The sequence below is a fragment of the Miniopterus schreibersii genome (assembly GCF_964146895.1).
Source record: "Miniopterus schreibersii genome assembly, chromosome: 11".
Taxonomy (NCBI): domain Eukaryota; kingdom Metazoa; phylum Chordata; class Mammalia; order Chiroptera; family Miniopteridae; genus Miniopterus; species Miniopterus schreibersii.
The window spans coordinates 19132043-19204131 of record NC_138111.1 but is presented as its reverse complement, the minus strand read 5'-3'; the positions used below and the strand labels follow the sequence as shown (position 1 = coordinate 19204131).

At 40.9% G+C, this 72089-nt stretch overlaps 1 protein-coding gene across 2 annotated transcripts; it reads left to right on the top strand.

The window, feature by feature from the left end:
• Positions 1 to 20530: 20530 nt before the first annotated feature.
• RAD23B (RAD23 homolog B, nucleotide excision repair protein) lies at positions 20531 to 52626 on the top strand. Of its 2 annotated transcripts, XM_081152015.1 has the most exons (11): positions 20558 to 20969; positions 30227 to 30312; positions 31851 to 31932; positions 32768 to 32847; positions 36437 to 36705; positions 40176 to 40228; positions 41213 to 41340; positions 43403 to 43535; positions 45373 to 45500; positions 46212 to 46382; positions 51739 to 52626. In XM_081152015.1, exons 4-11 carry the CDS (start codon positions 32836 to 32838, stop codon positions 51850 to 51852), a joined length of 1008 nt encoding a protein of 335 aa, XP_081008141.1. In that variant the 5' UTR covers positions 20558 to 20969; positions 30227 to 30312; positions 31851 to 31932; positions 32768 to 32835; the 3' UTR covers positions 51853 to 52626. The 2 variants fall into 2 exon arrangements, with proteins under 2 accessions (XP_081008140.1, XP_081008141.1); XM_081152014.1 differs by lacking the exon at positions 30227 to 30312 and having other exon boundaries at positions 20531 to 20969.
• Positions 52627 to 72089: the final 19463 nt, after the last annotated feature.

Below are 72089 nucleotides of genomic sequence, written 5' to 3'. Positions count from 1 at the left end.
GTTTCCAAATTTCAAATTGAGTTAAAGGTTTATTTTTACATTATATAGAAATGAGATAAACAAACCAAGGCTGAAAATAAGATTATGGAGGAACTAGTCCATCTGCCTAAGAGCATATACTATTGTGAAAGAGTGGAACCATCCTTTACATACTTACAATATACGTGTTAATTAACAACACTAAGTATAGCTCTAAGGTCCATTTTGTGATGCAGAAGAAATGAAGCAAGTTTCCTCTTATCTGACAGATTCTACTTTTTCTGCAAAGACCGAGGCAGGATCATCTAAGAGTAAAGGAGCACCATGAAGCCAAGGATCAAGGAAGACAGAGAGGCTTAAGATAACTGCAGAGAATAGGAGGCTGTGTTCACCAGAAAAATGTTGTATCACCATGGTTTGAAGGCTGAGATCTAGTTGTGGATAGAGATTATTTCAGTGATACTAATTAAACGATTTCATTGAGCCCTAGCCAGTTTGGCTCAGTGGTTAGAGCATCAGCCAGGGGACTGAAGAGTCCCGGGTTTGACTCCAGCCAAAGGTAAGTACCTTAGTTCCAGGCTCGATCCCTGGCCCAGTTGGGGTGCGTGCAGGAGGCAACCAATTGATGTGTGTCTCTCACATCGCTGTTTCTCTCTCTCTTTCTCCGCCTTCCACTCTCTCTGAAAAGCAATGGAAAAAATATCCTCAGGTGAGGATTTAAAAAAAAAAAAAAAGATCTCATTAACAAGCTGGACTTCTAAGGTGCAAAGAGAAAACAATTTTATGCTTCACCCTTAGCTGCCCACCTTTGGGCTTTCTTCCAGAGCAGCTAGAATGATTCTCTCTGATTTCTTCCTTTGCTGCCAGTTGGAGAAAACTCTCTGCCTTTAAAGGACTCACCTGACTAGAGCAGGCCCACCCAGGACAATCTCCCTTTTGCCATAGAATGTATCCTAATCAATAGACTGATCTCTAATCATATTAATATGTTCCACCCACCCTCAAAGGGAAAGGGATTATACAAAGGCAAGAATCATTGGAGGTGATCTTACAATTCTACATACCACATTTACTTAACGGAACAGCATTTCTGTTTCAGGCATTGCACAGAATACAGTGGGTACAAAGATAGATTAGATACCTTCAAGTTGCTCATCTCCTAGTCCCACACTGTCTAATACAGGAGCCCCTAGCCACAGATGACTATTGAGCATTCAAAATGTGGCTAAACCAAGTTGTGATGTGTTATAAGTATAAGCTGCACGCTGGATGTCAAAGAATTAATACCCCCCCCAAAAAACTGTAAAACATCTTACTAATATTTATATAAGAATTACATATCAAAGTGATATTCCACCTGTTCCTTTTTAATTTTTGAAAGTTTCTCTTTAAGGAAACAACACCACAAATGTAGCTTGCACTATTGGATAGTGCTGGTCTAGACCAAGAAAAAGACAAGTGCTTCCAAGTGTACCAGGTACCATGGTACCAGGTATCGTGAAAGGAGAAGCCAATCCCGTTTTGGGGACACACAAAGGGAGTGGTCAGTTTAGCTGGGGAAGACAGTGAGAATAGGAAAGGCTTCAGCTGCTTGATTTCCTACTCATAGCAGACAAGGTAGAGTACACTCGCAGATGCACCAGTTCTTTTCCAGTAGATAGAAATCCTTTGTATAAAACTACAAAGTAATTAGTACTGATTTTTTATTTTAGAAGACACAATTCAGAGTAAGATTTTAAAACAGGGGCTCTCTCTGGAGCATGCCCACGCCTTTCTTTCCCAGGTGTGTATCATTCCCTTTCCTCCCTATGTTCTAAGAGTCTCCACGACACTTGCAACCAGGAGAGCAGCAGGCAGTGGCAGCTCGTCCTGGGCTAACCCCCTGAACTTGTCTCTAAGGCCCCCTTTTCTCTAACTTTTCAGGAAGATAAAAGCAGCCCCACCTTGGCTCGCTTCTTTCATATAATGTTTCCTGAGGGCCAAAGCACAGTACCGCCTGGATTGCTTCTTCTACCCTAAGCCCTTCCTTTGTTTCACTGTCCCCAGCTTTAATAAACATACTCTCAAAGTAAAAAAATAAAATAAATGAAACAAATACAAATGCCCAAATACAAGTGAACACTTTCCTGACAAACCTTTAACTGTTATTCATCCACCTAAGACCTTTCCCTTCTTCCTCTTGGACCCTGACAGACAGAGCCAACTCTCTCTCTCTGAGCTACTTTGTAGGGTCAAAAACTTCAAGGCTGTCATCGAGAGCAGCCTGTCTTCAAAAGTCCTCTCAGGCAGTGTTTCTCTGGCTTTTGATCTCTCCAATAGAGGGCAGCTATTACGAGCTTAATTAGAGACTAGTTAATTACCTCTTGGCCCTCCCAATTAGTTCAAAGAGCTCTCTTTGGCTTCCTCAACTTATGACAAATCAGAAAAAAAATGTTGAAATGTGACCTGTAAAATTTTTTCTATAATGACCTTTTTTTTCCATTGGGACATTCCCTGTCAGTTAGCTTTTTAGACTAGATCCCACTTCTCATAATGACTCATACGATTATTTACTCATTAGACTGTTAGACCCAGGTTATGAGAGACTAATTCACACAGAGACCGAATTGTTTATTTGGAGTTTTTTATTATTATTAGCCGGCAGCTGCGAATGGGCTCTTGCCCTAAACAAACTCTCGGCCCCGAACAGTTTTTGCAGGGAGAATATAAAGGCAGAAAAAACAAACAAACTACATTCTATTTGGTGAAGGCGGAGCAGTTGGGTCAAGGGGATGCAGGTGGTGGAACTAGCGAAGCAGTATACAGAAGCTAAGATAAGCATTAATCAACTTTCTACAGTTATCTATCCTCTGGAATTTTGTGGGCTGCAATCCTTTACACAGGGACAGGAAAGGAGAAGAGGTCATTGCTTCTACATAATAAATTTTGTTGCTCTTGTTTATCTTAAAGTAGCAGTTGTAAGGGTAGAAGATAGGGTGCTGTACTTCAAGACAAATACTTTTATATGCAAATAGTTGATACTTGTTCAGCATAAGCTATGTATTAGATGTTGTGCTAAGTACTTATATCATCTCATTTAATCTTTAAGACTCAAAAAGGTAGTAATAGAATACTAACAATTATTCAGTGCTTGCTATGTGCCAGATACTTTTCTAATCTCTTTTTATTTGTGATAAACTTAATTTAGGGATTAAATGAGATAAAACATGAGACGTGCTAAGGAAAGTGCCTAGCAGTGGGAGAAGTGTTCAGGAAATGTTAACCTATGTTGAATCTATGCAGAGATCCTGTGTCGTAAGTAATACTATCATTTCTATTTTACAAAGAAGTAAACTGACACTTAGAGGGCTTAAATTCCTTGCCCTAGATCAATGGTTCTCAAACTTTAGTTCCAGAATCACCTGGAGGGCTTATTAAACCAGCTTGCTGGGCCCCACCCTTGAGCTTCTGACTCAGTGCATCTGGGGTGGGAGCCTAGAATGGGAATGTCCAACAAGGTCCCCAGTGATGCCCAGCCCTGTGGCTCAGGGGTCACACTGCTCTAGATGACTCAGTTAATAAAGATCACACCCCAGCTGGTCACACCCTTCACCACTACTCAACATTCCCTCTTTGTCATGTTAACACAGCCAACAGTGTCTAAATCAAGCTAATGTTAGAACTTACACAACTTTTTTAAAATTACAAAAGATTTTAAAAAGACACTATAAAATGATTGACTACACTACAAATTGGGAAATCCTGAACCAAACAGGGCATCAATTCTCCTTCCAAGGAACATGCTATTCATAAATCCTCACTGGCAAGGGTCTTTTGTTCACCTTCGGCCCCAAATATGCTGGTGAAGATGAGTAAGATCTTTTCTAAATACACATGTGGAGCTTCCCATGCAAATTATGGCTTGTTTTTATAGAGAAGGGATGCGCACCACCTTCAGGACAACGATTTTCTCCAAAAGGAACGGAAGGCAGTGAGACTGAGAGGAATTCACAAAGGTTTTAATTTGAATACCAATGTTTTTATTCTTTGAAAAAAATGTGAAATAATTTTGGCAAAATGTTGAAATCTGTTAAAGCTGGTTGATAAGTACAGGTGTTTATTATATTCTTTTCTACATCTTTCTAAATCTTTGAACTATTTTCTAAATATGTATTTTTAAAAGGCCTTAGGTCTGCTAGTTAGTAGGGAAAGCACATGGAGGAAAAACAGACACAGCTCCACCTCCCACGGGAGTCACTGCCCAGTGAAGGAGGCCTGAATCAAAACAATTGCAGACTGGTATAGAGTTACAGGCGGCCATCTGTTCTACACAGCTAAGGCTCAGAGGGCGAGGAAAGCTTTTAGCCCTGGTACTCCACCTAGACTCTGGGAGTCAGGGATTGTTTCCCTGCGGAAGTGGAAATTCAGCTATGAGCTGAAGGACATGTGTTCACTAGGAGCAGGTAGGTTGGGGTACAGAAAAACTGTAAAAAGGCTAAATGTTGGGAAGGAGCGAGGAGTTTTTGAAGGAGTGAAAGCATGTTCGTGAGTTCGAAGAACAGTGAGCAAGTGAAAGGAAGACACATGACAAACCTTAAGAAGTAGGCAAGGGCCAAGCCATGCAGAACCATATATAGGATATTGAGTTGATCACTGTCTTAGCAGAATGTAATGAGCCTTCATGGTTATTTGCAAATAGCTTGAAACCATAAGTATTAAAGCCTTGACAATTAAGCATCTACAGTGTAACAAGTGGTATACTGGCAAACTGGCTCTTCAAATTAAAAAAAAAGTCCTGATTGGAGTGTTTGCCAATTTCTGTGGTGTAAATACTCCCACCATGTCTGATTTCAACCACCCAGATGATGTTACAGAGCATGGAGTGGTGAAGACAGGTGTAGATAGGCTCTCCTGAGCTAACACAAGCTGGCTTCTTCCCACCATTGTGTGATAACTCAATTCTAGACAAACTCTAAATGGATATGATAATGTGTACTTTGGTGTTGATGAGAAACAAGCAGTTGTTGATGGCAGGCAGAATATAATGCATTTTTTCACTGAGAATATTCTCTTATTTTATGAAGGAAATCACCAGGATGAATTTTAGGTTTTGCCACTTTATGTAGTCAAATCAGAACAAAACATGATTTCAGTCTAACCTTGAGCTTATCAGCCTTGTTCATTGTTGTTTTCCTTATGTGTAAAATAAGGAATGCCTCGAAGAGATAAAATCTTTATTACTTTATAAAATGAGCTCTTCTATAATCAAGATCTAATTTATACCCATTAAGGGTTATAGCTTTCTAGTTCCGTTGTCAGGGTGTGGGGACACACAAAAATCAGCCATCCACTTCTCTGTATGTCAGAAAGTCGCCACTGAAGCTGGTTAAATTATCTGACTTCGCATTTTCAACACCTAATCCTTAGCTATGAGAAGGCATCTAATAGGTCAAATAACTGTATAGTTATGTAAACATTCTTTATATCCAAAATGAATTCCACCAGGATATGAGAGTAATTCTATAATTAAAATTTTAGACACCAGATTTTCTAGAGCCACTCTAGGTGATGGCCTACTGTGTACAAGGTCTTCTGGCATCCCTGACTTTCAAAAGAAGTTTAAAAGAAAAAAATCAGTGTTATCTCATCAATCCCAATTGAATACAACATAGGTGTTTTCAGTACCTTTTATAAACCAGATTATACAGAAGGTAGAATTTCTTGATTGTATTTTTTTTAAAAGACTGCAATGTCTCAAAAGAATGGTCTCCTTGACAAAGGGTATAAGGCAGAATCCTCCAGCGTCATTGACAAGAGGCTACAATAATTTCCCTTGTAAAATATTCCTATATGATTCATTTACTGCATGAAATAAAAGTGAATGGTGGCACACACTTGCATGGAATATCGTTTGAAATCTCTCCAAGGACTTGTTATTACTTTAAAAACACCCCATTACAATAATTTATTGTGAAATCTTTATTCATTCATGCTTCCTTCAAAGGCCGGAGTTGGAGCCCCAAAGAGTCACCCAGGGGGCACAGGGCCATGAATTAGCCATATTGCTCTAAGAGACATTCTAAATTTTTATTATGGACATGAATTTTCACATATACCCAAAATTAGGGAGAATAATAAAATGAATTACCATGTACCCATCACCTAGCTTCAATAATTATCATTTCATGGCTGATCTTGTTTTATCTTTACTCTCTTCCCCCTTTCTATTCATTCATTTTCACATTGAATTCCTGAGAGTTTTCAAAGGAAGTCATGGAATCTTACCCTGTGGCGATAACAACTACTCACTTTCTCTCATGGAGACTAGACTTTCTTGTAACTTTATAGTCTGAGCACAGCCATCAAAGAAGGAATTAACACATTTTCCAAGGCATTCTAGCTACATGCTGAGGGGTTTTCATCAATCATATAAAAGAAGGTGGCATTTTCAGTTCAAACTAAAGTGACTCATCAAGCCAGAGGGGTGAGTCATTGAGGACATATAACACCTTCCAGTTTAACCTGCTCCTGGACTGTAGACACTTGCCATATCTTGCCACACATCTCTCCCTGATCCTCTGTAATGAGAGACACTGTTTACTAAATCCTGAACCTTACTGATATAATAAGAAATTATTTCAACATTTTTGCAGGAATCCTCAGTTTTTGGAGAATTTAAATTTAAATCACATTCAAAAGCAAGTTCATACCTGTACTTTAGAAATAAAGCAAACCATTGGAAAAAGCATTGGAGGAGAGAGAGAGAGATTCTTTCAACCAGCAATTCTGCAGCTATCAATTTTTCTTAAAGAAATAATCAAGCAAGTCTCCAAAGATATATGTATTTGGGTATTTATTGCAATAGACTGAATATCAGGAAAATATTGTAAACAACTAACCAACAATAGAGGACTGTGGAAAGGAACTGCGGAACATCCACCCAATGGAATATTATGAAGCCTTGAAAAACGATGAAGAAATGTTTGTGATATATTAAGTAAAACAAAGTTATCTTTAATAAATTATAAAAAAAGATGGCAGAAGAACTTATAGCTTGAGACTTAAGAGACATATTAACTAATTGTAGTGTATTGTATTGTCCAAGCCACACACACATACACACACACCCCCAAAATTGAGGAAATCTGAACAATAATCAGTTATTGAATAATAACATAAAATTTTTAAGGTTATTTTTTAAATGTGATAATACATTATTTTTTAACTTCTATATTGAGAAATGAAACAGTGCTGATGGGGTTGTAAGACTATAGATGAAACAAGATTAACAAAGTTTGAGGATTCATTATATATTCTATTCTTTACTTCTACACATGTTTAAAATTATGGACTGTAAAAAATTTTTTAAGTTATTAAATAGTACGTATACTGTGACCTTAGTTTTTAGTTTATTTTAGATATCTTTTTTCTTATTCTTCTATATAAAACATGACTTAGTTTTTTTAACATAGATATAATATACTTTTTGTAATAAATAATTTAATAACTTGAACTAATTTATGCTAGACATCAATCACCCCAAATTTGCTCTTTTCCTATTATTTCTAACATACCACTGAACAGCAGTTCATAAACTGTTAAAAAATAATGTAAAATGAAGTCACACATTATCTCAAACTAAATTTGTTGATCTTCTGTTAATCTAAGGCCCATACCTCAGTTATAAAGTGACTTTTATCCTCCTGGCCTGGGAGTAATTCATGCCTGAAGCAAGCAAAGAGATACCATGGGCCTTCAAGTTTCAGTCAAAGCTAGACCTTCATAGACAAAACCAGGAAGCCAACTGAATCTCTGAGCAGGCGAATGTAGAGGAATCAAACAAAAACTTACCTTACATAGATGATTTGGATAGTTTATACAACTTAGGGACACTTTTGACTAAATTAGAAGGAAAATGCAATTTTTCTAAGTACCAATTATGCTTTCACTCTGCTAAGGTAGTTGAATTTACCTTAGAAAGGGAAAAAGTAACTCACTAAGACATTACACTTTCAAACTCTTTTCTTTTTATTTATTTATTTAAATATGTTTTTATTGATTTCAGAGAGAGGAAGGGAGAGGGAGAGAGAGAGATAGAAACATCAATGACGAGAGTCACTGATCAGCTGCCTCCTGCACGCCCCCTACTGGGGATCGAGCCCACAACCCCAGGCACATGCCCTCAACGGGAATTGAACTGTGACAGCCTGGTCCATAGATCATAGGTCGACACTCAACCGCTGAGCCAACACTGGCCGGGTTCATACTCTTAAAAGAGGCATCTTAGCCTTAAGTGGGTCTTCCAGAAAGAGACTGTAAGCATATAAAATGAAATTAGGATAAATTAAATATAAAGTACTTAATATATCAGAGCCTCTATTGATGGATGCTATGATGTGCTGTGATGGGTGTGTTGTCCTATGTAACCTGCTCCTGCTTAAAAACTCAACTGCAGTTCCTATGTGCAGGAAAGAGAAAAGTTTGGGAAATAGATTTTTGTGATTCTGCTTGTGTCCTCCAAACTCCAACTTGCGTAACTAACCAGAAAATCCTGCTTTGCTTCTAGTGTTGGTCTCCCTTCCCTGGTCCTCTCAACTACAGGCCTAAGTACCATTTGGAGTAAAGTTCTATCCCACCCCAGCTCCTGAGCTTTACCACAGAGAATTGTCCAGAATGGATCTTGCTGTCCTTTCCTGTAGCCAGATGGGTGCCGGGAGCAGGAGGCTTCTCCCCTGACCACTGCTCCAATAGCACCACAGGACTTCTGTTTTGGTTTCCAGATTACTCCCCTGGTCAACACCCAGAGAGAAGCCCTGAGTCTCAGCCCTCTGCCCCCAGATGTGGCCCTTATCATTAATCATCTAGTAACCACAGGCCTGGCTCCCTACATCTGGGACCACACTGACCCCTGGTGGATCCCGTTCTTCCTGCCTGGAGATCCCTGCAGCCTGCCCACCTCTCACTCCATGTGTGGCACCAGAATATCTCTGTAGGTGGGGACTGATCTGTAATTTGCCAAGCCTGTGAAGAACAATTAGGACTGTAGAATATCCTTCAGCAGTGTGCCGACTAATACATTTTCAGGCCTTTTATAGGTTGGACTGTTAAACACAGCCATTATTAAAATTTAAATTATATAAACTTACAATTGATTTATATTAAAAGGGAAGATGATAAATACTCAAAACTCATCACTTCTTAATAATCTTGTTACATTTTACTACTGTCTATCCCCATGAGTTATTTTCATCTATTGTTATCTGGATAGTGGAAATTACTCCACTTGTCAAATCATGGTTGAATTGCAAACCATAGGTTGGCTATGGATAGGAATTCAGCAAACCTCAGTGAAAGCATTCAGTTAGAATCAGTTGGTTATATGGAATTTAAAATAAAGAGTGTCATATGTTTTATTATCATTTATAAATTGTGTGCTACACAACCTTTATATCAGTAAAATGTATCAACTGATATAATTTTTTTCCAGAGAGCTGACTATTGAACATCTTGCAGCACACTACAGTATGCCCTCTTTCCACTCCAGCCCGTTCTGTAGTTTCATTAAATTCTCTGGACTCTGGTAGCCTCCCATTACCGACTTTGGGCCAGCTGGCAGTTGGAAGCTCATACCCAACCCCTTCTTGGCTTAGCATGTCCGGAGGGAGGGAGGAACACCCATTAGCATAACATACCTGGCTCCTTCTGCTCCCTCACACATCTCTCCCCCAGGGAGGTGAACTGACTTATCTGGCTGGTGAGTTTAGAAGGAAAAAGAAGTCATGCATGGCCTAATTCCTGCCTCTGTTCCTTTTCTTAGGAGCTTCCTACAGGGAGCTTCTTTCTCCACATGGGAAAGCTTGCCCTGTTCTGTTGTTGCCTGAGGCTGCTGAGTAAATTGGCCAAATTCTGGAATTCGTGTTAAGAACTCCACTTGCTCCAAGACAGGAGCTACGATCTGTAAAGCAGCATTGATTAGTAACGAGGGCCACATATTGGCTTCCATCTGTTGATACCTGTGTCTTATTTCTCAGTTAGTTCAAAACTGAATGGGGAAAAGGGGTGCTATTTATTGGGCTCCTTAGAAACTCCAAAAGGGTCCTCTGTCATCAGCCTTTGCTCCTGAGGTCACAGAATGCCTTGTGGCTGCGCCTATATATACTGCTACGCACAAGCCTTTTCTACATTAAGAAAACTTAACTGGTCAATTTATTTGCTTGGAATTCCTCTTCTTACCAATATGTGTATGTGATAACAATGCTTACACATAGACCTTGGAAAGCAAGTATTATTATTGACCCAGAGTGTTTTAGTAACTTTCCCAAGGTTACAAAGTGACCAAGCCAGTTGTCTGATTCCAAGGCCTTTGGCTCTTTCTATTACACTTTATCTCCCTCCCCTTTTCATTCCTTCCTCCCACCCCATCCCTCCAGTCTTCCCTCCTCTCCTCTCCTCTGCTCTCCAGCCCTGCCACTACCTTCCCTCATTTCCATATTTTCTAGCCCTTTGACACATCAGAAAACAAAGACAGCATTTGTGACCTCAGAGACTACAGAGTGTGTGTGTGTGTGTGTGTGTGTGTGTGTGTGTGTGTGTGTGTATTCTACAAAATCTTACCCCAACAGCTGGGTCTCAAGAAACTTGGCAGCAGGTAGTAGGAAAATTGTGGCTGTCTTTTTAGTATCGTCCTCAGGTTTCTCATGAGGAATGTTCAGCATCCATTCGAGGTCCTGGGGGAGGAGGTCACAAAGAAACTAGTGTGCATTGAGAGAGACCGCAGGACTTCATCAAGCTGGGGTCTGTCCAGGTCTGACCTGGGGGCTGTGCTCTACGTGCAAAATGTAGCCTCTGCTCAAATGGAGTGTTTGCTGTTACCTCTGGATCAAGGTTTCTTTTGCTGGTGTCAATAGTTGTGCAATAGGTTCAGGAACTGAGCAAACAGTTTAGAGATTACTTGGGGAATGACTGAGGAGGGAATTAAAGAAATGTATATATATAATTAATATATGAATGTTTATATATTATATATTTAATATATTTATATATGATTAATACTATAGTAATATATTTATATCATATATAATGAATTCTCAATGGGGTAATATTACCCCCAAGGGTGTGAAAATTGATTCTTGGGGGAGAAGGTGAAAAAATATCACTCTTTTTATATATAAAGCACCAGTAGTACCTACACACATATAGTACTTAAACAAATATACAGTATGTCTGCGGTATTAAAATTTCATGGAGGGAATATTAAGAAAAACATGTCTAAAAAGGTTCCTTAGGGGAGGAGTAATTTTTTGAAATAATTGAAAAACACTGATCCATATAAAGAGACCAGTAGAGTATGAAACACCTGGTAGGTATTCAGTCACAATTGTAGTTGCTATTGTAATGGTTAGTTGTTATGATCTCCTACAAACTAAAGAGAGAACCATGCCATCCCGTCCTGGTTAAGGTCGAGAAGGGTGCACTGTGGCAAGTTCCCAGGTGAAGTTAGCTTAAGGTGGATCCTGCAGGAGGTAGGAGTCAGAACTGCCCAGGGTTCTTGCCCACGGCTGAGATGACCTCTGGGATGCCCAGAAACACTTGTGCATGGTGGTATTAACATCCAAAGAACAAGGTAAGGCGCAGATGTGTACGGCAGTGCACAGGCTACCACAATGCCCTCTTTGATCCTCTGGGGAAGGACATGCTCCCAAATTCGCTCTCCTCCTGGCTGAGAAGTCCACCACCAAGTTTCATACACAGCTTTTGTTTCTCCTTACAGAGCACCTGGCTTCTAGAAGGTCCTCAATAAATGAGATAATACAGGGTTGAGGCAAATGTTCAGCAACTTGTCACGAAGCTGCTGGTTGGAGAAAAAAATAAATAATCCAATGATTATTTGTAAAATCTCCGTTTGGCCCTGGCTGGGTGGCTCAGTTGGTTGGCACATTGTCCTGTACACCAAAAGGCTGAGGGTTCGATTCCTGGTCAGGGCACATGCCTAGGTTGCAGGTTCAACCCCCTGGTCGTGTACAGGAGGCAACCAACCAATGTTTCCCTTTCATATCAACGTTTCTCTCTCCACCACCACCCTTCCTTTCTCTAAAAAAATCAATAAAAACAGATCCTTGGGTGAGGATTTAAAAATAATAATAAAATCTAAGTTTGTATTACTTTTAGCATACAAAGTGGTTCCATATATAGTATCTTATTAAATCATCATAAAAACCCTGTAAGATCAGTATGACATCCCCACTGGAGGGACAAAGAAGCTGAGGCTCCGTGAGTCCGCTCAGCTCTTATGCTCTTTACTTACCCAGCGATAAGTGCTTAGCAAGCCTCCTTTCTGCTGCACTACAGCGCCTGTCCTATCGCTTCCCACGGAGGAGGAACTCACCTGAAACGGTAAAGCTATGGAGGAACAGTCACATGCTGGGACTCGGGGACTCCCCTTGCGAAGGACATGGTAATGTCTGAGAACTGACATGATGAAGTCATGCAAGAAGGGGTGTTATCTTCACGGGGATAAATCTAGCATATGGCAGAGCCTGCAGTGGCTGGTCAAAGCCATCAACTGCCAAGTTACAGGGAAATGAAAACCCATCAAAACAGAGTATGGACGCATCTCAAGATGCTGTGAAATTTGGGATGTAAAATAAAGGGCTTAGAAAACTAAAAAAAAAATAAAGGACTTAGGGGCACAAGTGCTGAGAACAAAATAAGAGATGAAATATGAACTACTGGTATAATTTTTTATTTCAGGGCCTTCAAATGTAGGAATGACAGATATTTGACTAAGAATGGAGAGCATTTTTCAAAGACTGAAAAGAATGTGTTTAGTCAGAGACCAACTCATCTGGCCAAAAGGACTGTAAATGGAAAACAGATGGGAAGGGAGAAAAAAACACCTAGAACAAACCGAAATGGGTTTCCATGGATGACATTCAGGAGGGCTGGGAAGAATTTCAACAGGGAGGTGCCCAGTAATTCAATGAGAAAACAATTGGAAAGGACATCAGAAACCAAACGTACGCAGCAGATAACCAGATATCATGCACAGAACACGAGCAACATAGTAACCTTGAGATTATAGCACAGGGTGACAAACAAGGCCTCACAGATACCAATGAGGGTTGGTGGGATGGAACGGATCCATGGGAACATGATAGAAGGGTGTGCTGTGCACAAAAGACCTATTGGAAGGAGATGGAGCAGCGCTGCAGGCTGTGATAACAATAGGTTCAGAGGAATTCCTCAACACTTGGATGAAGATGAAAGGAGAGGGGAGCAGAAGTAATGTTTTTAGGGAAGCAGAGCTGAGCCACTTGGAGAAAAACCACACGATTGGCAGAGCACACACAATGGAGATAACATTCTGGATACTTCATTCAGATAAAAGCAGATTCTTTCACTTGCCTTCCTAACAATTTCATGTCCTAGAAGGTAGAGGAAGGAATAAAAATAACTGTGCTCTGACTGATTCCAACCAATGGGAAAAGCCATTTGTTAGACAGGGAGGGATGAACTCCTTTCAAGGGAGGGCAAGGTTGATCTGGATAAAATGTACACAGAGGACTTTAGGAAGCTAGCTTTCAAAATATTTGAAGAAAATATAGGCATAATTCCACAAGTATCCAAAAGGAGGCAGCTCAAGAAGTGCTCAGAAGCATGACTTTGGGCAATTCCAACAAAGAGAAAGGAGGTGAAGGGATTCTTAAAGAAATCAGAGTGATGGCACACAGTGCTTGAAGCGAGGCTACAGGATGAACATTCAAAAGGATGGCGGCACAGGGTAACTCCGTGGTGGTGGCACAGAACCACACACCGTGGCAGTAATGTTAAAATCCTGGAAGAGCCAGAGCATGCAAAAATGGTAAGGACCCGAAAAAGTGTTATGGGACCAAGGGAATTATGATAATAAATGGTAGGGAGGATGAACCATTTCTCAAATGATACTACATTCCTTTCGGCTTTGACAAGGACTGAGATTGTGGGGCTGAAAAGACAAAAGTAGGTAAGACTGTTGAAATCTATGGTTGGAAAAGATGCTACTGATTCCTTTTAAAAATCTAACCTGGGATCCAAACTTTGTGGTCCACAGTCTGTGAATCAACAGGCATACATTTGCCTCCCTTCAGACTTTATTTCAAACACTTTGGGTCCTGGGGCTCTTAATATATAGTATTACAGCTCTGTAAAACACAGGCAGGCATGTATGGCAAAACCACAAATAATAAACATGGGTCCATGAAAAAGGAACCCACACTTTCCATTTAAAGTTTAAAAAAATATTCTAATGCAGTTGGCCCACCGATACATCTTTTCTTGCATATACATAGTTGAGTGAAATTGGATTTATAGTTTCTAGTTCTCACTGTCATTTTTTTCTTGGGTTTCCTCACTGCCAGTTCCAAATTATTATAAAGTAGACGTAGCATTTCTTCAAGGTTCATTTGTGTCATAGCATGTATCAAAATCTCCTTCCTTTTCAAGGCTGGATGATACCCTATTGTATGTGTATGCCACATTTTGTTTACCTATTCATCAGCCTATGGACATAGGGGTTGTTTCCACCTTTTGACTACGGTGAATTGTGCTGCTGTGAACATGGGTGTACAAATATCTGTTTGAATCTCTGCTGTGAATCCTTTTGGGTATATAACCACAGTGGAATTGCTGGGTCAAATGGCAATTGTAGGCTTAATTTTTTTTGAAGAACAGTCATAGTGGCTGCACCATTTTCATTCCTAGCAGCACTGCACAAGGGTTTCAGTTTCTCTGCATCCTGGTAACCTTCTGAGGGCAGAGATTCAGAGACTCGTTGACATAGGTAGGGCCTGGAATATAATTGCTTCCCAATAAATATGGAGAATAAATAATAAATTAACAAATAAAGGTGATATGAACAAAAAGCCAGCTATGATTTTTAGTTCCAAAGGCAAGCCTGATATGCTTGAAATAAATGTATTAAAATCAGCTTTAGCTAGAAATGAAAAACCTGTTGAATGAGAAAAAGAATGCTGAATTGGGGGAAAAAGAAAAATGACAACAAAAACCCCAAACTGTTTAAACACATTGAACTTTAGCAAAAGATCTATTTCACAATTTATTGCTAACAATTTTTCTACTCTCTCTTGCAAAACTAATGAGAAAATCAGGTCAAATGAGAAAAAGGAATGTTGGGTTGTGTAAATGACACTGTTTAAACATAAAACATGTGAATGTCAGTCCTTTGCCCCAGTAGCTGGCAGACTGCACCATAAAATCAACTTTTCAAATCATAATTAATAGCTAAGTTGAGAAAAATACTTTTAGGGGTGTTCATGTACTATGTACAAGAGTTGGAATTCTAGAAATTAAGAGCCACCTATATGGCTAACTGGCTTTCCAAAAGGTTGTAAAAAAATTGTATACTCACCAGCAAACTACAAAAACATCATTCCCCTACACTTTTGATAATAATATTGGAGATTAAGTCTTAACTGTTCATTTTAACACATAACAATATCACCTTGTTTCAAAATACTTTTTTTGGTGGGAGACTGAAGTTGTCCCTTCATTATTAGTTGAGCTCTTCCTCTGTTCCAGGCACTCTTCCCAGTGCTTAAAGAATGTGAATGATGCCCTGTGCAGGTAGCTCAGTTGGTTAGAGTGGTTAGAGCAGCATCGGCTTAATATTCCAAGGTTGTGGGTTTGATCCTCGGTCAGGGTACATACAAGAATCAATCAATGAATGCAAAAATAAGTGGAACAACAAATCCAGGTTTCTCTCTCTCTCTTTCTTAAATCAGCCAATCAATAAGAATTTTTTAAAAGAATATGAATGAGCAAAATAGACAGAGATCCCTATCTTCTAGCAGGACAGATAGGCACTAATCAAGAAACATAATAAATAAATTACATTGTATGTTAGAAGATAGTTACTTTAATGGGGAGGGGGGGAGTAAAGCATCAGGAATGCTGGACTGGGAAGTGTAGGGTATTTTGTCATATTAAGTAAGGTGATCAAGAAGTCAGGTTAAGCTTTTAAATCTCAGTGAGAAAGTGAGATTTGAGTAAAGATTGGAGGAAATGAAGGAGAGGGCAGATTTCTATAGAGGAGTGTTTCAGGGAGAGAGAACAAAGACCCAGGTGGGAGTGGACCTGGCCAGTTCAAAGGACACCAAGGAGGCCAGTTGGCTGAAGCAGAGTACACCTGAGGGACGCCGTTGTAAAGACTTGGGGTTTTACTGAGTGAAGTGGGGAGCCATACAGGGTTTTGAGCATGAGTGAACTGATCTATGTTTTAAAAAGATCTGGCTATTTAGAATAGACTATACGAAGGCAAGAGTAGGAACGTGATGGGTACATGAATGGAGTGATCACGGTGACAGAGATGGAGACTATGCATGATCCCTTGGCATGGGCTGTTGCTAAGACTGATGTAGCTACCATAACCTCTAAACACCCAATCTGCCAGAAAGAGAGACCAGCGCTGAAATCCAAAAATGGCACTATTCCATGAGGGACCAATTGGCCAGTTGACTGCCATGGCTCTTTACATGCTGGGAGGGCAAACAATTTGTTCTCACAGGAACAGACATTTATTCTAGGTATATGTGTACATTTCCTGTCAGCAGAGCTTCAGCCTGCACCACTATACAGTTTACAGAGTGTCTGATCCACAGGCATGAAACCCCACCCATTATCGCTTCCAACCAGGGGACTCATTTCACAGTGAAGGAGGTTTGGGAGTGGTCAAGGGATCCCTTGGTCTTATCACATACCACCCTCGCCAGAAAAGCCAGCCTGAGAGAGCAAAGGAATGGCCCACTGATGGTGCAGCTGAAGCACCATCTTGAAGGCAATACTGTGCAAGAACAGGGCCTCTTTCTCCAGGAAGCAATGTACACACCGAATCAGAGAATCCTACAGGGCGCTGCGTCCCTGGTATTCTCTAAGTCAGCAGACGCTGCATCTCTGTTCGCTCACCCTCTTCCCGAAATCATCTGACTGGTTTCCAAAATACAAGCAAAATTCCCTGGCTTGTTACTGAGTATTTGGATTAAATGACTCCCTTTGATCTTTTTATCGTGGCCCAACAGATCTTGAAGGAGCCCAAGGCCGATCCTCCATGGCCCTGCTCACAAATGCCCTCACTTCGTGGCCTGTGCATTGGGGGTGGGGGCAGGTGGGGGTGGGGTGTTGTCGTCTGTTATGTGAACTGTGGGACTCTGGGCAAAGGCAACTACACCTTACAAGGAGGCATACAGCCTGTCCAAACTGTGCTATTTGGCCAAGAGTGGGTATGTCTAGCATAGTTTTTCTAGAAATTAAAAGAAAACGAAAATAACTTTTTATCTTTTTTGGCGGGGGGGGGGGGGGCGGATTGGAGACCAGCCAGTGGTAAATTATGTCTAGTGAGACACTAGACCGGTACTATGATCTCAGCTTACTCTTTGGCTGTTATGATGTTTGTGTGAAGAGCAAGACTGGAATGCACAACAACTTTTTATCCTAACATTGTACTTTTGGAAATGTTATTGGGTGAATCTTTCAATTAACTGACACTTAAATTCTGTTGTCACAACTATTTGAGGGAATATATTCTTGTATATATCTAGAAAATTTCTAAAGACACTCAAAACAATGCTTATTTCTCAGAAGGGGGGAGGGGGACTTTTACTTTCAATCACTCCCTTTCTATACTGTTGAAATATATTTCTTTTGCCATGAGCAAAAGATTAGTTTTTAAAAATACACACTAATGAAGTGGAGAGGCATCTCTTGTCTCTTTTTTTCCTGCAGATAATAGTAATTGTAGCAAAAAACATTTTTTGTTTTTTGAAATGTCTTAATATAACATCTCTATACAGCATATTCTAGTTTTTAAAATGTCTTCTCGTGTTTTCTTACAATTGTCAATTTTAAAGTGACTCCACCATTTTTTCAATCAATGTATTTGAACATCCACACTGTGCTAGACTCTGAAGATATCATTATGAGCATGAGTGACACACATCTGGTCCCATAGAGCTTACAACCAACTTGAGAGTCAGTCAATACATGCAATTAGCACCTGCTGTGCTCCAGGCACTGTCCTATATGCTGGGGAAAGAGCTGTGAATCAGGCAGTGAGTTCCTCTTCCCAAGAAGCAGACATGGGAAGTGGGGGAACATGTGAGACAGACAACAAACAAGTTAAAAAATAATAATTTCATGAAGATCCAGGAAAAAATTTAAACCCGGGTAAAGTTGCACCTATCTCATGGAATTTTGTGGGGCTCAAATGAGACAATAAATTCTGAGATAATCTCAAGTGAGATTATCCACGTAAAGTACCCAGAACCGTGCCATGCCTAGAGTAGAGGGCAATATATGTTTATTATATGTTATGAAAGTTTGTTGAAGAAGTCCTCTCTAAGGAAGTAAAATTTAACTAGGAACCTGAATGATGGAAAGGAGTTAGCTATTTAAAGAGAGTTTCAAACTGATATCATTGCAACTGCAAAGGCCCTGAGGCTAGAACCAGCCTAACTTGTTTGAGGGATGAAAGAAATGTAGTGCAGAGGGATGACAATAAATGAGAAAAAGAAAGAGACAAGGCCAGAGAATACAGCAGGAATCAGATCATGGGAGCTGTCCACGGAGAGGTAAAGAGTTTGAATTTTATTCTAAAGTGTAATTGAATAAAATAAACATAATAATAAACATAAGATGGTGGCGCCATGAACTATGATGGGGGGAAATTGGGAGAGGAGCACATTTCAGGGGGAAGGGAGGTTCAGAGGGAGAGAGGGAAGTCAATGTTTCTGTTAATGTTAAGTTTCAGAGGCTTGTTATATTCAAGTGAAGATGTTGCATAGGCAACTGGCTAATCCTATCTGTAGCTAAGGGGAGAGGTATAGGCTGGAGCCATTTCAAAACAAGGGACAAGATGAGGCCACCTGATGACTAATAGAGATATAGGAAAACAGAAAGCAGAGGGTTAGATATTGAATTATATTATGGGTATATACTTGCTGTGCTGGGGAAAATAGTAGGTCACTGAAGAGGGGAGTTGGTCAGGGGAAGTTCCACATAAGAATTACATCTGAACTCCTAGAATCCATGGAACACCAAGCAGTGACATTGTATCAGCGAGGACGCTGTTCCCACAGAAATACTTGGCAATTGGTCTCATAGCCAGTGGCCTAATTGTAACTTTGCTTCTCACTTGAACCCCTTAAAAAAGTCAAATGTGCCACAGGGAGTGCCTGAATGCGCCCTATTAAGAGATAATAGCCAGGCGCCTATGAGCAAAGGCTCTGGAGCCATTCTGTTTGGGTTCAAATTCTGGATCAGCCACCTCCTAGGAGGGCGTCTCCGGGCACATTACTCAACATCTCTAGACGCGTTAGTTTTCTGATCTATAAATGGGCATACTATTAATAGCCAACTACCTACAGACTGCTTATTATGTTCCTTGTACTAAGAACTGACATACATTATTCAACACCCCCCGCCCCCCATGATCAATAGAGGTGATCGCTCTTAGTAGCCTCCTTAGTGATGGGGAACCGGAAGCCCACCCACCGGGTGCACAAACCCCTGTGCTCTGCTAAGTGCCGGGCATGTGTCTCCGAGCTGGGGGCCCGCCGTTAACGAAACAAAATCCTTGCCTTTGTGCAGAAAACCATAATAAAGATATACATGATAAGGTCATTACAAGATGATAAATGCTATAGAAAAAAGAAAAAAAAAACTGAGCAGGATCATGGAACTAGAGAAGCTGCGGTTGTAAGTCGGGTATCGAGGGGAGACCTCACAGAGGCGACACCTGAGCAAAGATTGAAGGAGGCCAGACGGCGAGCCACCCGGGTGGTGCCGGAGACAGGGCTGTGGGGCGGGGCCGTCCCCGCAGTGCCCACCCCCACCCCACCGCCGGAGCACGGCGGGAGACACGTGGTGAGAGGCAGGGGCTACGGACCGAGGGTTAACTTGGACTTTTACCCTGGGTGAGATGAGGGGCCAACAGGCAGTCTTGCCCAGGGGAGTGACATAGCTTGACCTCCTGTCACCGGCCCTTCTAGTTAGGCTCAAGGTCCACACGCGGGCAGCCCGGGAACAGAGTCTGTGCTCTCAAGATTCGAGAACCGGTCGCCACCACAAAGGCTCGGCTACCCAACAAGCGTCCTGAAAGCCGCGGGCTCACTGCTGCGGTGACCGCGATCCTTTCACGGCAGCCGGGCCCCGACCTACCGCCCTCTAACTCCCCAGCTCCCCAGCTCGGCTCCCACTCGATCGGGTCTCCACGCAGCGCTCCCCGGCGACAGCTACCGGTTGCGCAACGCGAGCAGCCGGGCGGCGTCGGCACGTGGGCGGAGCCTCCGGCGGCGGGCGGGAGCGCGCCGTGATTGCAGACGCTCCCAGGCAGCCCCGAGAGCCCTCGAGACGTAGGGACTGCGCCTGCGTACGCCGGCTCCAGGCCGCGGACATTCCAGCGCCGCCATCGCCCCGCCCCAATTCCGGGGCGGAGTTCTTAGCTGCGCCTGCGCACAGCCTCGCCGCAACCTACGCCTGCGCACTTCGCCAGCCCGGCCCCATCCCCCAGGTTTTCTCGGGTGGGGGAGGGGGCGCCTCTCGGCGAGTCACGACGATGGCGGTCACCAGCTTGTGGTGAGCTAGCGGATTTTCTCCTTGTCTCGACCAGCTCCTCGGGGCAACTGCAGACTCAGTGACTGGCGCCAGGCGCTTGAGGAAGCACGGCGACCGGAGCTCGCGGGAAAGGCCGCAGTCGCGGAGGCAGCGGCGCGGCCCGAGGCCACGGCTGGGGGAGAGGCCGCTCCGCCGGGCGAATGTGACAAACCCCCACCCCCACCGCCTTCCTCCCGAGTGCACGAGGAGCGCGGGCGACCCCGGGGCCCCGCCAGGCCACAGACCCCGCCCAGCGGCCAGCACCCGCAGCAGGCCCAGCAGCTGAGCTGCGCGGCGGCACCATGCAGGTCACCCTGAAGACCCTCCAGCAGCAGACCTTTAAGATCGACATCGACCCCGAGGAGACGGTGCGAGCGGCGGGGAGCGCGGGGCAGGGGCGGACGTGCTTGGGCCGCGGGGAGCGCGAGGCGTCCGCCGGGCATGGGTGGGGGACGGCGTGGCAGTGTGCGGGGTCCCCGCCTCAGCTCTGAGCGGGGCCGGGCGGCGCGGCTGAGCGGGGAGAGCCCCGGGTGCACCCGGGAGATCGCGGTGTGCGTGGGTCTCAGGCTCCGGGCGCTGGATGAGGCCTGAGGGCTCCGGGCGCGGGCAGGACCCGGGGTCCCGGCCCCGATGGCTTGCGGTCGACCCGACCCTTCAGAGTTGGCCACGGGCTTTGTGGCAGGACTAAGGGGAAGCAGTGGCCGGACTCCGAAGGCCTGGTGGCAAATGGCGTGGAGCACACGCACGCGGGGTGCTGCAGGCCTTGGCCTAGGAGCTCTTCTCTGTGGGGCCAGAGGGTGGGTGGGTGGGGCCAGGGCCTCCTCGGCGTTGTAGCCCGGCACTCTGGGGTGGGCGCATGGGGGCGGGAGATGTAGGCGTCGCTGCTACCACTGCGTGGACTTGGTTAGGCGTTAAGATCTAGGAAGGTGGTAACCGGAGCTAATGAGCCTTTTAAAAAAGAGAGTCAGGTTCTGTCTGCCTCAGGGTGAGGGTGAGGCGTGGGGAAAGTGAATTCTGTGCCCTCTTCCCCCCAGAGTTGGTTACCTTTTTATTTGCCTATGTGTCTTGAATCCTTTGGCTGCAGTTCTCCCGCCACCGAACCCACACCCATAGGTAGATTGCACTTTGAGGCTTCTGGTGGTGAAGATTCTTGCTTTAGGGCCCTTCAAATCCAAGCTCAAACTCAAGTCCATGTTAGCAGGTTCTCGGAAGTGTAGGGGTGGGAACCCCACATCCTTCCCACCCCAATAAAAGCACTTCATGGGAGAAAAAGAAAATACAAACTTTTAATCTCCTCTGCAGTTAAGCCTTTGAACACTTCAGAAATCCACATGGTAAATTATCATGCCACCTTCAGTATTTGTGACTGCAGAAAGAGCCACTATGTTGAAATCAGTACAACTTTACACCAAGAATCTAAAAATGCCATGAGCGTACATTTACTGCTTATGTTTTGGAATTGTCATTCTCTACACTCGTTGAGGTCATAATGCTAAATTTAAACCAGCAACTTTCTGCCCATCTATATTTTTTAAAAGTTGATGCTATTCTTGGTGGATATCAGGGGGTGTGGTATTAATTAAACAGACCTGGGTTTCATTGTGACTTTGTACTTATTTGTTATGTACCTGCCTTGCACAGATGTGAAGATTAAATGGTATTTAATTGGTGGTCACTAAATGGAATTGATTATTATTAATCATCCGCTACCTTTGAGTGAGGTTATAGTAGTGTACGCTTATCTCATTTAATCTAAAGTTTTCTACATCTTTAATCATTTAAGAAACGTAGTTCCCAACCTTTTTGGAATTGTGGCACAAAATGATCTTATTTCAAGATATGTGTAGAAGTATGCTGTGGATTAAATTTTTAAAGGTGCAGGAGATACCGTTTATAGGTGAGAAACTTCAGTGTCCTCAGAAGTAATTGACAATACACTGTGGATTGATGTTACTAATAGAAATCAGATTCTTGCATATATTCCATTACTGCTTAGTGTGCACTAAGAAGTTAGGGGATGAAAGTTACAATGCAGCTGTCTTTTTAATGCTTTCAGATAAAACTTCATAAAATGTCTTATTTGATTTTGGTCCTTTGTAGTATAAAAATGTTGGTGCTGCAGGAACTTTACCAGCTTATAGTAGTCAAAATTAATTCCAGAATTATTGAAACAAGATTTTTAAATTATCTGTGAGTTTATTGAAGTTATTCAGTGACTTTCTACAGCTCCACTGAAATGTTTATATTTTATGAGATTTGTGTAGCTCTTTGGGCACTTTATACATACATTATCTTTGAGCCATTACTGTGTATAGATTTTTAACTATTTGCTATTTTCCAGTTTATTTCCAAGGCAATGTATTAGTTATATGAATTATAAATATACTTCTAGGAGTATGCATATATTTTCAGAAAGACAGAGTGGCTTCTTTATTTTGCCATTTGTAGAAATGTAAAAACTAACACTGTCTGGGGCAAGAAATGAAAACATTTAATCTGATATATGGAACATTCACATTAAAATGAATTGTAGATTTTCATTTTAATAAATTTAAATTTCATAATTTTTTTCAAGATAGAACTATTTTAAGTTCATCTTTACAGTGTTTTTTTAATTAATATTTTCAGTACAGAATTTGAGTGTAGAATTCCAGTAAGAGATAATGAAGATTACATTAGTATAGAGAGACTAAGTATCCTGTTTGTATTCTAATCTGTTGTGAAAACTAGGTTAACCAAGGATATTAGAGATCTAAAATAAAGGTAATTGATTATAGTGAGACTTGTAGGGAGATCCACGTAAAATGAACAGATTTTAGTCTGAGACCTATTTTGACTGCCCAAAGGTTTGTCCTTGTTTGATGTTTGCTTAGAATGAACTGAGGAAATTAGGCAACTTGAAGTTGCCAGTACAGAAACTCTTGTGGGGGCTGAGCAGGAGCAAAACTGAGTGAAAGAAAGAACTGAGAGATCAGAACAATCTTGGGAGTGATTCATTTGTTGAACAAGTAAATGTTTAGTGAGCTTTGACTGGCAGGACTGGAGGAACACAGGGACTTGTAGGACCTGGTCTGGGTCTTCTGGAAACCTAATTGACCTAGTCATGGCTTAGGGCTGGGCTGTAAAGGGACAGGCAAGAAGATTTGTTTTTAAAGTGTTTATATTTGCTTTAATTTTTGAATGTTGAAAGTCCTCCCCCCTTTTTTTAACTAACAAAACTTTCTTAACACTAGCTATTTTGAACTATTGCTAAAGTCTTTTTATTATTACGATAGCAGTGCATCTCCTTTTATAAAATAAACAATATAGAAACAAAATGAGAAGGTGGGATGGGGAAACAATTGCTGAAAGAATATTCTTCATGGTGTGGAGTTCTATTTTAAATAGATGGTTTATTGTAAAAAAGAAAAGAAAAGAAATTTAAGCTATATAATAAAGCATTCTATGTCTAATAGACTGATATACAAAATTCTTAGTTCTAAAGGTTGGTGGTGTGATGGATATTTAGAGGGAAATGGAGTACACAAACTTTTTAAGCTCAGACCCAAAGTCATTTCATTTTTTTGTTTTGCCATTACTTAAACCCATTAATTGAGAACAGGTGAATTAAAGAACAAAAACTGATATTACTGTAATATAATGCAGATCTTATTGTATCACTGAAAATGACAAGAGAGAGTTTGTAGTATGCAGATTTAATCCTTCAGTCTGCTAACCCCTGCCACTGTTGTGTGCTTTCAGTAACTGGACGAAAAAAAGAAAAAACAAACACAAAAAAACAGCTGAGATGAGACTTTAAATGCACAAGCTGAAGTGTAATTATATTACTATATAAGTGACAACAAAGCTCTCTATATACATTGGAAGTTTTTGACAAGAGAATCGTAAAGATACAGTAGTTTTAATTACTATAAACAGCATAGTTAGCGTGCTATACAGTAATCTGCAAAGATTTGCCTTGCTATGTTATTTATCTGTATAATGTTGATTATATTATAAAATATTGCTTTAGTATTTGTTCTGTATATGGTGTTTGCTAGCCATTTTATTAGTGAATTTTTCCTATTGTGGTTAGTTGTATTTTAATACAGTTGTGATGGAAATGGTTCCTTATTGTAGATATTTCATAGATGATTAAAATATCAAGTAGTAAATGTATTAAAATCTATATTGCAGAGATGAAACTAAGGTTTCTTGGCATATTGGTAAAACAAAGTATGGAAAGAACCTGGGAAATCTGGTATGATTTCTGCCAGACTTCTGCTCTTTCTATACCTGGCACACAGTCGGCATTTAATAAAGATCTTTTAAATGAATTGAATACATTTGTTTTGGTGAACTGTCAAGTCAGTGATCCCTCATGTTTACATGTTGATTCACTTATTTAATATTTGTTGAGCACTTATTAAATGTCAGGTCTGCTGTCATAGTACATACATTTATAGTGGAACAAATCAGTCAGAAAACAAATTTTTATTTTATTTTTGTTGATCCTCACCCGAGAATATTTTTTTCCATTGATTTTTCAGAGAGGGAACGAGGGAAAGAAAGAAACACACACATCAATTGGTTGCCTCCTACAACGAACAAATTTTTAAAACCAGATAGTGGTTCAAACTACGTAGATAATTGAAATGGGTAAGGTAATGTGTTAGTGCATAATAGGGTGGCTGCTTTTAGTTGGTCACAAAAAGCCTTTTTGAATAAGGTGAGTTTTAAACTGAAATCTGAATAATAGCAAGCACTCAAGTGGCGAGAGTATTTTCCATAGGTAAAGACCTTGTTTAGAATATTGTCCCTATGTGCCGAGATTTGGGTTAGATCCATGATCAGGGCACATACAAGAAACAACCAATGAATGCATGAATAAGTGGAACCACAAATTGATCTCTCCCCTTCTCCCCCCCTCCCTCCCCCCCCGTCCTTCTCCCTCTCTCCCCTCCCTCTCTAAAATCAAGAAATAAAACATTTTAAAAATCTTTTTTAAAAAAATTTAGAAAAAAGGACTAGTTCAAAATAAAAAACACTTATAAGAGAGTGTGTTTGGGGAATCAAAAAGGCCTGTATTGCTGATCTGGTAGGTGGAGTGTGGAGCAGGGCAGAGAAATTAAGAGATCGGACGGTTAGGTTAGGGGCCAGAATCTGTAGGGCTCTAATCAGCTGGGGGTTTTCAAAGTAGAATAGGAAACCTTTGGGGGATTTTAAGTAGAAGAGAAAACTGATTTCCTTTATGATTTTTAAAGAGTCACTTGGACTGCTATATGGAGAATGGATAGTAGTAGAATGAGCAGGAGTGAAAGCGGGTAGACCAGTTAGGCTTGCACAGCTTTGACCAGGGAAGTAGAAGTGGATGGATTTGAGATAGTTTGGGAATGTAGAGTTGAGAATTTTTTGATGGATTGGAGTGAGGAAAATTGAGAAATCAAAGAATTAAACCTAGATTTTGGTTGTATAAATTATGTGAATTACTTATGTTCTTTTCCTGAGATGTGGAGGGCTGGAAGAGGAGCAGGTATGGGAGTTGGGGTAGGGACTCAAGACTTAAGTTTAAGATGCCCATTAACATTCAGGTGGGGATGACAAGGAAGTTTGTTACGAATCTCAATTCCAGAGAGAAGTTTGGGCTGCAGATAGGCAGCATATTTGGTTGACTATAGCCCATGAGACTAGATGAGATCATCCAGTAGTCTTTTTTAATGCCTAGTCTTTTTTGAGCCCTAATGCTTAAACTATTCATTATATGTATTTAATTACCGTCTGTGCTACTAGAATTGATGAGAATGTTGCTGGATAGTAGGATAGGACCTATGGCTGAATCCTGGAATTCTCTAACGTGAAGATTTAGTAGTGATGAGGTCAGTCAAGGAGCAGCCTTTGAGGTAGGAAGAATCCAAGAGAAGAACATGTTTCAAGGAGGAGGAAAAAGGTCATGAATCTAATAATCGAGAAATCAAAAGTAAGATTTAAAAGAAGACATGACCTTTGGTTTTGGCAACTTGGAGGTCATTATTGACCCTGATGAGTAGTCTGCATGGAGTGGCGGGGCCAGAAGTTAGATTTGAGTGGATTGAGGAATGCTTGGGAGATGAGGAAGTGGACATAGTATCTATGGACATTTAATTATCCTTAACATTCTGCCTTTTCCTGGTGTAGCTGCCTTTATCTGTGGGTTAAAAACATGAAAATGATTACAGTGATTCTAAGCTTCACAGCATGTGGTAGGCGTTATTTTAAAAAGAAACTCATACTAGAATTGTGAAAAATATGTGATGTTTTAAAAAGTTTTAAAATAGTGTATGTTTTTAAAAAGAAATTAAGACCAGTGTGATTAGTAACTTACCTGGGGTCATGCAGTCAGTGACCTTGGTGATGGAGTTTCAGTATCTATGGTCTTGCCCATACCCTCACCTTCTATTGCTTAAATTCTCATCCAGTAATCTTTCCTCCTACTCTACCTCAGTCCCATTGATTATATCTAGCGCTTATTACTGTCAGCTATAGATCTTACCCCATCTCCACTAATCTGATTTTGGTATCTTACTTTACCTTCCCTCTGATTCCAGTTCTCATGAGACCTATAACCCATGTAATCCATATTTCTTTTCACTGGCCCTCCCCTCACATTATTGCTTTCACCTTGACCCAGCTGCAAATAGGGCTGGTGATTAAAATCACCATAGCTTGTCTCTTGAGCCAGGCTGCCAGAGTTTTGACCCTGGTTGTAGCATTTGCTATGTGACCATAGGCAAGTTACCCAATTATGTGCCTGTTTCCTCATCTGTAAAATGAGAGCACTGCCACCGGAAAGTACTGACTTCATAGGGTTTTGAAGGTTATATAAGTTTGAGATAACATACATAGAGTGCTTAGAGCCGTGAGAGTGCTTGGCAACATGGTTCCACTCACACTCCATTGTTCTTACTTGGAAAACCCCAAATGTGATTAAATTCAACCCTACGTGCTTGCACCTGTGCAGCTAGAAAATGAACATATAGCCACATTGGCCGTTGTAACTTGCTCCCTGAGCCCACACAGCTCAGCTGGCTCACTTCTACCTCTGTGACTTTCTAAATAAACTTATAGTTGAGTCTTGGCTCTGAATTCTTTCTTAGCCAGAATACAAGTACCAGGGTTGCTGAACAGATGTCCAGTCTGACTCCACTGCTCTAACACCTGGTGCCATTCTCACCAGGATGGTGGAAATTGGGATAATTTTTATTTTCTTCTTTTGACTTTTCTGTGCTCCAAATTTTCTTCATTAAAGATACTACTTCCCAACACTAGAAAAAAATGATAAAAATAAATTAAAAAAACAAAAACAAATTCATGAACATTAACCTTCACTAGGCCCTATGTATTGCCTGATAGTCATAGATTTCCCCGGTACATTCACTCTTCCCCTGCCCCAAGCAGATTTCATATCTCCTCCTTATTTTCAGGTGATGACCCTAGATTTTATATTTTATTGCAATTTTATATTTTATTGAGAATATAGAAACAATTAGGACAACTTTTACAAGGGCCTATCAGAGCTACCTACCTGCTAGCCTATTGTGGAATGCTATCTATTGTGGATGGTGCTATTCTGAGTACAATCACTCCTCTTTTCAGCTATGGCCTATACTACTATGTCATCTATGAAGGACATCATTCCATCAGTTCTCCTTTTCTCTTCTGCATCATTGCTTTTCCATTTCTAGAGTATACAAATATTTTCCCCTATTTTAAGTAACCCCACCCCACCCCTTGATCTACTCCCCTCTTCAGCTGCTCCCTCATTTCCTTGCTCGTCCTTACAGCAAAACTTAAGATCAGCTCTTGAATCTGTTTACTTTTTTCTACATCTTGCTCTCTTTCAGATGTATCATACTGTTTCTAAACTAGTTTTCTTCCACTTTGTAGTTGTCCTGTGTCCTTGAGCACAGTTCTTAAATCTCTTTTCTCATTGGTGAAATGGAAGTACAGTAATAGTAACTTATCTGCCTTCATAGCGCTGATGTGATAGGTGAGATTGTGGAGCTGAAAACTGAATTGTGAAATTGGAAATTTATGCAATTTTAAAAACGAATTCTGCTTTCATCAGTTTTCCATTATTGATTAATGTTTTCACCATCCTTTCTGAAAACGGTGTGTGTAAATAAGATATCCATCTCATTCTCTCAACTTGATGTAATCAGCAGTTTCAAACAGTTTTTAAGAGCCTTTTTTTAGCTTGAAAGTTGTGAGATTATTTGATGGATAATGTATAACGTTTTTGTCACTTTTGGAAAGAAATGTGCTAAATTTAAGTCTGCCATAGCACAGTGAGTCCTGCTGAAGGATACCACACCATCTGTTCCCTATAAGTTGGGATAAATAAATTCCTTGTGTAGTGTCTCAAAGAGCTAATTTTATACTGAGTGAACTTTATAAACCCTTTAAAACATTATATAAACCTTTTCCAGCAGAGGAGGTGGACTGGCTAAAAATGACTAATATATATGAACAGATCCTAGGTTCTTCAACAGGTAGATAAATGTTTATTTGTCATGCCCTCTCCCTTCTCCCCCACACAGTTCTGGTTGAATTTGGTGCATTAGATCCATTCTCTCTGCCTATATAAAACCTTTCAAAAGTTACAGATATCTTGGGAGTTTCTATTTTTCCACTTAGTCTTCAAACTGTACCTCTTTTGATCTTGTTGAAATACTATCAGGAATATATTTTTTATAATAGGATAGATTAAATTGGTATGAATAGGTTGGCTTAGGAACCTAAATACCATCATTTTTGTGGGAATCAGATTGAGAGGACAGTGCAGGTTTGCAATACCCTCTCAGAGAGTGGAAGAGAAAGCTAACCAGGAGAACAAAAGGACTGAGGATGTCGTTCATTTTCACCAATAGCATTTAGAAGACTGGATATAAATGAATAGGCAGTTGGTTAGGTAGTTAACAGTGAGATTTGTTAGCTAAGTGAGAGAGAGGAGAGTGTGACACCACAGAGTGGTTGAAATAATTTTATGTGCCTGGCAGGAGCAGCAGAAAGACAAGGAAGCCTGTAATATTGGGAAGAAAGTGATAGAAGCAGTGGCGTTGTTGTCTAAGCTGAATAGAGCTAACAGTAAAGATAAAAAGGAAAGTAGAGGATATGGGGACCAAAGTCCTAATGAGTTACAAGACCAGGTGTAGTGAACAGTTGCTGAGAGAGCTGGTAGGAGTATGGCATTGGTACTTAAAATTTCAAAGATGGAGCAGTTTGGGGATAACAAGGTTTAGTCTGTGACTACTAGACGACTTAAGTGGATTGTAAGAAAGATCATTGTATTTAGGTTAAGGAACAATGCCAGAGTTTTGGACAGGTCAGTGAACCCAGTTCCAAAGTCTAGTTTAATTATTTTCTTTGATACATTACCTGGAGTGATATTGGTGCACTATCTGAAGTGATATTGCTGGGTCAACCCCCCCCCCCAAAAAAAAGTTGAGACATTTTGGTATGTTGCCCTTTATCACTTGATACTCTCATTCTGAGGATGTATCTCTTCACACTTAATACCAAGAATTGTTCAGGACAGTCTTTACAGTATTGCAGTCTCTTGGACTAAGGATGTCTGACATTAAAGTCTATGCTTTTGGCTGCCCTGCAGGTGCTGGACCTGCTGGTACCACAGATGCAGCTGCTGTGCTGCACCTGTGATGTCAGGGCAAAGAGGAAGTAGCTACTAAAATAAATGTAAATATGAATATAAATATATATATATATATATACACACACACATACACACGGGCGCACACACACACACACATATATACAGGATGTCCCCCCAAAATGTATACATACTTTAACATCTCAGAGCTCAATTTTGAAAATGAAATGTATGTTAATGAACACTGCCTTTATAATCATTCAAAGTGTGTATATACATTTTTGGGGATACCCTATATATGCTTTTGGTTACTAAAGACATTGAACATTTTTTTTGACTGTGTAATTGTGAATTTCCTGCCCCTGCCATTTGTCCACTTTTCTTGGCACGAGAACCTTTTCTTTCCTACCATTTCGCTTTTCTTAATTTCTTTGATTTGCATTTTTCCTTTTAATATATGTCTTGTTATTTCTGTTTGAATTGTGTGCTTAGTTTATTAATTTCCCTCCTTTGTTTAATAATAAACAATTTTAGTGTTAGTCTAATTACTTTCATAGCCAAACCATATAGGTATTGATGTGTATAGAGTCCTCATTGTTATGTTAATATTACTTAATCACAGTTTTTATTTCTTTGAAGCAAATGTTATTTACTAGTAAATGATTGAAATTGTTTTGTTGTTGTTGACCTGCTTAATTTACAAGGGTTTTTTCCCCACCTTGTCCTTTTTTTATATGCACAGCTAGAGAGTGGTCATTACTTATTTAGGCTTTTAAAAATAGTGAAATAGTCTTTGTAGCTAAAGTTAAAATATATATATGGGTCCTAGAAATAAAAATACAATTTTTATTGGATAGAAATTATATATGTATCAATTAAATCTATCTTGGTTGCCTACTCATCCTCACCTGTCAAAGAATGAGATTCCTGCTTTTTTTTTAATTTTTTTGTTTCATTTTTTTTTTCCTAAACATTATATGCTGTATTAATTTACCCATTCAGCATGTAATAACTGAGTACCTACTATGCTAAACCGCTGTGTACTGCTCTGAGTATTGAATTTACTCATAGTGACACGTGGCCTGTAATTCATGATTTTCACTAAGCAGTCATAGTTGCGAATATTGCATGACTTCTTTCTTTCTAAAAAAAAAAAAAGTGTGGAAAGAAATTTATCGTTTACCAGAGTGCTCTAACTAGGCTCTGCTACCATTCAGTTGGTTTTGAGTGAGTCAGTTAGCATTTAAGATAGCACTGCTCAAACTTTTTGTTTTCAATATCCCTTTATACTAAAAAATTATGGAGGACTCCAACATAACTGTTGTCTCTCTGCTTATTTATTTATATTTACCATATTAGAAATTAAAACAAATATTTTAAATGTTTATTTAAAAATTATGAACCCACTACATGTAATTAATATTTAATAATATGGGTTAACTGAATGAGTCTTTTGATATGATATTGTAAAGACACTATCATTATGTTTTTAGAAGCAAAAATTAATATGTATAAATTTACTTACATCATTTATTCAGATTCTGGATTGTCATTTGTTGTTTAGACTTTTCAAAACAAAAATTTTTATTTTTCCTCTAAACAAAAATTTTTATTTTTCCTCTAGGTGAAAGCACTGAAAGAGAAGATTGAATCTGAAAAGGGGAGAGATGCCTTTCCTGTAGCGGGTCAGAAATTAATTTATGCAGGTATAGATTGAATATTGAAATTAATGTGCCATTTTCTTCCTCACTGTGATATTTTTTTAGTTTTAGAAATTGTCATTTTATGAATTATAGTGTGTACAAATTGGTTCTGTCAGAAACATGACTGTACAGATGGAAGCAGTGAATGGACAGTCATTTGAATATATTAATATTCAGTCCCCTCTTTATGCACATTTGCTTTATATATATCTAATGGTGTTGGTTTTGTTTAATCTTTTGTAAGTTTTTGTATTTTTTAATGAATTTTTATTGAATAAATCTGATGTGTCACATTGTATCATTTCTTGTCATTTCTCTATACTAAATCATTTTCTGAAGTACTGTTCATTATGAGTATCACACTTTTATAACATTGGAACATTTCTGTTTTGCCTGGTATCTGGTATTTGTGGGAGTGGGAAGGTGGTTCTTTTCTCCTTCCTCCCATGAAGAAGTTATAGGCTATTTCCCAGGGGGAGTCCTTGTATAATATCAATTTTGAATTTTATTTGTCTTTATAATGTCCTTTCTTAAGTCCTAGTTAATATTTTTTTAACTGTCAACTCTTTTTCTTATAAGTAATAATTTTTAAGAATTGCTTGGGATATCTGTGTACTGTATATGTGTTTAATATCTTTTAGTCAAATTCTTATTCTTTCTTAACTGTCTTTAATTGTGTTTCCATTTATATTTGTCCTCATCTTGGCTGATTGGTTAATGTTTTCCTTTGGGAAAGTATTAATTGATAGAATTGTCATTGATGGTTGTTTTAACTTTAGTTATGTATAAGACAAAAGTTACCGTGCCTTGAATAACACTTTTTTTCTTAATATACTAGGCAAAATCCTCAATGATGATACTGCTCTAAAAGAATATAAAATTGATGAGAAAAACTTTGTGGTGGTTATGGTGACAAAAGTAAGTTTCAGCCTTCTGTATATCTTCTTGTATGTGAGTTTTTAAATAGTAACTGTCCCAAGTCCAGCCTTGATGCCTTTGAGTGAATACAGTTTATGCACATCCAGAGTGGTGTGCACTTAACTGTTTTTAAAGGTTTTAATAATTTACCTTGCGTCAGCCATAAGTTGATAATTTTACACATTTGCAGTTGAACATAATTTTAAATAAATTAAAACAATTGATAAATAGAATGTCATGTGAAGAATTGTTAGGTTTTGCTGGAGTAGTAAAATCACTGGTTATGTAATTATTAGAAAACATGATTCTTGGAAATTGAATTGTTTCTTATTTTGTAGTTTTTAATAAGAGTGCCTTAAATGTACTTGCTAAATTAGGTACTATACTTCACATACTCCTCAGAGGTTTGTAGCAAAGGCATGTAGACTCATAATTTCAGTGATATTTTTTAGCTAGTGGGATAGGTATTTATTTATTTATTTATTTATTTATTTATTATATCTTTATTGATTTCAGGGAGAGGAAAGAAGAGGGGGAGAGAGAGAGAAACATCAATGATGAGTCATTGATCGGCTGCCATCTGCATGCCCCCACTGGGGATCGAGCCTGCAACCCGGGCATGTGCCCTGACCGGGAATCGAACTGCGATCTCCTGGATCCTAGGTCGATGCTTAACTGCTGAGCCACGCCCAGCCAGGCGGGATAGGTTTTTAGAAACTGAAAAGGAAAAGGCAGCTGAAAAAATAATGGAATGATTATTGTGAGGAAGTTTATAACAGGAACTTTTTTGTGATTTGTTGGACTGAAATATTTTTGGGACAAGTTATAAAAGCCAAAGTTTTTCTCTAAAGCAGAAAAAATAGGTTCTTTTAGAGCCTATATTTGTATACTTTTTTAACATTACGAAAGCATTCAGTGAAGAGTTAGACTTAGAAAAGTGGTAGTACTCATGACATTAATTTTTAGGATTGAATTGTCTAATCTGAGAAGAATAGTGTTACTTGTAGCACTGAAAATAATTTTAAATTAGAAACCAGTTTATCAAAGACCAAAAAATAGAATAAATATGGTGTTTTGTTTTTAATCCTCACCGGAGGATATGGTTTTATTGATTTTTATAGAGAGAGAGAAACATCGATGTGAGGCAGGAACTTGGTTGCCTCCTTTACATGCCCCAACCTGAAACCTTTTTGGTCTATGAAATAATGCTCCAGCCAACTAAGCCACACAACCACGGCTAAATATGGGTTTTAAAGTCATAAAATAATTGATACATGCAGTAGGAAATAGAGTTCAACAAATAAATTTTGACAGCTACATACTTTTGTAGTAGCAGTTTATATGGATTGGTCTTGAAAATTTTTAATCTATTAAGAACCATATTGATTTTGCAATATTCAAGCACTTATTCAATTAAATATTAAGCTTTAAGTACAGAGGAACAAATCACACGAGGAGACTGTCTCATCTAGTGTTTAAAAAAATATGATAAAAATATACATAGCACAAAACTTATCGATTTAACCATTTTTAAGTGTATGGTCCAGTGTCATTAAGTACTTTCACATTGTGCAGCCATCACCACCATCTGTTTCCAGAACTTTTTTCATATTCCCAAACCGAAACTGTGCCCATTAAACAGTAACTTTCCATCCACACATCCCCACCTCTATGTATTTCATGTAGGTGGAATCATACAGTATTTTCCTTTTGTGACTGACTTATTTCAATCCATGTTGTAGCATTGCCATCCTTTTTAGGGCTGAAGAATATTCCATTATCTCATCTAGTTTTATCGTATGTAGTACATAATGGAAAATGTGGTGGCCACACATTTGGATATGTATTTGTTATCGGTCTTATTACCTTTAGTATTATAGTAATAACCTCGACTGTTAGAACATAATTAGGAATTAGCAGGATAGGTCTCAGAATAGGTGTATGCATTTGAAGAATAGCTACTTGGAGCCTAGCCTATTCTTATTTTACATAGGATTCCAGTGATATTTGTGGTTGCTTTATTTTCAAGTTAATAGTGGAGGCCAGCTATCAGAAGGCGAAGAAGACTGATATAATTAGGCATTATGGAAGCAATGAATAATTATCTTATTACAAGGAAGAGACAAGAAAAAGCAATTAAGATAAAAAGCAAGCAGAAAAACTTCAAAAAGCAGGTGGGCCCAGCCAGCGTGGCTCAGTGGTTGAGCATCGACCTATGAACCAGGAGGTCATGGTTCAATTCCTGGTCAGGGCACATGCCTGGGTTTCGGGCATGATCCCCAATAGGAGGTGTGCAGGAGGCAGTTTATCAATGACTCTCGTCATTGATATTTCTCTTTCCCTCTCTGAAATCAATAAAAACATAACGTGTGTGTGTGTGAGAGAGAAAAAGCGGCTTGGTTTGGTACTGTTTAGAACAAGGCTTAAATTGCTCTTTGTGGCAACAGAGAACTTGAGGGCATGGTATGTTACAGTATTACAGTGATTACAAATGATCCTAAGGGAAATATTAAATGGGCAAAATGCATTTAAATGATATTTTTATCTAGATTGGAGTTTTAGAACATTAATAATTTGTAGTATTAAATGCGCAGTTTAAAAAGTTAGATCTAAATACAAAACTCTTAGAGACATGAGCCCGGCCAGTGTGGCTTAGTGGTTGTGTATCGGCCTATGAACCAAGAGTTCACTGGCTCAGTTCCCAGTCAGAGCACATGCCAGGGTTGTGGGCTCAAACCCTAGTAGCAGGTGTGCAGGAGTCAGCCAATCAATGTTTCTCTCTCATCGATGTTTCTCTCTCTCTATCCCTATCCCACTCTCTGTAAAATCAATAGAAACATTAAAAAAAAAAAAGAATAGGGAAAGAAGGTGATGAATGCTATTACTATTTTTTTAAAGTTCCCTATCTTGCACTAGCCACTTTTTTTCTAATGCACTCTATACTGGCTCAAATTGAACAAAGATGTAAGTCAGCTCATTGCTTTTACAATTTGTTGTTTTATACTTGGAGCAAATTGTGTTAAATTTTAATCCCATCTTCCATCAAAACAGTTACCTTTTGTCATTAGGAAAGTTATGAGCTAAATAGGTTATGAGCATTGGTAGGCCTTGGGAGAATAAAAAGACTCTTTACCTGTATATGATTGCTTTTTGTTCTGTGGAAATCATCATGGCTCTGTTTCTAGTTCAGAAAGTGCAGAGCATGTGGTTATAATTTTACTTGGCTTTTATTTTTCAGTTTAACTAAATATCTCAGAAGTTATGTTAACCTCTTTGTACTTACACCTTCAGTTTAATACCAACAGTTTTTTCATATTGATATGAAAGCTGAAACTGTTGGCTAAAGCTAATTGAGGTTGATAATTAAAGTAATATACATGCCCTCATCCGCTTTGAAAGAGTAACATAAATAGTGATTCAGAGTCTTAATGTTTACAATTATGTCACTTGACAAAGTTATTTTCAAGTTACAAGTTTGTATTACTAGTGTTGAGTTTGTAGCATCCTGTAACAATACAGTCTAATTAGAGATCAGGTAATAATGAAGTATTTTATTATCATTCATTATTTTGTTTTTTAATGTGTTTAGCCCAAAGCAGTGACAACACCAGCACCAGCAACAACTCAGCAATCAAATTCTGCCACCACAACCACAGTTAGTTCCTCCACAGCACCAGCTGTGGCTCAGGTCCCAACCCCCACCCCTGCTTTGGCTCCCACTCCCACACCTGCATCTATCACTCCAGCATCAACGACAGCATCTTCTGAACCTGCACCTGCTAGTACAACAAAACAGGAGAGCCCTGCAGAACAGCCAGCAGAAACACCAGTGGCTACTAGCCCAACATCAACTGACAGGTAAGAACTGGATTCTAGAAAATTGTCCTAACATGAACTTCATGCATATATTTATTTTGATTATTTTTTTGACCAAATTAACGCTGTTAAACTTTTTCTAAACTTTGAACTCTGACAAAAACAGTATTACTTGTGTCTGTTTAACTTTCCATAATCCAAATTTTTATATACTCTGTTTTTTTTCCCCAGAGGGAAAAGGAAAGAGGATCAGGGTCATCATTCACTTTGTGTAGAAAATTTTGGAAATACAAGTGACCAAAAAGAAGAACTAAAATAACAGTGTATTATAGCTTGACATATTATAAATAACTTGACATTGTCCCTATCATTATTTATATTTGATTTATATTCTTTCTTTAAAATATGTTTTTATTGATTTCAGAGAGAGGAAGGGAGAGAGAAATAGAATCATCAGTGATGAGAGAGTCATTGATCGGCTGCCTCCTGCACCCCCCCCACTGGGGATCGAGCCCTGGCTGGGAATCAAACCATGACCGCCTAGTCCATGGGTCGACGCTCAACCACTGAGCGAACAGTGGCCAGATTGATTTATATTCTTTCTGATTGTTGTCATATATGTGATCAGCATCCTTCCATGTCAGTAAATATTTCCAGTTGCTGCATAGCATAGTGTTTTGATCTGACATCTGTTAGCTCTTAACTTTAAAGAAGTAATTAACATCTTTGGGGTTTTTCCTCATCTGTAAAATGTAAATGACAATAGAATCTACCTGTCTCATAGAGTTATTTATAAGGATTAAATGAAACAATGAGTGCATGAGATGTGAAATAGCACATGGCAGACAGTATGTGCTGAGTATCAGCTATTGTGAATATTTCACCTATCACCTTATTTTTGAACATATGGATTATTTCAATTTTGCACTGTCTTGTCTTTGTGAACTTGTAGAAATTTAAAATTTGCCTGTAAATCTTGAGAACAAAAGAAAAAGTGCTGGGATAATTGGGGAGCAATAAATAATTTCTTGTGGCAAGTTGGAAGTTAGGATATTCAGTAGTTTATGATAAAGACATCCCCCCCTCCCCCCCATAATAAATAAAATAACCAAACCAAATACTTCAGTTCTCTTGGCTGGAAAACTGTATCAGGGAATCCCAACTTAGATAGAGCATGAGTTGTATTATGTCCAGTGTGGTCTTTGGAGCTGTTTGTATTTTTTTACTTCAGTGCAGCTCAGGACCTCAGTGGCAGTAGCGGGACTCCTTGGAATTAGAACCAGACACAATGGAAAACTGCAGCAATTTACTCATTTCCCAAAATTATGCATCTCACAGAAGGATAACACAGGAAGGGAAAGATGAGAGGAGCTGAGAAAACAAGCTACAAACTGTGCCTTAGTCCCTTCATCTGTGCTGTAAAATGTTTAGTGTCCTGTAAAGCACAAAACTTAGTGAAATGATTGTCAGGACATATTCTGGTGTGAATTTGATGGGTGTAAGAAAGTTTGTCCATCCCCACTGGCCTGACATTTTATTATTAGGGATTTGTTTCTCAGATCAATTTGTTCTTCAAATACTGTTACAATGCAAATTCCACTCAATCCATTCTCTAAGGTTGATAGCTGACTTAGAGAAACTGTACTTGTGCACAAGAACTATATTGTTTGTAGTTGAGGACAAATTATAACCAAATTAAATATTCATTAGTAAGGGGATGACTTGACCTGTGACTTGTTCATATTAGAGAGCAGTGCTACTCAAAGTGCAGTGGTCAGTAGGCAGCATTGGCATCACTGGGAGGTTGTTTGAAATTAATTCTTAGGCTTCGCTTCAGACCTCTAAATCAGAATTATCTTGGGGTAGGTCCCAGAAGTCTGTATTTTGCCAAGCTCTTCTGGTGAAGTCTTAGACTTGCTAAAGCTTGGGAAGCTCTGATATCCAGTACCACAGGCCCGTGAAAGTGTGCGGTATATATTTGTATTAAGTGAATGTGGTTTCAAGGCTATGTTATCAACTGTAAAAAGCAGATTGCAAAACAGTACAAGTGAAAACCATAAACCAGACACAAGCCACAAACAACATATATTCTGTGGGTATGCTTAATAGTGTGTAGTAGAACAGGGACAATACACTGACTGACCGATAAGTGGTTTCCTCTGCAGACAGGGAGGGAAGACATGGTGAGGCAAAATCAAGAATGGTGGGTAAATGATACCTCACTCTTAGCTGTAATGTTTAAAAAGAAATTTTGAAACTGTGTGCAAAAATAGCACAAATTATTCTGTAAAAGAGCAATAGTAAAGGGGCAGTAACCCTACCAGATAGTAAAATGTATTATACATGGTAACAGTTATAACAATTTAGAATGACTCTTAACTAGAAAAACTGCTCAGTGAAATAGACGGTAGTTTAGAAACAGACCAAAGTACATATAGGGGTTTAATATAAGATAAAGATGTAATTTCAGACCACTGTGGGGAAAAGGCTGTTGGGATAAATGCCTAGTCTCCTGGAAGAGGGATCACATACCTTACACTTACAAAAGTAAATTCTAGATAGATAAAGATTGAAAGTAAAAGTGAAATCATAAACAAGAAGAGAACATGGGGAAAATTGAAATAATCTTAACCAAAAAAGTCATAAAAGGGGAATGATTAATAAATTTGACTACAGAAACAATTTAAATGTTGGCAACCAGACTAAAAATTCCTTAATAAGAGCTTGATTTGATCAATTAAATGGAATACTGTGCATCTTTTGGGAAAACTTGAGGTAGTTGTGGTTGTGCTGACATGAAATAATTGTTTGGTTAAATAAAACACAAAAGAGGACAGAGTGGTTACTGTATAAAACTGATAGTGGTGATTGCCTCTGGGCAGGCATCTTTTCAAAAAGACTTAGCTTCCCGATATATATTTAATTTTGAAGTTTTGCTATCTAGTTAATGAAGATACTTTAAAATTATACCAAAGGATTATAATAATCATATTGGGCATTACCATGCCAGGCACTTTGCTAAGCACTTTACCAGTGGTAACCATACCCACATTTTGGGATACGTGGATATTATTGTTGACATCATTGTATTGATGAAGAAACTGAACCTTAGAAAGTAATTTATGAATTCAAACTTAAGTAGTTCCCTTGCTTTTGCTATGGCTACAGGGTTTTCTCAGAACTGAAGTATACTGTGTTTGTTTTTAAAATTGGGACAGAGGCATACGTGTGTCACATTTATTAATCCTCAGGTGAGGATTAAAAAATAAGTAACATAAAATGATGGATTTGCAGAACAGAATGAGTACTAAGATTTAAAGTTCTTCCCAAGCCATAAATGTTATAGATGAAGCTTTGGGGTTTAATTTAGGACTGTTTTATGTTTTAATACCATAGTCAGACTTTTACATTTAATGAAAATCAAAGAATCTCTCTACAAATTAGACAGTTGCTAAACTTTAATGTAAATCTTAAATACTTTCTGATATGATTTTTCTAAAAACCTTTTCCAGTACATCAGATTCTTCTCGGTCAAACCTTTTTGAAGACGCAACAAGTGCTCTTGGTAAGTGTCTACATTGTAAATAACCCTGTAAGAGAGAGGGACGGGGTGTAAGTTTTGTTTTCTAGATCATGATAATGTGTTTGTTTTTATGGCTGCTTACAATCAAGCTGTTAAATAATTGATTTAGATAATTATTTAATTAATAATGCTACTAAAAACTGTAAATTAATGTTTCGTACATTAACTTTTTTCAAGATGACTTGTTTTCAAATTTTTCAATTACAGTTGGCATTAAATAGTATATTAGTTTCAGGCATACAGCATAGTGGTTAGACATTTATGTAACTTACAAGGTGATTTCTGCCCTCCCGCCAATAAGTCTTGTACCCGCCTGGCGCCATACATAGTTATTACAGTATTACTGACTATATTCCCTGGGCTGTACTTCACATCCCCATGACTGTTTTGTAACTGCCAATTTGTACTTCTCAATCCCTTCACCTTATTACCCGACCCTCCAATTCCCTTCCTATCTGACAACCATCAGTTTATTCTTTGTATCTATGAGTTTGTTTCCGTCTTGCTTGTTTGTTTTGTTTTTTAGATTTCACATGTATGTGGCTCGTAGCCCTTTCCCCCATCATCATCAAAGCAGCATAGCATCTCTGACCCTGCTTTTCTCCTCTCTTCCTTACATCAGTTTCTCTGATCTTCTTATCTACTTCCCTCCTACTTTTAAGGGCTTTTGCATTGGGCCCACTCAGATAATGCAGGATAATTTCCCAATTTTAGCTGATTAGCAATCTTAATTCCCCTTTGCTAGGTAATCTAACATATTTATAGGTCCCAGGGATTGGCATGGGTAGAGAGGCATTATTCTACCTAGTACCTATATGTTATAGTTCATGTTGTTATTCATCTTTGTATTCCTAGCACTGTAGTGCCTGAAACATTGTATACATTCAAAAAGTATGTGGAGAATGTTTCACATTAAATGTTCCCTTTCTTTTCCCTCCTTCCACCCCTGCTCCCACCTTTTTGTAGTGACAGGTCAGTCTTATGAGAATATGGTAACTGAGATCATGTCCATGGGCTATGAACGAGAGCAAGTAATTGCAGCCCTGAGAGCCAGTTTCAACAACCCTGACAGAGCAGTGGAGTATCTTTTAATGGTGAGAAACATTTTACTTCTTCATTCTAGGTTAAGACCAAAACCTCAAAGAAACAAAGATTTTAAAGAAACCGTACAGTTCACAGGAGAATAATAATATATACTAGATAATTTACATAATGCTTTATTTTTCTAGTATGCTAACGTTTTGTGTTGATGAAATGGCCTCTTCTAAAAGATTTTGATAAGATTTTTAGTTACTAAACAGCATGGCTAACTGAGATGCAAAGTTGGCTATTCATTTGGACTAGATCCTTCTACGCCAGTTATATCATCTTCAAAGGCTGATAGTTGTGTGTTGGGGGGTGGGGGAAGATTTCCTTTTTATGTAATCTAACATTTTAGTAGCATTTTTGACTGCCAGTAATCCTGGATGTACTATTTAGAGCAAAAGTGTCAAGTTAGAAGCCCAACCCAAATATTACTTGATTTATGCTCTAAATTTTGGTAATTGATAACTTTTATTTTAAAATACATTTTATTGATTTCAGAGAGAGGAAGGGGGAGGGAGAGAGAGAGAGAAACATCAAGGATGAGAGAGTCATTGATCGGCTGCCTCGTGCATGCCCCCTATTGGGGATCGAGCTCGAAACCTGGGCATGTGCCCTGACCAGGAATCGAACCGGGATCTCCTGGATCATAGGTCAGTGCTCAACTGCTGAGCCACGCTGGCGAGGCAATTGGTAACTTAAAAATTAGATTTCACTTAAAAATTCAGATAATCTGATTTATCTGGACAAGTAGGATCCCAGGTTTTTGCAAGAGATTAGGAAAAGTTTTAGATCCTAGACTCTCTCTTTTACTATCTTCCCCTTTCATTCACTGTTTCCTGACATAGTATTATGCATTTAATTTAACATGTTACCTGCCTCTTTCCATTGACATTTGAATTGTTAGCCTGTTTATAGTTGGTAACAGCTGAAGGGATTTCAAATAAGTTACTGTCTTTTACTAGCCTGGCATAAAGGTTTTTGAGAAATAGGCTGTGAGCATGGACTGAAACCCTTGATACTTTATGACAATGAATGTTAGTTTTATAGATGTGGCACAGGCTAAAGTAATTGCGTAGAATTCTGGAATAACATTATTTTTTTTAATCTTAACACTTTATAATTGTCTGGTATTTTGAAGTATCATCAAAGTCTGAATTGCCCTAAATATCACCCAAAATCCAAATTCTGGGAAATATAATCCATACTTCAACCCATTCTTTTGTTTCCAGGTTATACATCTATTAGAAACCCTTTTCAGATAGTAGTTTCAGGATAGTCATAGTCATAAGCGAATAAATGTTCTGCCTCCACCAGTTATTTGCATACTCATTTGTATGTGAGATTCACCAAACCTTTCCTTGGCATATCATTTTGTCTTTAAAATGCTGGCAATTCATTTTATTTGTTTGGAGTTGAGGAATCATATTGGATTGATAATCACTGTGGAGTGGAAGAGTAACATTATACGACATTTCAAGTTTTCAGTAGCTTCATATGGCTAATGGGTATTTTATTGGAAAGCAGAGCTATAGAAAATACTTCATTTAGCATGGAAAGTTCTGTTGGACAGTGCCACCTTATAGAAATAATGGGTTCTTCACCACACTTGGGCCATTTCTAATGTAATTTAAATATATGTAGCTTTCAGATAAGTCTTGATCCTTTACTTTTTAAAAAAATTTCCTTTATTTATTGATTTTTTAAAATTTTTCTTTTGAGAGAGGCTAAGGGAGGTGATGGAGGCTGTGCAGGGAAGGAGAGAGAGACAGAAGACAGAGAAAGACAGGCAGACATCAAGTTGTTGTTCCACTTATTTATTCATTCATTGATTGTTCTTATATGTGCCCTGACCAGGGATGGAAACCCACAGCCTTAGCATGTAGGATGCTCTGACCAACTGAGTTACCTGGCCAGGGCTTAATCCTTTACTTTTAATTGAAGCAGGCATCTGTTTGATGCTTTTGGAAATTAGACAAGGATATTAAATACATTAATAAATCTTTTACTCTGTGTAATATTTAACTAACTTTAAATGATAGGGTATTTTAAAGCTTGGAAATTGTATTATAGGGAATCCCTGGAGACAGAGAAAGTCAGGCTGTGGTTGATCCCCCTCCAGCAGCTAGTACTGGGCCTCCTCAGTCTTCAGTGGCTGCGGCTGCAGCAACGACGACAGCAACGACTACAACAACAAGTTCTGGAGGTAAAGTGGAATCTTTTGGGTGGGAGGAAATGGTCTTGAATTTGTACTGTAAAGTAATTTACTCTGAAGTATTTTGAGGTGAGATTTATTCCCAGAGCATTTGGGTAACTCCTAAAGCCCATTTGCTATTCTTTAATGTTAAAGATGAGCCCAAAAGAAATTCTGACAAGTAGATATAAGAGATATTCTTGCTTGTATTCAGCATCATTGCTGCAGTTTTGGTAGAGCATATTCTAAAGAAGAGATGCTTCCCAGTTTGCATCCATTGTCACATTCCAAAACTATTTCTAATGGTTTCTCACTTTGTCTCTTTCATAAATTTTATAGAGTATGTATAATTTTAAAGCCAGTAGTATCTTAGTGGTTATTATGCAACCAAGGAAATAAAAACCTCGAGAGGTTTGAAATTTTGTGTCTAGAGGTGAAAGCTAACTTGAATTCAAGTGTCTAATGGCCCACATTTCCATTGTATAAAGTTTGACTGTACAAAGCAAAGCCTGGAGCCTTTGGTAGGCCCAAGAATTACTTAGTGTTCTCCTTTATTCTTTCTTTTGTGTATTGATAAAGCATTCAAACTGTTAATTTTGAAGAGGCCATTCTTTGATGCGTTTTCTAGCTCTAGTTGTGACAGTCAGCTCTGGTTAAGAGAAATTTCTAAGCACTTTATGTACAGTCTCCCAGAAGACAGGCTTGTCATTTCTTGAGGATTAGCATAGAAATGGAAAGAGGAAGCCACTGCTTTGGTTCAGATTGAGGGTGCTGTTCCATTGAGCAGCATTTATTGAGTAACTTACTTTCTGAGTCTCTTTTTCTTCGTTTGTAAAATTGGCGTTACACGAAGAATAAATATCTGTTACATGGTCATTTTAATTTGAACAATTGTCTTGAATTAAAATTTAGGAGATAACATCTAAAAAATTCTTATTATTCATTAGTAACCTCAAAAACAGTTCTTTTGTATGTAATTTTTTATTTTGTACAGCATAACCAGACAAACACCACCACCCCAAAAATTCACAAATTCTACATCTTATACCTTATTTGGTATTATTAATATTTATTATTATAAAGGGATCTTGGACTAGAGTTATAAATGTATTAATACTAGATAGTCTGGTGGCTTGTTTATCTTGTTTTTGTAGATTATAAATGTTTGAAATTTGACGATGATAAAAAAAATCTTCTAACTCTAGTAATAAAACTCCATCTGATCTGTAAATGTGAACTCTTAACTTTCAATTATTAATTACAGGGGTTGGCCAAAGCAGGTTTACAGCTGTAAGTACATGATACACAGTTTATTCTTGTATTATTTATTTATTTATATTTTTTCATACGAACTACTGTAAACCTACTTTTGTCCGCCCGTTAGGAATTTCCCAGGAATTCAAGCTCAGATTGTTTTTGGGTGTTTGTTTTTAAGGTTTTGGTTATATTATAAAGTAAGTGGGTTTTGTTTTGTTTTTTTCTTAGTCCTGCTATATATATTTTTTAGGAACTTCTGAGCAATAGGAACAACTTCTAGTACTTATTATTTTGATAGAGTACAGAGCACAAGTCCTCAGTATTATTTGATAATATTGAATGCCTGGGGCAGTTGTAGGAAAACACCTTTCTTTTAGTGTTCTGTACTCTACCTTTGCTAATGGAATAATATGTGTAGACTTGGAAATTGGTAGAGTTTGAAGATTTTGTCATTATTTACTTCATTTTATATACATCTGAGAACTCAGACTACATTTTTTTACTTTCCAATGCTCAGTCTAAATTACAATTGAACCAGCTCTTTGTATATGTAATTGCTACTTTTGTTTAGCAACGTTTATGTGTATTTTAGGACATCCCCTTGAATTTTTGCGGAATCAGCCTCAGTTTCAACAGATGAGACAAATTATTCAACAGAATCCTTCCCTGCTTCCAGCATTGCTACAACAGATAGGTCGAGAAAATCCTCAGTTACTGCAGGTGACTATTTAACCAGTGTTAATTTCAGAAGTGGGTTTAGAGTGTGTCACATTTTGAAAGCTTTCATGAGCACCCCCTTCCCCTCCACCAACTCTAAACCATTCTTCTAAGCTACCTTCAGTAGAATATGCTACATAGAGAGATAGGTGTACTGGAAAAAGAGTTGGGGGTGGGGGTTGGGTTAATTTTAGTTGGTCAAATAATAAATTTGGGAAACACTTTATTAAAAGAATCTGTGAAACTCTTCAGCAAAGAAACTGTTTAACTTAAGTCTTTTTCTCCAAGCTTATTTGTGGAGTACCACCTCTTAGAAAACATACTCATGGGCTTATCAATGAATGCTTAGGTCACAAAATATTTGAGTTTGGTACATCATTGTACTACCTGCTGGTGTAGAAGACATATATAAGTTCTGTTCCCTCTTATATTTGTCAAGTAGTTTTTTAACATTGATTTTATTTTTTGGCAGTTACATTTATGAGAGAATTTGAATTCTCTTAATTCTTCACTGTTTATCTCACTCAAAAGAACTGAGCTTCTGTAATAATATACAAGAACTCATATCCTCACAAAGACTAAATAATCTAGAATCATTCTAAAACATTGCAGTTACAAACTTATAGCTTCTCTTATTTGTATTTAGAGTTCTTATTTTTCTGAAGATATTTGATATCAATGTATTATTTTTCTCTGTCCTTCAAATCACCACAGCAAATTAGCCAACACCAGGAGCATTTTATTCAGATGTTAAATGAACCAGTTCAAGAAGCTGGTGGTCAAGGAGGAGGGGGCGGAGGTGGCAGTGGAGGAGTTGCAGAAGCTGGAAGTGGTCATATGAACTACATTCAAGTAACGCCTCAGGAAAAAGAAGCTATAGAAAGGGTGAGTTTAAGTAAAACTAACAGTTCAGCTCTTTAGTCACAGTAGTCACATTTCACATGCTCAGTATTCACTTGGCTAGTGACTCCCATGTTGGATAGCAGTGATACGGAGTGTTTCCATCACTGGAGGTAGTTCTCTTAGAGTCAAATAGAGCATCACCCCCAGGGATTGCAGTAAAGACAGGTTCTTCTCAGCCCTGCTTTCCCATCTTTCCTTTGCGAGGCCAAGGGACCAGCGTGAATACCATTCTAGCATGAACTAGTTATAAATATAGGGTGTCCCCAAAATGTATACACATTCTACATGTGTATAAAGTCAGTGTTTATTAACATACAATTCATTTTCAAAATTTAAAAGAATCTACAGAAATGAATAATTTTTTTTGTTTTCGTCTGTTTCCAAACTGATGTTCTCATCCAGACACGGCTGATAACAGAAGGAATGGAATCAGAAACATCAGGAATCATTTTATTTGGTGTTTGTGTGCCCTTAATTCGTTAACTGTTGCTGGTTTTGTACCATAAACTTTGTCTTTTATGTATCCCCATTAAAAAGTCTAGTAGATAAATTTTCTTTGTTGAAAGCTTACTGTGGCTTCACCCATTATTTCAGATCAGTTAAACCTGAAAAGGAGTGAAAATTAAGTGAATTATCAGCTGTTACATGTGTGTATACATTTTGGGGGACACACAAGGTGTCCCCCAAAGGCAGTGTTTGTATCCAATAGCATTTTAGGATGAATTTCCTTTGTTCAAAGCTTAGTCTGGATGAAAAGAAACGGCAGTTTAACTTTCAGCTGTTAAAATGGGTGTACATGTTTTTGGGACACCCTGGATATTAAGAAACAAAATTTCATTGATATTTGAAAACTCAGTAAGAAAATGATCTGTAGGTGTTTGCCCAATTTAACATTATCTATTTTAAAATTTATATTTCAGAGTTTTTAACTTCATTACTGTCACTAAAATGTAAAATAGGTATATGAATTATAAAAAATGATGTACAGTAAATATAAGAACCTGCTATGCTGATTCTCTTCCCATCCTTACTAGGTCGACCAGTATAGGTCGTGGCACTGTGTTAACCTAGTTTTTATGATACTGTGACTAATTATTCATTCTATGGCCCCATTGTTAACGTTTGTAAATAGGGAATTGTAATACTTGCCCTGTTTTACAAAGTGTCCTGAGATGGAAATTCGATAAAGTGCTTTTTAACTTAATACTTAGAAAACTGTCTGGACAATAATTTGTCCTTGTTTATGATGTAAGCATATCAAGTGTTCAAGGTTTATAATTATGTATTTCTTAAAAGATTCTTTATCATGCTGGTATTTTCCCCCCTCAAAGTAACAGAAGTGAGTAAATGACACTTGCCTCAATTGTTCTGTAGCAACTGTTTTTTGAGGTTAGGGTTATCAGTTCTTGTTTCTGTGTTGGAGAAGTTTTCTTTTTGTTGTTTGTGCTTTTAATGTCATACTAAAAAATTATTGCCTAAAACAAGGTTAAAAGATTTACTTTTGTCTTTTCACTGAAGAGCTTATAGTTATTATTACTTCGAGGTTTGTGATCCATTTTGAGTTACGTTTTGTTTATAGTGCCTAACTACATTCTTTTGCATCTGGTTATTCAGTAGCCTCAGCACCTTTTATTAAAAACACTACTCTTGCCCGGCTGGTGTGGCTCAGCAGTTGAGCATCAACCTATGATCCAGAAGTTCAACGTTCAGTTCCCGGTCAGGGCACACATACCCAGGTTGCAGGCTCGATCCCCAGTGGGGGACGTGCAGGAGGCAGCCAATCAATGACTCTCATCGTTGATGTTTCTCTGTCTCTCTCTCTGTCTTTCCTCTCTCTCTCTCTCTCTCTCTCTCCCTCCCCCTTTCCCTTTCTCTCTCTGAAATCAATAAAGACATTTAAAAACAAAAAACTACTCTTTCCCCACTAAGTCGTCTTAGCATTCTTATTAATAAAATCAATTGACCAGAAATGTGATGATTTATTTCTGGGCTCTCAGTCCTGTTCCACTGATCTATGTGTTTACCCTGTGTCAGTACCTTACTGTCTTTTTTTTAATCCTCACCTGAGGATATGTTTTTACTTTTTAGAGAAAAGAAGGGAGAGAGAGAGAAACAACATTGATCAGTTCCCTCCTGTACATGCCTGACCAGTTATTGAACCCAAAACCTAAGTATGTGCCCTGACCAGGAATTGAACCCGTGACCCTTCAGTGCTCAGGATGACACTCCAGCCAACTGAGTCATACCAGCCAGGACCTCACTGTCTTGATTACTATGGCTTTGTAGTAAGTTTTGAAATCAGGAAGTGTGAGTGCTCCAGTTTTGTACTTCTTTCTCAAGATTTCCATATCAATTTTAGGATCAAGTTGTTCAATTTCTGCTGCCCTCCGCCCCCCCCCCCCAAAACTAGATATTGTGTTTTTGTGTAGATCAGTTTGGGGAGTATTGCCATGTTAGCAGTATTAAGTCTTATCAAGCCATGAACATGGGATTTCTTTCCACTTATTATTAGATTTTCTAGAATTTCAGAAATGTTTTATAGTCTTCAGTTTGTACTTGTGTTAAATTGATTCCTAAGTATTTTGTTTTTGATGCTATTATAAGTGGAAGCGTTTTCTTTTAAAAAAATACGACTATTGATTTCAGAAAGAGGAAGGGAGAGAGAAACATCAATGATGAGTCATTGATCAACTGCCTCCTGCACGCCCCCTGCTGGGGATTCAGCCCACAATCTGGGCATGTGCCCTGACCAGGAATCGAATGTTGATCTGGATCCTAGATCGATGCTCAACCACTGAGCCACACTGGCTGGGCTGGAAGTGCTTTCTTAATTTCATTTTTGGATTGTCATTGCTAGTTTTATAGAAATACAATTTATTTAATGTATTGATCTTATATCTTGCAATCTTCAACTTGTATCAATTCTGATCATTTATGTTGTTTTAGGATTTTCTGTATGCAAGATATCATTTGCAAGTAGACATAGTTTTACTTCTTCTCTAATATGGATGCCATTATTTATTTGTTTTGAGTGGCTAATTGCTCTATCTGGAGCCTCCTGTGTATTGTTGAATAGAAGTGACGAGAGCCAACATGCTCGTCTTTTTCCGCATCTCAGGGGAAAACATTTCAGTCTTTCACTAGTAAGTATGAAGTTAGCTGTGGGTTTTATTAAATTCCTTCTATCTGTTTGAGGAAGTTTCCTTCTACTCCTAGTTTGTTCAGTGTTTTTATCACAAAAGGTGTTGGATTCTGTCAAGTGCTTTTTCTGTGTTTATTAAGATGATCATGTAGTTTTGTTCCTTTTTCTGTTGATATGCTTTATTATGCTGATTGATTTTTGTATGTTGGGCCAACCTTGTATTGGTAGGATAAATCCCACTGGGTCATGGAGTATAATCCTTTTTTCTGTTGCTGGATTTGATCTGCTAGTATTTCGTTGAGGATTTCTGGATCTATCTTCATAAGAAGTATCAGTCTTTAGTTTTCTTGTGGTGTCTATATCTGGTTTTGGTATCAGTGTTTTAGTACTGGTCTTATGAATGAGTTGGGAAGTGGTCCCTTACCTTCTGTTTAGTAGACTATGAAAATTAATGTTAATTTTTCTTTAAATGGTCGGTAGAATTCACTAGTAAAGTTATCTGGGCCTGGCTTTTCTTTTTGGGAAATTCTGTGATTACTCATTCCATCTCTACTTGTTACAGGCCAGTTCAGATTTCCTGTTTCTTCTTGAGCTAATTTTGGTGTCTTTTGGTCACCTTCCCTCTAAGCACAGCTCCAGCAGTAGCCCATAAGTTTTAGTGCTTCACAGTTTTGTATTCATTCATCTCAAGTATTTTCCAATTTCCTTTGTGATTTCTTCTTTGATCCATTGGTTATTTGGGATTGTTTTAATTTTCACATATTTATGAATTTCTCAAATTTCCTTTTGTTGTTGATTTCTAAATTCATTCCACTGTGGTCAGAGAACACACTTTGTATAATTTTAATCCTTTTAAATTCATCGAGGTTTCTTTTATGGCCTAACATGGTCTTTATATAGAGAATGTTCATGTGTACTTGAGAAGGATGTGCAATCTGTTTTAAGTATCCTGTGTCTGTTAGGTCTAGTTGGTTTATTATGTTCAGTCTTCTGTTTGCTTTTCGGTCTTCTGTGTAGTTGGTATATCCATTATTGAACGTGAGGATATTGAAGTCTCCAACAGTTCTTGAATCAGTTTTTGTTTCATGAATTTTGAGAATCTGTTATATATGTGTATAATGAAGTCTTTCTGATGTTTTATATTAAAATGTCCTTCATTATTAGTAACAATTTTTATCTTAAAGTCTATTTTGTCTGATACTAATAAAGCCACTCCAGCTCTTTTTTTGTAACTGGTTTGCATGGTATATATCTTTTTCCATCCTTTTACTTTCAGCATGTTTGTGTCTTTGAACCTAAAGTGTGTGTCATATAGAAGCTTATAGTTGGGTTGTGCCCTATCTACCTTTTACTTCAGCTAGCCCAGATTTAATCTGGACAAGACGTAGGTAACAAAATCATTTGAAGTTTCTTCTCCTTTCATGGATGAATACTCATGCTGAATTGGGACTTGTGCCCAGTGCTTTAAGGTCATTTCTTGATACAGTCTAAATCAAGGCCATTGAGACAGTTGAGGAGGGGATTCATAAATAACATTTGGCTGACAAATATATCGTACCTAGTGAATTAGATCATTGACCTTAGTGTTGAAAGTCTTTAAAGCCGTGATTATTGAGTCACAAGTGATTTTTAACAGAGTAGGAAAGTGAAAGTGGCTCATATCACCATTTAAAATGCCATAAAAATTAAGCAGATAAAAATAGAACACCATATATCTTGATCTCAGAAATATTATGTAATATTACTAATAATTGATCACCCATTTTTCTAGTATGGAGTGTTTCATAAGGCAAGGAGATTGAGAATGATATTTGATCCTAATAAAGGATATGACTTTCTTTACAAATAATTGGGTGAAGTAGTTAAACTTATCTCCAGTTCTCATCTGTATCTTCACCCCTCATATACTAAAAGCAATTTAATTTATAAATTTCTATAGAATCATTTAATTTTAAACCACCACAGTAAGCAACTAATTTTTAGTGTTAATGCCAACTGTTGTTAGCAAAGTATCTGTTAGTTGAATAGCTTTAACTAGGAACAAAGAATTTTGTAAGTGGTGGATAAAGGAAAGAGTCTAGATTCATTTGGCCCCTTGGGTTGGATATGGATGGATTCATGTAAAATTCTCAAGGGCTTTTGTGTCTCTTACAGTAAGTTTTCAAGTGATGATACATTTTCTCTTTTTTCTTCCAGTTAAAGGCATTAGGATTTCCTGAAGGACTTGTGATACAAGCATATTTTGCTTGTGAGAAGAATGAGAACTTGGCTGCCAATTTTCTTCTACAGCAGAACTTTGATGAAGATTAAAAGGGACTTTTTTTTTTAATCTCACACTTCACACCAGTGCATTACACTAACTTTGTTCACTGGATTGTCTGGGATGACTTGGGCTCATATCCACAATACCTGTATAAGGTAGTAGATTGTTGGGGGTGGGAGGGAGGGATCTAGGATAAATACAGTGCATGTCTGCTTCAATTAGCAGATGCTGCAGATCCACACAGTGTGTAAAATAGACAACCAAAAATCAGCTTTTGCAGGTCTCTATCTCTTGTATAAAACAGTAGGTAACTTCCTAGGTTTCACTTTTTAGTGTACTAGATCCAGAAATTTAGTGTAATGCCCTGCTTTGTATTTCTTTGACTTAACATTGGTTTCAGAAAGAATCTTTGCTACCTAGAATCTACAGTCTCTATTTCATGGCAACACTGGATAATGGCTTTATGAAATTGAAAAAAATTGGAACAACTATAAATAGAAATGCCAAATAATTGATGGTTATTGTTGCTGCTTCAAATAAGTATAAAATTAATGTCAAGAAAGCCCATTCTTTTCATGTTAAATACTTAGGGTGGGGGTGGGAGGAACGGGAACCTTTTCTTAAAGTGAAAATAATTACTGCTATTTTAAAATCTCTAGATCATTGAATGTGAGACCCTTCTGACATGATTTGAGAAGCTGTACAAGTATAGGCAGAGTTATTTTCCTGTTTACATTTTTTGGTTTATTTGTGGGGGAAATTGGTAGGTGTCTAATTACTGTTTACTTCCTTGTTATATTGCAGTAAAAGTTTTAAAACCACCATTGCATGTTTGCTTTTGATGTATCCCTTTGTGGAATTAGCACTTTGGGGCCATGGAGAACTGCAGTGCTGACTCTCCCTCTCGTCCCTTCTCAGCAGAAACGTGCTTGTCCCTAAGTTGTGAGTTCAAACTGCAACCTTTTTAAAAACCCACAAAATGTTGATTCAGTTCAAAATTAATACAAATGTTTCAAAACTAGGTTTCTGGTATTTGTAAATGTTTTTCCTTATTAGATAAGAATGTATGACCATTAAATTGCTTTCAAAAAGAAAAGGTGGACAGAACTAGAATCCAGCATCTTTTATTGGAAAGACTGATGAAATCTTTTGGAAGGGTTGGGACATGAGGCTGGAAAAGTACTTTGGAAAATATACAATCAAGATATCTCGTGGCATATTAAAAGAAAAATCTTAATAGCAGTGTTGGCTTTTATTTGGATTTTTTCATCTCAGTTTTTTCCTTGGAATCTCCTTCATTGGCATTGTCTGATCATAAAGAGGGGGTAGATGTCTACTTGTTTAGTTTTTCAAATCTGTTTTCCTGGCTATAAACAAGACTATTTAAAGAAATTTTTTTTTCTGCCATCTGATACTGAGTTAAGAAGATGAATTTGCACAGATTTCTCCCTGCATAATATCTTGCAATAATCCTTAGCACCATTTGGTGATGACTTTTTACGGTTTTACATCACGCACTCGTAACCTCTCTCTTTTGAAAATAAATGAAACCATGATTTCTCCCCACAATGTTAATTATGTAGTTTAATCTTTTTCATGTGTTTATTCCGTAAACGCAACAGGCCTTTGGACTTTGTATTACCTGTATGTTTTATAAATGAATCATGCAAAATATCTCAGGAGAATAAAATGAGGATTTGTAAATATGTTCATCATTCTAGGCAAAGGAGTTGGGAAGAGGGGTGGCATTTCTGGTCGATTATGAAATACTTTCATTTATTTTGTGACATTCTTTCCGCTACCTAATTGCTCACAGTAGCGAAAACTGGAAAAAGGAAAAAACACACAACAGCAGCCTCTTCCTTACTCTGGAAAGTGACAGCAGAAGTTGGTGGCATGGCGCTTTTGTCCTTGGACAACAAAACTACAAATAGTGGGATTAATTATTACCAGAGGACAGTTCAGGCCAAGTGTTGACTATTCTTTACAATACCTTGTTTATCTGCTTAAAGAACCAGACAAGACGCTGTGAAAGGAATAGGCTTTTTGTGACCTTTTGCTGTTTTTAATTTACAAACAGTTTGGTAAATCTCTTAATGTAAGTGACTATTCGACTTTGGAGTTTTGCATTTGAGGTATTATGTCATCTATTCCTTGAAATGTTTTCATTGTTGCTCTATGGAAAATGTGAGGAAGCTTAAGTTTATATTTGTTAAAATCTTATTGCCATCCTCAAGTCAAATATGTCTTTACATTGTTTAAAAATACTGAAGTGTTCCAGCGAATAATTTTTTCCTGTACTAGATGGCTAGGATTCTAGAGAATTAATTATAAAATATTTTCAATACATCCAACATTGCATTTCTCATTTTTTAAGTGATTTTGCCATATAAAATCTAAGGTTGAAAGTTGCCAATGCCTTTGTCACCGATCCTTCTGTTTTCTTTAGTGAGTGGTGCAGGTAGCATGTAGAAGGCCAGGCACTAGACCCATTTTATTGGGTCTCCTGTTTGTTTTCTCAACTAAAGCATCAAAACAGAAATGGGATACCTGCTGGAATGTAAATCATGTTTCATAAGGGCTTTTAGAGGTTTCAGTATCCCCATTTCCCCCATACTTCATGCCTTACAGCAGCCAGCCTAAGACTGCTACAAAATATTCAACCAAACATCATCAGTTTCAGGGAGTAAGGACTTCCTGACCAAGTCTGTATTTTGGTGAGTTCCCCTGCCATGAGGCTCAAATGTCTCTTCAGTTGACCTCCCTGTCCATTTTGTTTCACTTCGTTCTGCTAAGCCAGGGGCTGGCAAACTACAGCCCCCTGAGCCAAACCTGGCTCACTGCCTGTTGTATGTTCTGTAAGTTAAGAATGGCCATTACATTTTTAAATGGTTCTTAAAAATTATGATACGTGAAAATTATTCAGATTTCAGTGTCCATAAATAGTTTGATTGAAACAACCATGCGCATTTGTTCACATATTATCTATAGCTACTTTTATGCCAAGGGGGTTTGATGTTGAATAGTTGCAACAGAGACTAAGGCCTGCAAAGCCTAAATAATTATGATATGGCACTTTACAGAAGAAGTTTGCCATCCCTGTTCTAAACTGTGATTAGCCTGTCATATGTTAAATTATATGATGCTTTTTATTTTTTGATATTCTTGGCCCCTTCAGGGCTTAGCTTCAGTTTGTTTGTTACTGTCACAGGTTTTTTCCAGAGGAGTGGTACCACCCCCACATCTGCACTAAGGAAGGAGCATTGTGTGCCTGGTGTGCTGGCCGAGCATGTATGTGGTGTCTTGAAATCATTCTTTGCTGTTGCTACACTATTTTTGCTCTTACAAGAAGGTAATAAAATTCAGCACTAAGCTCACTGTCTAAAGCACCTGGCATAGTGACGAATCAGAACAAAAAAGTCAGATGACTCTTTTTTGGCTTTGGGATCCGAGTTGGGGCAGTTGAACAGCTGGAAAAAGAGTAGGTGGAACCCTTCAGGGAGAAGTGTAGCAGTTGGACCTGTTTGGGTGGCAAGCAAGTTTCTAGAACATTGTGTGGGTAGTGGGGAGGGGCCGTGATGCAGAGAGTGAAGACTTGGACTTGCTGGGAAAAAGCACTTGCAGTAATGTTTTGGGAACCACAGGAACGGCAGCAGTGACAAATAAGTTGTAAAAGGCCTTCCCTATCATGATGAGGTGAGAGTTGGAAAACAGGTCCCTCAGTAGGGTTTTTACTGGAGAGGAGGCAGGGGCACCAAAGAAATAAGTGCTTCGTGTGTGGTGCTCAAAGAAATAAGTGCTTCATCTGTGTGGTGCTGCAGATTCCAAAATGAAGGAGAACGTGGACTCTGCCAGTGAGCTGGAAATACCATTGAATAGTGATAGCTCCGTTAATAGAAACAGTGTAACTTGTCTTCCAGGAGCACAGATTAGAAAAGAGTCACCCAGGCTCCTGCCTCATGTCTCAGTTTTCTGTTGATTTAAACCCCATCTGGCTCAGAATGAGTTAGAGATAACAGTCCTCTCCAGCTCATGAGGTGGTCTTCAGGGCACCTGGGGAGCCTGGCTTCAACCCTAGCCCCAAGCAACATATTTTTTCCCCAGTTTTGAACAAGTATTTCACTGTGATGAAAATGTGGAGAAGCTCTGTCCTACACTATACTATCTCTCTAGATGGGCCTCCTGCCTGTTAATGGCCTGCACACAAGTGTGCACCTACCGTGGCTGGTTACTGCCTATAGAAGAGCCACCTTAAGGCTCAGAGGGTGTTTGATATGGATCCCGGGTTGGTTATTGACAGCTGCTATCTCTTAAGTCCAGAATTATTTCAGAATGCACTTGAAGTTTGGCTGTAAATTACAGGAGCCAGTCTGGGTTTTATTTGCCTGCAATAGCAGATTAAAAGAACACTTGATAAATTCAAAATTGATTGGTTAAAAATTGGATGCGCCCTGGCCAGTTTGCTCAATGGTGAGAGTGTCTGCCCTTGGACCTAAGGGTCTCAGTTCAATTTCCGGTCAAGGGCACTTATCTTGGTTGCAGGCAATATCCCATCCGGACACATTTGGCAGTCAGCCAATCAGTGTGTCTCACATTGATGTTTCTGTCCCCCTTCTCCCTCCTCTCCATTCAAAAAAAAAAATCAGTGGAAGAAATATCCTCAGGTGAAGATTAAAACAAATTGGATGAAAATGAATGGGGCTGATGGGACTTTTGTCTTAGGACAGCTTGGTTGGGGTTAGGGTTCTTGTTTTTGAATGGTTTTATGAACCCTGGAGTTATTTTTGCAACTTTTCTTGTATTTTAACCTAGGTTAGGGTTTTTTGTTGTTTTGGGCTTGTTTTCAAATCTCTTTGGTTCGTTAGGCCCGCTTCTGCTTGTTTGATAACATTTTGACCAGTTCGAAGGAAATTATTTGAAGGAAAGTTAAATATTTTTAACAAATTTATTACTACTTTAATTGTAAAATATTTTTATGTCTTTAACTGGTGTTACAACTTTTGCACCGTATTTGCTTTTTTTTTTTTTTTTTGCAAAGAGCATTAACAAATTTTTAACTCGTAAACAATTTCAAACTTACAGAAAAGTTGCAGGAGCAGCACAGAGCTCCCATTTACCATCACCCCCTCCCCAAACCCAATTACATTTTGCAGTTGATCCAGTAATGCCGTTATCCCAGGAGGATCCACTCCCGATTAACATGCTGCATTTAGTCTCTTCAATCCATACTCTTTCTCAGTCCTTTCTTGGCCTTTATGACCTTAACACTTTTCTGAAATTACGAGGCAATTGTCTTATAGAAAGTCCCTCAGTTTGGTGTTTCCTCATGACTCAGGATTTTTGGGAGGAGTACCATAGAAGTGCTGCTGTGCTCTTCCACTGCATCCCATGAGGGGCACAAGGTATCGAGTTCTCCCCGCACTAGTCATGTTCATGTTGATTGCTCAAGGAGGGTGACGTCTGCCAGGATTCTCCACTGGACAGTCACTGTCTGTCTCTTTGTATGTAATACATATTTTATGGAGAGATATTTTGATTCTGTAAATATCTGATTTCTCATCAAAATCCTGCCCATGAGTTTTACTATCCACTAATATTTCTTGCCTGCATTATTACTAAAATGGTTGCCAAGTCGTCCTCTTCAGATTACGTAATTCCTTCTACATTTATTAGCTCACCTTCTGTATTCTGGCATTGACTTTCCCCCACTTAAAATTTGCTTCTCTTCGGATCCAGATTCCTCCTTTATTCATTGGTATACAATCCAACACTACTGTTATTTTGATGCTTGAATTGTCCCAGGTTTTGCCACTGTGTGCATCCCTAAAGCTGGCTTCTGTGTTTGGCCTGCCCTTGTCACTCCTGAGCACTTCCTTATTTTCTGGCATGATAATGTATTCTGGGGTCTTGTACTTTCTGTGCCCCATCCCTGGAATTCACCATTTCTTCTAGGAGCTCTGGTTCCCTTTCGTGGATATTATATTTAGAAACCAAAACTTAGTGCTCCTTGTGCTCATGGCTGCTGGAGTCTCACTGCTTCTGAGCCATCTGTCTGGGCTCGTAGGATATAACGCACATGCATACACATTTACATCTGTATTTTTGCATCTATATATAGATCACTGAAACCTGAGTTCACGCAGGCACCTTTAATTAATCCAACACCACAGCGTACCTTCTTGCTGCTCCCTTTCTATGTTTCCAGCTCCTCTCTTGGACAGTGAGAAATATGGATCCCGTTATGCTCAGTATGTTTACTTGTCACCTTCCCTGTGAGTAACCAATCTTGGGCACTCAGCTGTCTTTCTTGTTTGAGTGCTGAGTTGCCATTCTGCTCAGCCACTTTCTTCCCACAGATGGAGCATTAATAGTTTAAATGTTATTTTCACTGGATTTAAATGGAGGTACAAATGTGTTTAGGTCATTTCTTGTGAATTTAGCATTCCAGTAACAGCACCTCCATACAGGAGAGGAGAAGGCCTTATTTATCATCCCCGTGGCTCTGCCACCAGATCGGTCTCTAGATGCCCTGGAATCTCAGCACATGGAGATAAAATGCTGGGCGAGTTTTCCCAGTTTCCTTCTGTTGGGACCATTGTGTGTTTTAGGTGTGAGAGGTGGTGAAGGAAACTGCGGGATGAGCAGACGGGGGTGGAATGCAGCCTGGACGCTGACTATGTGGTTCCCCCAGAACCATCCATGTGCTGCTTCCCTGGTTCATACATTCAGCAAATGATGAGCGACTACCGAGGGCCAGGCTCTTGGTTTGGAACTGTTCCCACCTCCTTTTTCTTGCTAATCCCTCTGTGCCCAAAACTATGCAAAACCTTCTTGTGACCCCCCTTTTCCCTCCAACTTGGGCTAGAGACCTCTGTTTTCCCAGCCACTTGTAAATATCTACTACAGAAGTGAAAACCCATAAACTAAGGTAGTGACTGAGCATCTGGCAAATTCTTTGAAGTCAGTGGTGCTGCCTTTCGTCTCTTTGTCCTCGGAACCTAATGAAGGGCTTAGACCAGAGGAGATGCCCAGTCAATCCTGGATGGATAAATAGGCAATGAACCAATAGTTGGGGCTTTTGTCATCTTTTTGGGGCTCTCAAGTTTCCTTACCTTTTCTGCCACCCCTTCAGTTTTACAAGCTAAGAGGTTGAGTGACACTAATACCCCGAAAGCTTCTGGTTTTCTTTCCTCAGCCCAGGGACCTTTGCAGCAGATTCTGAAAGATCTGACACGTAATGCAGGGAGCTGGCTGGTTGCAGAGACAGTGGGATCCTGTTGACAGATTCCAGATGGGTCTACGTCTGAGACTCGATGGAGAGCAGAGCAACAGCTGTACTTCCAGGTGTCCCGTGCTGAGGCCAGGTCAGAGGGACTGGGGCTCAGTCAGGCCTGGCTTTCTGTCTTCACGCTCCACACCAACTGTGTGACATGAGCCATGTTGCTCTGCCTCTGTGTCCTGGTTTCTCCCCTGGAAGACAGAGCCTGCCCTGCAGGCTGCTGGTGGACGCCAGGTGAGAGTGGGTTGGAGAGCACTTTACCAAGGCCAGCTGTGCTGTGGCTGCTGACTGCTGACCCGGATCTGGAAGAAGTTCTCTGCCCTCCGGTGAGGTGGCCACTAGAGGACTGAGGGTGGCTGAGTACGCCTGCTTGATCTCTGGGTGCCTGAGTCCTTCCTGCTTCACTTATCACCTCAGCATTCCCAAGAGACGGGCTTCCCTCTCAGCTGGGGAGCATGGCTCAAACACTTGACATTTTAGGCACAGACCGTTTTAATTTCTGTGAACTGTTTCTGAGCAATGCTGAATTTTCTCCTGTCAGGTTCTAGGCCAAGGAATTGGGCAGCTACATCTTAGCTAAGATCAAATTTGGCAGAGAACCCAGCAGACCTGCCTGACAAAATGCCCACTGTTCCTGTCACCCATCCCATGGGATTCATCTCAATATCTTTTAATTTCTTGACAGTCTTTCTGATCTGCCAGGGGCACAGGAACTCAGATGTGGAGGGGACTCCTGGGTGCCATTCAGAGATTAACACAGCGCCTCTTTCATGCCTCACTTGGACTGAGTTATGTCAAGTCCCTTCCCCATCCTGATGAACACTACTTCAGGGAGGGTCTGAGTAGTATGAACTATAGGAGCTCTCACCTCCCTTGTTCTGAGCATGATACCTCTATTGATGCAGCCTAAATTCAAGCTTGCTGATTTGACAGCCACATTACCCTGTGGCTGTGGATTGAGGAGCTATGCTAATATACAAGAGTTTTCGAGGTGTCGTGCATTCAGAGTCCACATCTGATCCTTGTTACAGACACAAAAGCAGCGTACCCCCGGCTTACATGTATCTCCTAGCTATGAACTAGTACTGTTTTTACAAAGTCGGAAGACAGAACCTGCCCTACAGGCTGCTGGTGGGGGCCAGGTGAGAGTGGGTTGGAGAGCGTCTATCCTGGCCCAAGAGAAGAGAGGGAGCTTACCTTTATAAGTCCAGGTGCCTCTCCCTGTTCAATTCCAGCATCATTGCCATCTTACGATGGATTAACTGAGGCCAGTCAGGCCAGAGTTACACAGCTACTAAGTGTTAGCCAGGCTCCAAAGACACCTTGGTGACCCTTGCTCTCATCCCTGCCTCTTCACTCCCCCTGAGTTAAGTCTTTTCCTTCCTGTGATTTTTTTCAAATCCTTGCTGTTTTGACAGGTATTTGCTCCTCTGGTGATCTAGACCACCAATTGCTAGACCAGCAGTTCTTCAAATGTAATTTGAGGACCACTTTGGGGTTGGGGGGGTTCTATAAGGTCAGGACTATTTTCATAGCACCAAGACTATGCTCTCGTAGGTATAGCGGAGTTTCCCAGATAGCATGACGTGCTATCACAGCAGGTAGAATGAAGGGGCAGATGTGAGAATCCAGTCTTCTGTTTCAAGCCAGACAACAAAGATTTGCAAAAATCCAACACCATTCTTTCACTGATGTTTTAAATTTTTTTATCAAGGTTTTTTAAAAACAGTAGTGGGGTTATTTTAAATGAATTAGTATTATTTTTTAGATTTCTGCATTTTAATTTCTAATCAAGTAAATATTGATAGGTATAAACCACACGAACAAAAACTCTGGGTCTCAATTTTTAAGAGGGGGAAGAGGTCCTGCAACCAGAAAGTTTGGGAACTGCTGTATTAGGTGATGGTCTTTCCACTTTAGACTTGTGACGTGACCCAGAAAACCCTGCTTGGGAAGGTCACTAGGGTGATTGTCTCCTGTCTGCTGCAGTCACGGTTGGAATGTCATACCTGGAGCTTGTCCGATGCCCCTCTGCCGCACTGCCCTCCATTCCCACTTTCAGAATAACAAACTCTAAACTTCTCTGCTTGGCTTTCAACACCCGTCACAGACTTGCTCCAGCTCACAGCTTCAGCCTGTCTCCCGCCCTGCCCACCATATATGGCAGGACTTCATTACCCAGGTATTTCCCTGCCACACATTTACACGTGCTGGTCACTCTGCCTAGAAATTCTCCCATATTCCTCTCACCTGAACTCCTACTCCACCTTTACAACCCCCTTCGGTGTTGCGTGCTCTGTGAAGGTTTTCCTGCCCAAGCCAGTGGAAGACTGCCCCCTTGTTATACTCTGAACAGGTGATGCATGAACTCTGCATATCTGACCATAATTATTTGCACATTTGTGTTATGGACGTGTCAAAGTCAAAGCAAAACTTGCCATATCCATCAGCGGCACTGTGAGCTCGGCACCCACAGCTAACGAACTGGAAGGAATTGTGCTTTGACATGTTGGCTACAGGGTTGGGGTGGCAGGAGGGTTGGTCTGGCATTGCAGAGGGAAATTAAAATGAAAAGCCCTAGTGAGTAAAGGGGAAATGCCAGGACCTGAAGAACAGGCCGGAAAGGTGTAGGGAAAATGCTCTGCACCGTGCCCTGGCACGCGCCCTTGTGGTGGGGAGAGCCAGCACCTCTGCTCTAATGGAAGAGTTGAAGCAACCTGTGGGGAATCAGGCCTGGGGGAGAGGGAAGGTGCAGGTCTAAAAAGCCCAGGTCATACTGGCCCTCTAGTGCCCACGCGTGCAGGGAAAAGGAGCCTTAAGGCAAAGCCCAGCACCAGGCACCTCCTTGGGCTAACAGAGAAAATGATTAATGAGGCAGAGCTCCAGACCTCCAAAAGGATCACCATTTGGGAAGGGGACCTGGGCAAGTTCTCAGGGACAAAGGGGGTTGTTGATATCTGCACATGGGACAGCAATTACAAAGTTCCAAAGGAAACCCAGGAGTTAGAATGTGGGAAGGGGTCTCCTTCAGGGCTATCCGGAGGTGGGAGGGTCTCCAAAGCCCGGGTCTAGGGGTGAGCAGGGAGGGAGGTGTGGGTGCTGGAGAAGAGGAGTCCCCAGGTGGGAAGAAGCCCCTGCCCCTCCCTGCAAGAGCTGACTTGATTGGCTGCTGCTGCTCAGCTGGAGATGGTGGCAGCCCTTCCCAGACTTTGATGCAGAGAGAGCCACTTTCTTAGGGCTTGATCACATTGCCAGGTGTCTACCATTGCTTGCTGTCGCTGGGCGGTCTGTCCTGGGCTCACTCCTCCCATGACAGACCTCCAGTGGGTTGACCAGTATCTTCATATCCATGCGCTGATTGTGCTGTTGAATCACTTCATTCATTCATTCATTTTCATTCATTCACGTAATATTTGTTGAGCATGAAGAGCCAGACCGAGGACTAGACTGAGGATACTGACTAAGGGCCGTAACCCTGCCCTGAGGAGTTGTGTGACAGCTTTACTATGCCATAACCAGTACAATAGCAGATGCATAATCAGCACAGAGTTGGGGCTTACGGAGGAGTTGGCAGGAAATCAAGGAAGACTTCATGGAGCTGGGCTGTGAAGGCTGGCTAGGAGTGCACACAGCAGGAGAAATGGGACGGAAAGTGTCCCAGGCTGAAGGCACAGATGCAAGAAAGAACCAGGCAAATTTGGGAATGATGAGACTGTTAGTGTGGCTCGGGCATTGGTCTAGGAAGTGGGAGGTTACTTTGGGACAGAGCCAAATTTATAAGGTGTCAAGTGCCATTTTAGAGACTCGCACTTGAGCTCAAGGTCAGTGGGTGGCCAGATGGGCTCCGTGGACAAGCCCCAAGGCCTACTTCATAAAATCCACAAATACCTAGTGAGCACCTGCTGTATGCCAGGCACAGGGAGGAGGCTGAACAGGCCACCTGCCTTTAAAACTACACTTTAATGTTTTACATTTGAAGTTTCTGTATATGATTCTATTATAGGAAAAAGGTTTATTGACTAAAAAGAAACAAAAACAAACCTGCAGCCTGTTGCTTCATCGGGAGTCACTGCATGTTTTGTTTTTCTTGGTGGGTGGTGGTGGGGGTGCTGGAAGTGTCATTTGTTTATTTTGTTTTTAGCAGGGGAGACAGATGTGGTCAGATCTGTTTTCAAAAAGATAAAAGATAATTATGTGGCTTCTTGGCCCTTGCCTGCAGCCGCAGTATAGGAAGCAGGAAGCCCGCTAACTGGGGGTTGGTTCTCTGGGCTCTGAGCTCCGACTGGTTCTCTGAGTCCTGCTCCCACAAGAAGACGATAGTGGCAGATAATATGGCTTCTCCCTCTGGTTCTGGGAAGGAACTTGACCCCCTTTGAGACAGAGCACAGCGCCAATGCAATCAAAATAGCATCCCAACCCCTTTCCTTTCTGGGAAAGAGCACGGAGGACAGGCTGGTGGAGTGGAAAGAGCCTAGTCTTTGAAATAGTGCAGATGTAGGTTCAAATCCTGGTTTGGCCACTTATTAGCCATGTGATTTTGGACAACTCATACTTTCCTGGCCTGAGTGTCCTCACCTGTAATGATGATAATTATTATTTACACCTACCTCACTTACCAGTTATTAAGACATTACAGAGCCAGAGCCGAAGAAGCAGCACAAGACGAAGCAGACACGTGACAGAAAAGGGAACATCCTGAAACAGATCTAAGGAAGCTGAGAGCTTGCCATGTGGGAGAGGTGGCATCGAAAATCAGCAGACAAGGGATGGACTATTTAGCAAGTGGTGTTGGGGAAACTGGCTTCTATCTGGACAAAAATAGTCACTGTGTGTGTGTGTGTTCAGTTATGTTTGGTTGATTAAAGACCTAACCTGTGGGAGGTAAAACTATAAAAAATAATGAAAGGACTTATGGACCCAGCTGAGCAGGAGATGCCATCATGGGAGTCACGTTCGCCACAAGGACTGAAAGGTTGGGCACAAGGAGCCCAGGAGCCAGGAGATCAGCTGAAGGCTGTCGGTCAAGCTGCCCAGGTTTCTGGCTGGTCGGACCAAATCCACCTTCAACCAATCTGTGCTGCAGAGGTGGTTCAGGAGCCCCTTCCCAGGTGATGCACAAGATGAAGCTGCCTCTCCGGGAAGAGGGGAGAGCTGTGGCGAGGGGATATGTGTGCGTCTGAGAGGCGCCCGGACTGAAGGCCTGCGGCACCCTGTGTGCGCCGCTACATCCGGAGCCGCATCCTCGAGGCCAGGGCAAGATCCTCACCTTTGACCCGCCGTCACTGGACTCCTCCCAGGGCTATGGCCCTGGCCTGCTCTCTGGCCCTGGAAAGGGCTGAGGGCTGTATAGACATTTTGACAAGGCCCCAGCTTCCCCGCACAGCCACGCCAAACCCTATGTGCCCTCCAAAGGCCGCAAGTTCAATTGCCCCAGAAGCCGACAGGCCAGTCTCCCTACCAAAACTAAACCAGATCCTACCTTGTTATTAAGATTTTGGATTCTGGGTGGAAAAAATAATAAAAGAAATATGAGCATTATTTAACCTCAGGGAAGGTAAGGACTTCTTCTTTTTAATTGAATTTATTAGGGTGACATTGGTTAATAAAATTATATGGGTTTCAGGGTGCAGTTCTATAATACATCATCTGTATATTGTATCGTGTGCTCACCACCCCAAGTCAAGTCTCCTTCCACCGCCATTTATCCCCCCATGCCCTCTTCTACCTTCCCCTATGTACCACAGCTTTTTACTTTTCTGAAGATTTTTTATTGATTTTTAGAGAGAGAGGAAAGGAGAGAGAGAGAAACATGGATGTGAGAGCGAAACATAGGTCTGCTGCCTCGTGCACGCTCCCTACTGGAGATTGAGCCCACAACCCAGCCATATGCCCTGACCAGGAATGGAAACAGCAACCTTTCAGTGCATGGGACAATACCCAACCAACTGAGCTCTACCAGCCAGGGCATACCAAGCTTTTTTTTTTTAATATACCTTTATTGATTTTAGAGAGAGGGAGGGAGAGAGAAACATCAATGATGACAGAGTCATTGATCGGCTGCCTAGCCCACAACCTGGGCATGTGCCCTGACCGGGAATCGAACCCCAGTCGCCTGGATCCTAGGTCGATGCTCAACTGCTGAGCCACGCCCGGCCGGGTGAAGATGTTAATTCTTCCAATCCATGAGCATGGTTATGCTTCCACTTATTTGTATTTTCTTCAAATTCTTTCTTCAGTGTCTTGTAATTTTCCGAGTACCGGCCTTTTACATCCTTTGCTAAATTTATTCCTAGGTGTGTTTTTTTTATGCAGTTGTAACTAGAATTGTTTTCTTAATTTTCCTTTCTGATAGTTTATTATTGGTGTATAAAAATGCAACTGATTTCTGTAAATTTCTTTTGTATCCTGTTACTTTACTGAATTCATTTATCGGTTCTAGTAATTTTTTTGGTGGAATCTCTGGGTTCTCTATATACAGTATCTTGTTATCTGCAAATAATGACAGTTTTACTTCTTGCTTTCCTATTTGGATTCCTTTTATTTATTCTTCTTGTCTGATTGCTGCGGCAAAAGGTAAGGATTTCTTAAAGAACATCCCAAATGAAGAAAAGGAGGTAGAGGTGGCCCTTGAGGGGCAAATGCTGCCTTTCAGGAAGAGGCCTCTGTATTGTTGTGGGGGGGAGGGGTGGGCTGTACCATCCCACTGGCCCAAAAGGTGCAGAGGAGTCTGGGGAATTGAAACATTCAGAGGCATCTGCCCAGATGTCCCTGTCCCATTGGTCAGGATCCCAGGGACTTGACTTTGGCCTAAGGGACTTGCCCTGGTTGGGCAGTTAACTGTCTTTGAAGTTCAGCCAGCCTGGACTGTTCCATCTTGTGCTTGTCCTGGGTTCATTCCCCCTTCCCTCTGTAGGAGATGAATGTTACTTTGTATGCAATTGAAGAGGCCCTGCAGTTTCCACTCTTGGCTTTCGGTTATCTGTTACTGGCCTTAGCTGTTCATCATCTTTGAAAAGCGTTGTCGATAGTGCTTAGCCATGGCCATCTAATATTATGACCTTTAGAGCTACCTCAGTCTCAAATGCCTGGTACACGCATTTCCTGCTAGCACACTCCACCCCCAGGTGCACCATCAAGATCATCACCGGTGCAAGTTGTAACAATTGGAAGCCACTTAGTGCTGGGGCCTGCCTGCGCTTCGCTTCTGCCAGTGAGGGGGCCTGCTTGCCAGCCGAGTGGGGAGTAATGCAGCTGAGCCCCAGCTAACCACCTGCTTTCTTGGGCCATCCCGGTATACCAGTTGCCACAGGTAAGGTTCTCAGGAAGCAAACACTGAAATGGGCTCAGGGGGCAGGATGTTTATTAGAGATCAACACCTGTGAGGAACTGGGTGGAGGAAGACGCAGGCCTGACAAAGCCTCGGCCAGTCCATGGGGAGATCCGGAGCAAGCCTTGCTGGGCAGAGCTGCCCCTCCGGCAGGAGTGGCTGGGCCTTTACCCCCCTCAATCGCCCCCTATTACTCAATCACCAGGAAGGGTGTGACCTTGGGCAAGGCCGCTCTCTGCGGCTGGGCAGCAAGTCCTTCTATGTGGATAATATTAATATTCCTGCTCTATGGTGGGGACCATTATTATTCCCATGTTCCATGCCCAGGTGAGGAAACCTAAACAGAAGTGTCAATACTTAGGGTTGCACAGTATGTGATGGAGCTGGAATTCCATCCAGAGAATTTTTAATTTTCTTAAATACCTTCTTGGAGTCATTTTAAATTTTCAGAAAAAGATAAAGCAGAGAACTCCTGTATACCCTTCGCCCAGTGTCTCCTGATGTTGCCATCTTAAATGATGGTACATTTGTCACAGGTGAGAAATTAATGCTGGCACTTTATTGTTAACCAAAATTCAGAGTTTATGTGGACTTCCACTAATGTCCTTTTACTATTCCAAGGTCAAATCCAAGATACTGCTTTAGCTGTGCAGAGATTTGGACACTTAGGTGCACACATTTGACCCGTCTGCCTTACTGCCTGCTGTTCCCACAAAGGTTTTGTGGCCCCACACCATTCAGGTGCCGCTTGCTGCCCCAGGTGTGCGTGGGCAGCCCCAGAATGTGGCATCTGACTGTTTGCTGCTTTCTCTGTGACTGTCTCCTCGCTGCCAGCGTGTGGAAAAAACTCCCACAGGACCTATCTCAGTAACACACTTGTTTTGATTCCGTCCATCGGCCGTTTCCTGGTGCTCTCCCATGTGAATGGGGGTGGGTGCTGCGCCAGGGCACCCAGCTAGCATGTCCCTCTGCTGACCTGCCAACCCCCAGGCTCACTGGCCCTGCACGTGTGGCCTGAAGCAAAGAGGAGTTAAGTAGGGGATCCCTGTTCTCACCCCCACACCACTCAGTGACCTCAGGGACCTCACAGATTCCCGCGTGTGTCTGCCCCGGGCTTAAGCCCCAGGGGCAGCTACTCGGAGCACACGGCCTTTACACTGTGGAATGAAAGAGCTTTGCCAGCTGGGATGTGGGAAGGACACAGATGACTGCACCCTGTTCCCAGCTTTGCCGTTCACCACTTGTGAAACCTGTGCATTACTCCAGGTCCAGTTTTCTCATGGAACCAATGAGAACAACATCTTGTTAAAGAGGGTAGGCTGAAGCCTAATGATTGGGCCTCTGCTTTTTATCAGCTGTGTGACTAGTGTCATGTTACTTAACCTCTCTGTGCCTCAGTTTCCTCATCTGTAACATGAGGAAATTAACATCCACTTGATAGGGCTCTGGTGAAGATGAAGGGAATTGACAGGTGCAGAGCATCCGTGCCTGGCCTGGATAAACTCTGCAAATATTAGTTATCTAATTCACATGGATGTTTAGAGGGGATCAAATGAGATTATTCTAAAGGTGCATTGTAAATGGCACAGCATGCTAGACAATGATTCGTGTTATTATTTTTTAAAACTATAGTCTCGGGGGACACAAGTAGTCCATAGGAAATCATTTTGTCTAAATAGTGGCTTGAAACAGTCCTAACTGACCACTCCTTCCCAGGGCTGCTGTGAGGGTTAAGAGAGATTTCATGTGGAGAACTTAGCCTGGTGCCTGCACTTACACACCCCACAGAAGTCAGCTATTGTGGTTAGCATAATGAAAATAACCGCAATTGCCCCCATTGCCATTGTTGTTGTTGACTGTGTGTGTGAGTAGCCTGGCTTGCAGATGTGGCCCAGGCGGAGCTCCAGCTGCAGAGACCCAGGGTAGACTGAGGCGGGGGCTCCCCTAGGGCTGCGTTTGTTTGGCAGCTGCCTCCCAGGGTGCACTCCCAGTGGCTTCCCTGCATGCATTTAATGCTGTAATTGCAGCCTTCCCAGCTGTCGGCCATGGAGACGGCCCAGAAAATGAGGTTGGCTTCGTAAATATTGAACCAAATTATGCAAATGAGCTCACAAGAGACTCAGCTGCAGAGTCAGGGTCTGATTGGTGGGCTCTGGCCCAGCTTGCAGGAGGCCCTGCCCCTTCCCCTTAACTGCTCTGTCCCAAAGGCAGCCGCCTGGGGCCTGCCAGAGAGGCTGGGGCTGGGGCTGGGGCTGGGGCTGGGGCGAGGCTGGGGCTGGGGCTGGGGCGAGGCTGGGGCTGGGCTGGGGCTGGGCTGGGGCGAGGCTGGGGCTGGGGCTGGGGCTGGGGCTGGGCTGGGGCTGGGCTGGGGCGGGGCTGGGGCTGGGGCTGGGGCTGGGCTGGGGCTGGGGCTGGGGCGGGGCTGGGGCTGGGGCTGGGCTGGGGCTGGGGCTGGGGCGAGGCTGGGGCTGGGGCTGGGGCGAGGCTGGGGCTGGGGCTGGGGCTGGGGCTGGGGCTGGGGCGAGGCTGGGGCTGGGGCTGGGGCGAGGCTGGGGCTGGGGCTGGGGCTGGGCTGGGGCTGGGCTGGGGCGAGGCTGGGGCTGGGGCGGGGCTGGGGCTGGGGCTGGGCTGGGGCTGGGCTGGGGCGAGGCTGGGGCTGGGGCTGGGGCTGGGGCTGGGCTGGGGCTGGGCTGGGGCGGGGCTGGGGCTGGGGCTGGGGCTGGGCTGGGGCTGGGGCTGGGGCGGGGCTGGGGCTGGAGCTGGGCTGGGGCTGGGCTGGGGCGAGGCTGGGGCGAGGCTGGGGCTGGGGCTGGGCTGGGGCTGGGGCGAGGCTGGTCGCCCCTGCCCGCTGCTGATGGTCATCAGGGAGGAGCGGCTTTGAGGGTGAAACTGGAGGAGTGGTAAAGCTGGGGAGGCAATGGTATTTAGTTTCTGTCGTATCATCTCACCCCAAATAAGCTGCCTTGGCAAGTAAGTCTTTGAGGGCACAAACCTGGACACCGTGCTGCCTTCTCCCTGCTCAGTGTGCCCGTGGCAGGTTGGATGGTGGGAGGGTGGGATGATGGGACTGTGGGGTGATGGGATGGGAGGATTCACCCCCCGCACCCCCAGAGTAAAACATTTCAGTGGCTCTTCCCTCCTATCAGGCCAAGGTCCTGGAAACTCCATGGTGGCTGATTCACTGTGGAGGAACTGAAGTCTAGGAACATGGGCTAGGTGGCAGGTCAAACTCTGAAGCTCTTCTGTGGTCATAGATGGGGGTCCCTGTGGCCGTCACAGGGATGAAAATACACCTGGCCGGTCTGGTGAGAGTGGGCACGTGCGTGGACATTCTTGGAGTGAGGGTTTTGGGCAGGTTGCAGAGAGAGCCTTGGGGAGAACCAGGGTGGACAGATGGTCAGGGTGGCACTTCAGGCACAGATCCCAATCCTTCCAGGAGCCGGGAGACTACACCCCAAGGGGGTGGGGATGCGGGCTGAAGGTGTCAGGGACACAACGCTCCCCTGAGACCCGATGCCCAAGTGAAACACCAGGTGAGGGAAGAAGCCTCCTCTCAGCTCCTTCCTGGACAGAGGCAGGGTCAGCAGTGATGAGGACAGCAGGGACCGAGTGCCACTTTGGACACACAGCACTTCATGCCCCGTGAGTCCTGTAAGATGATCCTCTGGGGTGGGCCTGGGCGTCCTCAGGGGACACCTGCGCAGGGGCAAAGCATGGTCCCAAGGCAACGTCAGCATCACACATCACGGGAGGGCTGGAGTGGATGGGTGTGGAGAGGTGTTTGTGAGACCTTGGGTCAGCCCTGGATGTCCATCCAGAATAAACTCAGACTTGGGGTGGGTGGAAGGGCTCAGCTCTCGGTCAGCAAGTAAATCATTATGTTAGTTTCCCATTTTTGCTGCAATAAATCACTGCAAAATGAGCAGCTTAAAATACCACAGATTTATCATCTTAACAGTTCTGGATGTCAGAGGGTCTCATGAGGATAAAATCAAGGTGTCCGCAGGGCTGTGTTTCCTTCTGGAGACTGCAGGGGAGAATTCATTTCTTCCCTTTTCCATCTTCTAAAGGCCACCTACATTCCTTGGCTTGTGGCCACATCACCCAGGCCTCTGCTTCCACTGTCACATCAACGCTGACAATCCTGTGTTCCTCTTATCAGGACCATTGTGATTACACTGGGTTCACCTGGATTGTCTCCTTTTAAAGTCAGCTGATTAGCAGCCTTAATTCCCCTTTGCCATATTGACAGGTTCCAGGAACAGGGACATGGACATCTTGGGTGGGGGGCATTATTCTGCTGATCACAGGCAAAAATTGAAAAAATTGAGTTATTACTGTTCAGTGTAACCCCAAGACTACCCATATGTTGGCCAGACCTGGGGAAACTAGGTTATGCTTAGAAATTTTTATGTTTATGAAAATAAAACAATCAAAATGGCACATGAAACAAAGCGAGTGCCAGTGACATATTCTATATGTAAAATTAGAAATTATGGGACCATGTCGCTATTTTCTATGGACCATCTCTTGTTCAATATAAACTTTAGAGAATTTTTTTCCTCCATGGTTTTAGTAAGAAACTTATCAATTGATTTTGTTGTGTTGCAGACGGGCCCAGATAAGAGGTAGCTTTTTGTTTGTTTTCTTGTTTTAGTCTCATCCTTCCTCCCAATAATCAAAACCTTTCTGACTTTACAACTGAATGTTCCTAATTGTTTCTACTCTCAAATTCATAAGAGATCATCTTTATCTGAAATGATCCTCTCAGGAAGAAGGGTAGACTGGTAAATCTAGTAAAAAAAAATTATCCATAAAGAAAGCTCAAATTTGGGGAAAGAAACAGATGAGTTCGTTCAACAACAAAAATGCTGTTCTTGCTGCCAATCAGCTGCGGGGTAGCTAGAGGCACCCAGGAAGCTCTCTTTCTTTTCCATCCTTCCTAAAAGAGCCTCAGATCCCGGTCATGGGGATCAAAAGCCAATTTTATTATCCATTTACCCCTGTACAAGTCTGGCCCCTCTTTACCCCTCTAGACTTCTCTCTCCCCACACCCCCTCAGGCCACCTGTGAGGTCCAGGCATAGGGGAAGAGCCATCACTTGGGGAAAACGCCAGCACTCTCACACCTGCTGGTTTTGGCAGCTTCTCCTTTGTTTGGCCGATAAGACATCTTTTGAGCCTCAACTCAAAATGCCAGCCATTCTGTGCAAAACACTGCCCCAACTAAAAGATTAGTGAGTCCAGGCCTCTGTCTGCCTGGGGCAAGAGAGGAGAACTGGGTGTAATAAGTAATTGTTTAAATCCTCATAGATAGCCTTTACTGCTCACATCCAACTAAGCCCTGAGATGGCTATTGCTGTGGGCATGGTCTCATTTTCTGTGATCTCGCATGGACACCATGAGTCAAATCTTATCATCTCCACTTTTCAGCTGAGCAAAGTTTAGAGATTGGGAATGTGCCCTAAATGATAGAGCTGGTAAGTGCCAAAGTTGGGCCTCAGCTCCAGTCTGCTGATTCCCAAGCCTTAACCTCCATATACACTGCCCAAGTGCTGGAGGCAGAAGCCAAGGGCATGAGCAGTTCATAGAGGTGGCCTGCTACAGTAGACCAAGCATGAGAACCCCCATGAGAAAACCTCGGTTTTAGTCCCATTGGGGCCACTAGCCTGCTGTGTC

What these genes read in the sequence shown, in the direction of transcription:
- RAD23B (XM_081152014.1), top strand. Translation starts at nt 20,904, where the DNA reads ATGCAGGTCACCCTGAAGACCCTCCAGCAGCAGACCTTTAAGATCGAC. An exon ending in AGCCCAACATCAACTGACAG is followed by an intron (nt 36,706 to 40,175) that starts GTAAGAACTGGA and finishes AACCTTTTCCAG; the next exon opens with TACATCAGATTCTTCTCGGT. An exon ending in AGACGCAACAAGTGCTCTTG is followed by an intron (nt 40,229 to 41,212) that starts GTAAGTGTCTAC and finishes ACCTTTTTGTAG; the next exon opens with TGACAGGTCAGTCTTATGAG.